Genomic DNA, 60,948 nt, shown 5'->3' on the forward strand with positions numbered 1-60,948 from the left:
GAAGGAAATGGAACCTAGGAACGAATGGGTGAGATCCAGACTACACTGCCCATCCATCAGGTGTCCCCTCCCTTTGGAGGCCTCCGTTTGCCTAAGCTTTTCCTTTCTCCAGTGTCCACCCGTTATTTAGGTCGGGTCAGTCCCACTTCCAGCCGTGTGCGCTGGATCCTGGGCTCCTTTGCATCAGAAATCTTCCAGGTCATTGGCTCTACTCTGTGAAGTATACACAGAGTGAGGGGCTGTGGGTAAGGAAAACAGTGGCTCCTATACACCAAGCAGTTATTGAAACCTGTCTACCCCAGCCAGAAGATTTCGGCAAGAGGTTTTTCTGTCCACAATAAGCAGCTGGTTCTAACCTGTTCATGCTGATGTTGCCTACAAGACAGAACCTGGACATGTCCTTTGAGTATCTCTAACTACTTTGTCCCAAAGGTCCTGCTATGCCCAGTCTCCCAGAGACTATGTTCTGCTGTTCTCAGTCAGGTTTTGGTAGACAGGGGTCCTCAACCTTCCTCATGCTGCAACCCTTTAGTAAAGTGCCTCATGTTGTGGTGACCTCCAACCATGATATTATGTCATTGGAACTTCATAACTGTAATTTTGCTAGTTATGAATCATAATGCAAATATCTAATATGTAGGATATCTGACATATGACCGACCCCCAAGGAGCCTTGACCCACAGGTTGAGAACCACTGTTCTAGAACGGCATGGTGGGCTCTCACACCTGTGGCCCTGTGTGTGTACAGTGGCCATAGCTTGCTCTTTAAGTAATCTGCTGACGGACGAACCAGTCTACATGTCAACGTGTGGATTTACACAGTGCAGGAATCAACAAGATGGCCAGGAACACCATGATGTTTGAAACCCACAGTGGGGCTGCCACAGAACCAGTGTTTGTTTAGAGTAAAAGCCAAGTTCCTGTTCTAGTAGTTGGGTCATGAGCACTCACAGAGGGACGGGGGCTTTCCTGTTCCAAGCCTTCACCACAGATCCAAGGAATTCCAGGTGTGTTTGGAACAAGTTTCTTCTCACAGAACGCTGGTGGGGGTTTCACTGGAAGATGCTGACTAAATTGGGGTTGTGTTTTGTTTAAAAAAAAAAGGCAGAATTAAATGTTGATGGTGCTAGGAACAGAAGGCTTGCCAAATGTGGGACAAGAAGCTCATGGAAAGACTCAGGAAGCCCTGCAGCCTGGCTGGACTAAGTGACCATGTGCCTCAGGAGAGGGCCACAGGGATAAGACATATCTGTCCATACCTGAACCCCTACTCAGCTGTTTCAACCCAGATCAAAACCAGAGAGTCTTGATAGGACCTTGACAAGCTGTCAGCCTCACAAGCAGGACAGGGGAGGCCTGGCATGATCCTGTTTCCCAGCCAGAAGGCTGATCTGTCTTCAGATGGTAGTTACCTCAGCTCAGAGTTAATGACACATCTCCAGGCTAGATGCTTTTACAGCTCCAAGTTGGAGAAGGTAGGAGGTGCCCAGGGGCACCTGCATAACTGTGTGTGGTACATCCCTGAAGATGTACGTGATAATATCATAGTTCAAAGCACTCTTTTTTTTTCTTTTTTTTTTTTTCGGAGCTGGGGACCGAACCCAGGGCCTTCCGCTTGCTAGGCAAGCGCTCTACCACTGAGCTAAATCCCCAACCCCAGTTCAAAGCACTCTTACACCTGTGTATGTCATTCATCAATGGAAAATTCCATGCACCAAGGTTTCCTGCGTTCATAACCTTGCCAAGAATGAAGTCCTTTGGTAAGTGTTTATCTACAAGCAATAGTATTTGCTTTCCAGGTGTGGATCTCAATTAAAGGGAACCAGAGGAGCCCCCTTAGACTATGGGGATGATACTGACAGTGCTGAGACACAAGACAGTCCTGACCAGCAAGGACTTAAGGAGTCAATGATGGTCAGTGGTTTGGGAAGGCCTACATACTTCCTGCCCAGAACCTGCACCCAGCTGGGGCTGGGGTCAGGAGGCATTGATCTCGCTGAGTCATCAGCAGGGGGAGAGCGTAGGTTCTCAGATACCCTTGGGAAGGTCCTCAGGAACCCGTCCCAGCCCGTCCTGGCATTGCCCCTCACCACATGCATGTTTTTCCATTCGAATTCCAGACAGATGACGGATGAACAGATGAAAGCCAGGCTGCTGGAGCTAATGGCAGGCATCTCCAGTCTCGGGCCATTTCTAGGCCAGTGAGAATGTTGTCCCATGTTGGGTCAGAAAGACCAAGTCCTTCAGGACTGATCTAGCTCCATAGGATCCCTGTCCCTGCCCCCTAACCTGCCAAGGTCAGGTACACAGGCTGGCAGTGACCTAAGGCTAAACATGGCAGACTGCAGCTTTATCTTGCTGGGACCACATATGTTGAGGCTGAGTGGGGTGATGGTGAGAAGGGCATTCAGCAGCCAGGGACCTCTCAGCTACCCTCCCCTACAACACAGCCTGAGATATCTCCATGATCTCTGTCCAGCCCAGGAGTCAGCCTTCTGGGGATGTCCCTTCCTCCCTTACCCAGCTTTTTTCACCTGCAGTGCTCGCAGATGACACAGACTGGCTGGCCATTTGTGTCTTTCAGGTATTACAGTGACCTTGTCAGCTGTCCTGTTGCTAGACCATCTTTCTATTAAGCCCCCTTAGCTAAGGAACTAGGTGTTTGAGGGGCACCCGAGCTCTGCAGGAGGGGACATGGGAGAGGAAATATGGCCAGATGTTAAACACTGATGCTTTCTTACAGGGTTCTAGCAAAGACACTACCCAGAAGCTGTGCTGGTAGGACTTCCATCTGCCCAGGTGGCCATGAGCCGGGAACATAGCTACTTTGGCTGGCCAACAGGGACACAGTGGTCCTTTCACAGCGTCTGGCAACTGGCAGCGTAATTGAAAGTCCAGATCCTGTGTCTCACTCCATAAATATGCATCAGTTCGAGATTCAAAGGCACCACAGGTGTCCAGGGTGGCTCCCTGCGCATTGGTGTGCAGTGGTGGCTAGCGTGTGCCAAGAACTCTTGTAGGGTTGGAACCCTGAACAGAGTTGGGGCTGGGCCCTGATGGATGAGTCAACCTGCACAGAGAGCCTGAAATACAGGCATAGATCAGGTCTGTCTGAGCTTAAGGCCTCTGAGAGGGGCACAGAAGCATGGGGGACAGAAGGCACCGGTGGTTATCCTTACCAAGCCGACCCTGCATCTGCCCTCACTGAGAGACAGAGATGGGGAGGGCTCATGGATCTGATCTATGCATTGCCAAGCCCCCCCCCCCCACTTTGATTTCTTCTAGTCCTCCCTGTAGGTAAAAAGATACTTTGCCACAGAGGGTGAAAGGCTAGGGCAGGCCTTCTCTAAGGAATTGGGCACACTAGAGGAAGACAGGAGATTGAGGCAAGATGCATGAGGTTCAAGAAACTACATGGGTGTGTGGAGACTCTAGGATACCTATCTCCTTAAACCTCTCAGGCCTTTTAAATAGTCTATCAGCCAGAATTCTCTGTTCTTATCAAAAGTCATAGAAGGGAGCATTGGAGTGGCTGTAATCTCCCAATATGGCACAGCCAGAGAGAATTCCGTGAGCCCCTGCCAGCCTTCTTAAGAATAGAGATATGGCCCTGAGTACCCCTTGTTCTGCCTAATCCAGGTCTCAAGAAGGGATAGCAAACTAGAAAACCAGATGGGGCAGAGTTAGAGCTGATGTCCTCTGGGCAGCTGGTGCACAGGCTGCAGACTCTTCCCTGCATGTAAGGGTCACAGTGTTCTGACACACAGGTGCAGATACCAAGGGTGAGCCCCAGAGGGAACAAAGGGTGTTCCTTAACTCCAAAAGGCCCAGACCTGCTCTCTCCCAGTTGGTGCTAACAGGAAGGAAATGAAAGTGCAGAAACAATGCTCAGATTAAGACCCATAGAAAGCCAGGTGTGGTGGTGCACGCCTTTATTCCCAGCACTTGGGAGGCAGGGAGAGGCAGACCTCTGCACCCAGTTCCACACCAGTCAGAGCCATACAATGAGACTGTGAGACTGTGAGACAGACAGACAGACAGACGAGACAGAGACAGAGACAGAGACAAAAAGACAGAGACAGAAAGATCCATGGAGAGAGCTAAGGAGGACCTGGTACCTCACAGGGATGAAATCAGACATCCAAGAAATGGATGAAACCCTGATATTTACAGTGTCAGGTATCCTAGGAGAGACTGCTGAGAGGGGGCTGGGTTGCAATTTATCGGAGAGCCTCTGGGGAAGTATATCTGGGCCTTCCTTCTGTTTGATTCCAGTCCAGTATTTCTAAGGTATTTGTCTTGCTGCTGTAAACTGTGGGTGATGTTCCCCGGGTTATCTTGAAAGTAATGTGTCAACTGAGCACATGAAACACAAATAAACTTCGGCCGTCGCTTTGTTTGCCTCCTGCCTCAGAGTCAAGAGCATCAAAGAGGTGGGACATTCATTGAACCTTGACGGAGGTTCCTGAGGTCGATGGCCCCTAGATGGAAGCTGGATGCATAGGATGGGTGAGGGGACATTTCTCAGACTTCCCCAGGGTTCCTCTGCAAGTGTTAGGTGTGGAAAATCATGGATGGGGCTCAGAGAACACGTGTGAGGGGCTGGGGTTAGGATCAGTGTGACTAGAGCTTTCCTGGGTACCCTGCCCATACCTGAGTTTGCAAGGTGGCGTCAACCCAGACCCACTGCCTCCCAGACCCGGCTTCCTTTCAGTCCTTTGCTAGGAAGCACCCATGCAACTGCTGTCTTAGGCTTGATCTTCACTTCAGTGACAAGCAAAAGTGTCTTCATTTCTGTCCACATGAGCTAGGACCTCTCTACCCCCCAGAACAGGCAACAGTTCTTGCGCTCTGGGTACAGTTCTCCTGAGGTTGATAGTGCTGTCTAGGATTTGTATAGGATGTCCAGCTCTTGCCACACCCACAGAAATCTCAACTCTTACTTATTGGCTCTGTTCAGGCATGACACCGGGTGAAGATGCTGGTCCAGAAGTAGTGAACAAAGGTCCTGCTCCACACCCTGGCTTCTGGGTGACATGTCTTTGGCAATGTCTCAGTGACAACCACAGAGCTAAAGGAAAAGAGTTATGGGGCCTCCTTATCTAGAAGGGGCTCACACAGACTTGGCTGTGGAGTCTGAGGGAGGAAATAAAACACTTGGTCTTTGCTTGCTCTGAAGGAACCTGTCAAGTAAGTATAACTTAGGTTGGATCCGTATCTAAAGTGTCACCTCATAATGTCTGCTCAGGTGATGCTTGCTCTAAAGTCTGTGGTTATTCTCCTTAACCACTAGGACCTGCAGGACCACCCTTGTTCTAGTCCTGCCCTCTGCCCATTGCTGACACCTGGCCCCAGCTTTGATCCGGCTGAGGAAGAGTGCTATGGGCCATGTGACCTTTCCAGAAACCTCTTGACCTTCATTAAGAACCATGGCCTATTCCCACTCAAGTATTTTTTCTCATGCTGTGTCCGACTGGCTTGGGACAAGACGGCTAGACCTCCTGACCAGGTAAGTACTGTCTAGAATTCCAAAGGCCACAGAGAATCAGTGTTATGACTATGGAGAAAGTACCAGACACACGCCTGTCCTGACTACTATCAGAGCTTAACGGCCAGAGCCACAAGATGACAACCGCCTGACCACTGCCCTGACTGGACAGGCCCAGGAAGCAGCGGCCCTGCAAGGTCAGCATCAACCACCAGCCAGCCAGAGCTTTGTTGTCCCCTCCTGTGATGTCCCCTCAGGATGACCAACAGGGGGCAGCAGAGGCCTCAGCACACACAGCAGTCTTGTCCATGGTAAAACCTGCTAGGACAATGATCCTCTCTGCATGTGGAGATGAGGTACCTGCCTGCCTTGAGACAGGCGGCAGAACAAGCAGTACAATGCAGACCAGGCTCCTCTATTTGCAGATCTCCTCACACCTTCACTGGCATCACAGCTACTCATTCCCAAGGAAAACGGAACTCCCAGATTTGTTCTGTTTTGTTTTAAATCAGGCCACAGGACAGCAATGGCCAGAGCTGCCTGAGCTGCCTTGGGCAACCACTGGGCATATAGATTGTGGGGGTAATTTCAACATCAAGGCCACCTGCCTCAGGGGTGCACGGCCATGTACCATGCTGCCAGGACAGAAGAGGGGTGATCCAGTAACTTCCCAGGCTGTTATGTCAAGATGGATGAATGAATCTGGTTTTTTTGGAGGGGACATTCTTGGGATTCCATTTATATGTGTGTATGGGCGAGGGGTCAGCCTTCTCCTGGGGATGTGGCCTCAGGGAGCAACTGTGGCTGACGGAGCTGGAGCTGCCCGAGTCCCAGGCCTCCCGTATGGCACTTTTGTTCCAGTTCCTCTGCCTGTTGCTGGTGGGAAGAACATGGTACCTCACTGGGCAGGAAATCCTGAGGGTGGACACAGGGATGCTGAGACCCTCCTTGGCAGGGATGTATGTGGATCCTGTACTTATGGGGATAACGCTGGAGACAAGCAGGGCTCAGCACAGCAAGACTGAGCCTAGGCTGACTTTTGGGTGCTGAATATCAGTCTCCTCCTAAAATGCACAGAGTTATCCTTCACCCATGAAACTTCTCGGGTTCCCAGAGACACCAACTGCTGGAGCCTTTTCCAAAATGCCACCATTTCTGTTCTTATGCCCCCTCTCTTTTGTGTAGTCTGTTCTAGAACGGATCATCTTCAGTGGGCTATGTGGACTGGGGCAAGATGTCTCTACAAGATGGGTGTTTCTTCCCCACAAGGGGATGCCTCTTGAGGAATGAGGCCTGCCAGTCAAAGGAGCAGCACCCAGAACACACACCCAGGGCACACACTCAGAGCACACACTCAAAGCACACACCCAGAGCACACACCCAGGGCTCACACTCAGAGCACACACCCAGAGCACACAGTCAAAGCACACACCCAGGGCACACACCCAGAGCACACACCCAGAGCACACACCCAGGGCACACACCCAGAGCACACACCCAGGGCACACACCCAGAGCACACACCCAGGGCACACACTCAGAGCACACACCCAGGGCACACAGTCAGAGGACACACTCAGGGCACACAGTCAAAGCACACACCCAGAGCACACACCCAGGGCACACACCCAGGGCTCACACCCAGAGCACACACCCAGGGCTCACACTCAGAGCACACACCCAGAGCACACAGTCAAAGCACACACCCAGAGCACACACCCAGGGCACGCACCCAGGGCTCACACCCAGAGCACACACCCAGGGCTCACACTCAGAGCACACACCCAGAGCACACAGTCAAAGCACATACCCAGGGCACACACCCAGAGCACACACCCAGGGTACACACCCAGAGCATACACTCAGAGCACATACGCAGAGCTATCAGGTAACAGGCTCCTTCCTTGATTTACTCACAGATGAAAAGATTAAAACATCAGCAGATCAAATAAAACTCAGGGCAATTCATAAGGCACTTTGGGCAGCAGCAATGGGCTGAAATGGGAGAGATGAGCACACACTCAACCCGGCCTAGGAGTGCCTTCGCCGACAGGGCTGTATCGCAACACTAGGGTGTCGTGAACAGGCTTCCAGACATGGTACTCAGTACACGACCTAGCTGGTCACGTGAGTACTGGGTCCTCGATGCCGTGGTCGGGGTTGCAGGTGAAAGCGATGGTGATGGCGTAGCGGGTGCCCCAGAGGACTTTCTCCACTCGGTGCAGGTTCTCAGAACCTGAAGTAAAGAATGAGACTCGACCTGGAGAGAGAGAGAGAAGAGAGAGGTGACCTCTAGGCCACACTTGCAGGATGAATAGCAAGCAATAAACACAGCAGCGCTGGACAAGATGGAGAAACACTGACGAGGAGATAGAGAACCAAACCAGCAGCACTAGGTGTATAATGGGGGCGCGGGGCACCCCCTGTCTTCCTGGCTACAGGAAAGACTCTCTGTGGTGAGAAGGACAGAGGCTTGCTGGTGGCCTTCCAGGTCTGACAGATGGGAAATAAAAAGTAATCACAGGGGCCGGAGAGACGCTTCAGCAGTTCAGAGCGCTGGCTGCTCTTCCAGAGTTTGATTGACAGCATCCACGTGACCGCCCACAGATGGTTCTAACTCCGGCTCTACGGAATCTGATGCCCTTTCTGACTTCCATAGGTACCGTACACGGTTTACAGACATACATGCTGACAAAACATCCGTACACATGAAACAGAAATAAAGTTTTAAAATAAAAGAATCAACCATGGAGGATGATAATGATGTATGCCAAAATAGATGACCTGTGAAGACGAAACAGCGCCTCCTTGCAGCTTCAGGGCCGCTCCCGGTGAGGTGCCCTGATCTGCGGCGTCCTTCCAAACCTCGATCCCAAGAGAATGTGTACTTGTTTGAACATCTAACTGGCCTGTACGCACTTTTACTGTAAGTGCTTACTGCTCAGTGCTGCACTCAGCTTTGTGACGTCTGAGGGACACTGGGCTCCGGAAGGCGCAGCATCTGACATGCAGCTGGGCTCCAAACGCTCTATGACAGCGCTGTTCCCCTTCTGGCCACCGCATTTCTTCCTACTGGGACTTGCCTCTAAACCGTTAAGGGAGAAAAGTCCATCTGACCGGCACCACATCCCGCTGAGAGGCTTACACAACCCAGGGAAAGCAGAACGGAGAAACCAAGCGTGAAGAGCCTTGAGCCCTTCCTTCCTCTGGCACCGGTCAGGTGCTGTGAATGAATGGCCAGGCTTTCCAGGGTGAGTGGAGGCACCGCTTTCTGAGCCAATGTGTTTTTAAGGACATTTGGTCCTTCTTTGTCAATTAACCTTGAGATGTAGAAACAAGCAACCAACCCAGTGCACAGCAGGGCCCCATGGAGGTGGCATCTGTGACCCTTAACCCCAGTGCACAGCAGGGCCCCATGGAGGTGGCATCTGTGACCCTTAACCCCAGTGCACAGCAGGGCCCCATGGAGGTGGCATCTGTGACCCTTAACCCCAGTGCACAGCAGGGCCCCATGGAGGTGGCATCTGTGACCCTTAACCCCAGTGCACAGCAGGGCCCCATGGAGGTGGCATCTGAGACCCTCAGCCATCTTGGCTGTCTGCCCTCTCTGTCCCTTAATGCCAGACACACTTTCGTGTGGCAATGTTCTGTATCAATGCTCAAACACTGATCAGGATTAAACGAACAACCAACCAACCAACCAAACAACAACAACAACAACAACAACAACAACAACAAAAAAAAAAAAAAAAAAAAAGACTAACAGAATCAATGCTCAAACATTGCCCCATGATGCGAAATCTCGGTTTTATATCCTGAACCGCAGAAAATTCCAAGGCCGGAAAAAAATGCATATAAATGAGTACTTGTGCACACCACAATCGAGCGATAAAACAAGACTACTGAAAATCTCAAAAATAGCAGGAAAAAGTGCACAGCATACACAATGAACAGCAGCTGGCAGAACTGAGTTCAGTTCCTCAGAAGCAGTGGGAACTGAAATTAAAAACACAATATTTTGCTCAGGTGTCCCACACCTTTAACCCTTTAACTTGGGAGGCAGACAGGTAGATCTCTGTGAGTTCTAGGCCAGCCAGTGCTACATAGTGAGACCTTAACTTTAAAAAAAGAACAATGAAAAATATATTTTAACCCCTTTGTTCCCACCCTCTCTGTCTCTCTCGTGCTTTCTGTGATCCCCTTTACCAAGATTCAGTAGTACGGCAGGCACTTGGGGGCTTGTTTTGCTAAAAAGCTCGCTAAGGCAGGAGGAAAGCCGGGCATCTCTGCCTCCACTTGTCTGACTCCTGCTTGACGCTGTGTAGGCAGGCTGAGCACTGAGGACTACCACCTCTACCTGAGCATCCTACAGGCTGAGCACTGAGGACTAACTACCACCTCTACCTGACCATCCTATCCCCTTAGGCTAGCAGCACAGAACTATCATTATCCTAGGCCTGCAGTTGCCTTTTATTGCTAGAGCCTTGTAGGACAGTCCATCCTCCAGATGAGGGTCATCACCTGTACAGGTGAGCGTGCAACGTGGAGCAGAGCTGATGGTTAAAACAATTTCCTTCCACCCTGGAGAACCAGCATGGAGAATGCGATTAACTGAACCTCACCTTGTCCTGGAGAACCAGCATGGAGAATGCGATTAACTGAACCTCACCTTGTCCTGGAGAACCAGCATGGAGAATGCGATTAACTGAACCTCACCTTGTCCTGGAGAACCAGCATGGAGAATGCGATTAACTGAACCTCACCTTGTCCTGGAGAACCAGCATGGAGAATGCGATTAACTGAACCTCACCTTGTCCAAGGTGGCTTAAGTATGCACACCTCTTACCCTTTGATTAAACCAAAGCTCATGTTAGTACCTCAAAGGTGAACTTGAGGTTCATAATCTCCTTTATTTACTGGTTAAATCCCTTCACCCTGCTTTTTTAAAAACAGACATTTCACTGGAATGTAGCTCAGGTGTGGAGTGCCTGCCCAGCACTCATGAAGCCCTGGATTGGTTCTGCCCAACGAATTAACTGGAGATGGTGGTGCATGTCTGTAATCCAAACACTCGAGAAGTAAAGCAGAGAGAAGAGAATCAGTTCAAAGTCACCCTTGGCCACAAAGTGAGAGCAAGGCCAGCCTGAGGAATTCTGAGATATTTGAGAATCTATTTCAAAAAGGGGGTAGGATGGCTCAGCAGTAAGAACATTTGCCGCTCCTGCAGAGGACCTGGGTGCAGTTTGCAGCATCCACACTGCAGTTCACAGTCGTTTGTACCTCCAGGGCATCTGGTGCCCTCTTCTGACGTCTGTGGACACTGCATTCATACAGGGCACATACAACACGCAGACTAACACACAAATAAAATAAAAAGGAAGAGATCTTTTAGAAACATTTTAAGCATCATGCATGGTGGCCTAAGTCCATAATCCTAGTAACTTTGTGACTAAAGTAAAATGATCACAAGTCCCAGGTCAGCTTGAGCAATATAGTGTGACCCGTCTCAAAAAATAAAAATAAAGAAATAAAATTTAAAAGGAAGGGAAGGAAGACAGACAGGAATTTACTATCCAGTGAAAATAAAATAAAATAATGAGGGGCAGCTTGCGGTGTGGTGCTCATCTGTAAATCTCAAGAGGCTGAGGCAGAGGATCTGAAGTTCCCACTCAGCCTGGGCTACAGAGAGTGTAATCCTGTTGCAAGCAAAACATAACAATCAATAAAGAGTGAGACCCAGGGCTGCGGCTCAGGTACAGTGACTGACTTACATCACGAGAACCTGGGCTTATCCCCAGCACCACTGAGGGGGATAAAAGGTAAAGTGAGGACACTTTCAGAAACATCACCGCAGCCTCCTTGCCACAGGCTGAAGGGACAGGCTGCCAGTTGGAACCCTAGACAGAGAGGAGCTGTTAAGTACTAGAAATGAAAGAGCTATGGAAGCTCTTGTAAATGAAAGTGTGAGGTGCAAGTGTGAGGTAGAAGTGTAAGGTATGAGTGTGAGGTGCAAGTATGAGGTGCAAGTGTGAGGTAGAAGTGTGAGGTGGAAGTGGAGGTGAAAGTCTGAGGTGAAAGTGTGAGGTAGAAGTGTAAGGTATGAGTGTGAGGTACAAGTATGAGGTAGAAGTGTGAGGTGCAGGGGTTGGGGATTTAGCTCAGTGGTAGAGCACTTGCCTAGCAAGCGCAAGGCCCTGGGTTCGGTCCCCAGCTCTGAAAAAAAAAAAAAAGAAAGAAGTGTGAGGTGCAAATGTGAGGTAGAAGTGTGAGGTGGAAGTGTAAGCTATAAGTGTGAGGTACAAGTATGAGGTAGAAGTGTGAGGTGGAAATGGGCCAGCCAAACACCTTAGTATTTTGCTTTAATTACTCCACAGATTCAACACAACTCAAAATAAAATTTCTATAGAAATTAACAAGTACAGTCTAAAATTCATTTGGAAATGAAACAAAAAAAATAATTTGGCAATCAAAACGTTTAAAATGAGGAACAAGGACTAATACCACCTGCTTTCCAGATCGTAGGGCTATAGTGGTTGAGACCCTGCAGCAGAGGAGCCTCCGAGCCAGAAGTGTATGGACAGGGTCTATGGGTCTGTGACAAAAGCTCCAAGGGTCACTTCATGGGTAAGATGGTCTCTTTCACAAATGATGTAGGAACATTTGGAAACCCATGTGCACGTAAGCGCTGCCCTAACCTCACATCACACATCGATTTTAGTTCAACATGGGTCAGAAGCACAAATATAAAAGCCATAAAGACAAATAGACACAAGAAAAGTCCCTGTACTCATAGGGTGGCGAATATTTCTTAGACATTATCTTAAAGTATAAACACTAAAAGAAAAAGATCAGCACCAGGCTGGACTTCTTTTTTTTTTTTTTTTGCTTCTTTTTTTCGGAGCTGGGGACCGAACCCAGGGCCTTGCGCTTCCTAGGCAAGCACTCTACCACTGAGCTAAATCCCCAACCCCCAGGCTGGACTTCTTAAGAGCTTCAGCTTGGAATTCCTTCAAGAGAAGAGGAAATAAAAGCAGGTTTGGCAGAGCACATCTGTAATCCCAGCCCTTGGTAGGTGCTAGCAGAGGATCAGGAGTTCAAGGCCAGCCTCGTGAGACCATCTTAAAACAAAGAAGCACAGGGGCTGAGGATTTAGCTCAGTGGTAGAGCGCTTACCTAGGAAGCGCAAGGCCCTGGGTTCGGTCCCCAGCTCCGAAAAAAAGAACCAAAAAAAAAAAAAAAAAAAAAAAACAAAGAAGCACAGAGAGAGGGATGGGAAGAAGAGGAGGACAGAGACGAGGAAAGATATCGTAAGCCAGGGAGACGGCTCATGGGGAAGAGTGCTGCCAGCTTGACCAACAGGAGCCATCTGGGGGCACAAGTGGTTAGGGAGCACATAGCTTCAGGGCATGTGGCTACAGCATCACCCTCTAAGGAGTGCCCCCTGGATGCTGGTTAAAGCCTCCCTCTTCTGTGACCAGGTGACTGAGGGCAGCCAGCTGATATAAAGAGGCTCAGGTTGCAGGCCCTAGCTTCCTACAGTGACCAGATATCTTCACAGCTGCAGACTGCAGGTCTCCATCTTGTGAGGGAGAAATACTGTTGCCACCTTCCTTGATGATGGCACGCTCGCACACCAACAGATGGTGGTGGTGCTGATAGGGCCAGGGTAGGCTTCAAACCTCATTTACTCTCAATGAGCTCCACTTAACTCTGACAGCGTAGAAGTTCCCATCTTTGAAATGAATGACACGAGAGGCCTCGGGGTCACAAAATGGTAGGACCCTTATCAATGGAATCAAAATATCACCCCCAGGCAAGGACAGACTGACGTGGACAAACAGAGTGATGATGAGCAAGGACACCCCAGTTCTCAGAACAGGGCACTGTATGGAACCCACGATCCCTGGGAAGCGCTCTCTGATGGCCACCTACTTCCTTAGATCAGGAATTAACTTGGCAATTGAGAAACCGAACCACAAAGTGACTTAGGTTTCTAGAACCCTGCATGTTTCCTCATGTGATCATAGCCCCTGCGTGACAGGCAACACCAAAGCCTTGCTGGCTTTCAGTCCATAAAGTGCTTGGAACCTCTAACAGGTGACCTGGGGTTGCAGCACGAGATCTGGCTGCTGTGTGTGTGTCTGTCCTTTCTTCATTCCCCATTGCCTGTTAGTCAGTCACAGGCTGTGCAGGTCACAGCAAATACCAGTGCAAGGAACTGCTGGATCCGCAGTCCAAAGGACTCCCTGAATCACCTTGTAGGAACACCCTTGCTCCTGGGATGGGGCTGTCAGTAAGCAGAGAAGTGACAACAGGACCACTTAGCTTGTGAGGGTGGCACTGTGGCTGACAGGTAGAACATGATACATAGGACTTGCTGGTGCAATGGCCAGTGCACGTGTCTCTGTTTGTCAGCTGGGTCTTGGCCAAGGACAGAGACTACATCTCAGGAAGGTGGGCCACCATTCCTGCACTTTCCCACACAGGGAAAATTCCTGAGTCACCAAAACCATCACCTGTGTACCAGGATCTGGACTCAGTTTCCACCTCCTAACCTAGGCTTAGTTTCTATCTCCCTACCAGGACCTAGGTTCAGGCTTCATCCCCTACTAAGACTAAGGCTCCACCTCCCCACTAGGACCTGGCTCAGACTCTGCTTTTTCCTGGCGCCTGGGCTCAGGCTCCCCAGAGGTAGGAAGGGATGTTTGTATGCTCCCTAGGGAGAACCATGCGGCATGGGGCTGCAGAATCTGGGTCTCAGGCCACCATGGATATGAGCCCTGAGGCATGTGCTATGTAGGACATGATAGCATGTAGAACAGCATCTCTCACTACACTAGACCTACCACTTAATTATTTTTATTGTGATTCTGTGGAGCTAGGGATCACAGGGCCTCATGCATGCCAGATAAGCGCTCGCCACTGTGAAGGTCCCCAGCCAGTAGCACTCAACCTTAAGTTGCCAGATCCCTTCAAAGAAGGCATTGAACATGCAGCAGAGTCTGGTGAGACCCTGGACACCAATGTGATACTCCTAGGAGCCTGGCTCTGCCAGTCACCTGCAGTGATGCTGGGCAACTAACAAAGCTGGCCTCTGGGTGACCAGCAGGTCCACTTAGACAAACCCATGACCAAGCCCAAGAGATGTAGGGTGAGAGTGTTCTATGAATGTAGTATTGCCTGGAGTAAAGCCCACCTCACCCACAGCAGGAGTGTGTGTGTGTGTGTGTGTGTGTGAACATGCTTAACTGTCATGAAGCTGTATCCCAGGCCTGTATCCCATACCCTAGGCAACCCACTGGCCTGTGTCTTACCAGCTCTGGGCTCCACTGTCTTGTTGGACCCTTCCTCCATGAACACAAAGCGCCCTCCACCGAAGTCCTCTAAGTAATCCGATAGGTAAAGCAGCGAAGTGTAGTCAAAAGAGCCGTAGGTCACCTGAGGGGATAGAGTATAAGGGAGCGGGTCAGACTTCTCAATTCTTATGGGGAATGAGGCTCTTGTTTTTTTTTTTTTTAAATTGTATTATTACTTATGTGTCCATGTGTGCCATGTGTGTTAAGGTGCCCAAGAAGGCCAGAGGAAGGTATTAGATCCCTTGTAGCTCACTCTATAGGTTGTTGTGAACCATTCAATGTGGATCCCCTCTACAAGGTCAGCAAGTTTTCTTTTTTTTTCTTTTTTTTTTTTTTTTTTTTTGAGCTGAGGACTGAACCCAGGGCCTTGAGCTTGCTAGGCAAGAGCTCTACCACTGAGCTAAATCCTCAACCCCCCAGCAAGTTTTCTTAACCATTGAACCATCTCTCCATCCCCAGAAATGAGACTTTGGACCCAGCTATGCTCCAACAAAGCTACATGGAGGGGTGGTCAATAGAAGCTGGTGCAAACTGGCTCCTACCTTGGCCATATAGCAATGTGAACAGTGTATTGTCTATAGAGAAAAGCATGCCAATTGTGGTCAGCTGTGGAACCGTCCCAAACTTTCTGGGAAGATAAAATATATGCAGTATGAAGTCTGCCTTCAACCACATTTCTGAGCACTGTCAGCAGCACTGAGCACACACTCCTTGCTGTACAGCTATCCCTACCTCCTGTGCTGGCCGCTGCATCTTCCCAAACTGGATGGCTGTCACAGTGGCCTTAACTCCCACCCGGGTCCCTGGCACTCATGATTCTGTGTTCTCTTTGGGGATGAGGCATCTCTGGGAACCTCGTGGAGGCTCAGACAGTTGTCAGTGTGTGGTACGAGTGCTCCACTGGGTGCAGGCACAAGTTCACTTGTGCTCATCCATGCTTTTCAGACCCTCATGTTCCTGGAGCACCCACGGCACAGAGCCTCGCCCTGGGGGCCATGATATGGGTCTTGAGGAGGAAGTAGCAACACTGCTGAGCAGCACCAGGGGCAGAGGAGAGCCTGCTCCCTCACTCGGTGCTGGCTCCAGTTCAGGTATGATGAGCTGATGATGCATTTCCTGCGGCCTTGGAGCCTTCTCCATAGAAGAAGGAACCCTAACCCCAGAATGTGGAGGTTTGTACCCAGGATCCCCACAGAGCCAGTGCTGAGGGCATGGGATGCTTCCCTTCTGTCTCCTACAGTCCCACTGCACTCTTGGACTGGCTCAGTACAACTGGTCTCTCCCTCTCGTCCTACCGCTCCTGCATACATCTCTACAAGAGCTCCCCACAGCAGTTCTTACTCAGGCCTTGCTCTGGTGAGCCTACACTAAGAAAACAGATATCAAGAGAACAGAGCAATCGAATACAGGTAAAATGTCAGCAGATGTAGAGAGAATCTCTTGTGTGCACTTTCATGCACTTATGAAAGCCTCACCTGTTGGCCTATTAGTTTAGGCAGGAAATAGGAGGTGGGAGTCATGGCAGGGAGAGAGGATTGTGGAATAGAGTCAGACGTGGGAGGGGGTTGATTTACCCCAACTTGGAGGAAGACAGCTGTATGAAACTGAGGAGAGGTATCCAACCATGTGGGGGGTCTTAGAATAGAATAAATGGGATAAATGAGTTATGAACTAGTGGGCATGACCCAAAGCTTTTGGTCCAGGCAATGATTCATAATAATTCATAATATTCATAATATTATTCATAATAATCCAGTTTCAGAGTTGGGGAACAAAGAGGCTGGGTAGAAAAGCCCACAGTTACAAGCAGAACCGATACTCCATAATGTATCAGAAAATATGTTTTACACCAAAGTGGCATGGGTGTGAAAAATTCTACTACGGCAACTGAAAACATAGAATAGAGGTCTGTCTAACAAGAAGCACAGAATAAGCTGGGTGTGGTGATACATGATATGTGCCTGTAAGTGCCTGTAATCACAACTCCTGGGAAACAGACACAGAGAGATCAAGAGTTCAAGGTCATCCTCAGAGACACAAAACCACAAAACCACACACACAGGGCGGGGGAGGGTGTCTAGGAAGAGGCTTCAGGGTAACAATTCTTGCTAGGCCAATATGAGAATCTGAATTTGAATCCCTAACATTCACATATGTGTGTGGGTGTAACTGCACATGTCTGAAACTATAGCACTGTTGGGAGTGGGAACAAGAGGACTTCTCGGGCTTGCTAGCTGCCAGTCTTGCTCCAGGTTCAGTGAGAGACTTTTCTCACAGTAATAAAGTAGAGAGAGATAGAACAGGACACACAACCTCCTCCTTGCCCTCCACACATGAGTGTACACTACACACACATAGAGCACACACCTATTCACACCAGATGTGAAAGTATACGCTATCCCGAAAAGTCCCACAACAAGTGCTCCATTCTGACTTTTAGGAGAACTGTCATCGAAGCAGGATCCATCCATTAGAATACTCCTGCAAGGCCTATCAGATGCATTGAGACAACACTGAGAAAAATGCAATGCTTAGAAATCAGACAAAATTAGTTTGTTACTGGCTTTGTTATTTACATAATTCATAGAACCAGAATCCACAAGATCATTGGTTGTTGATGCAGTTATACCCAGCTGAGAGTAGGGCTGACAAGATGGTTCAGTAGGTGAAGGCACTTACCAGCAAGCCTGATACTGGAACCCACGTGATACAAAGAGAGAACTGATTCCTGCAAGTTGTTGTCTGACTGCCACACATACATCATGAGACAAGAACACACACACACACACACACACACACACACACACACACACACAGAGAAAGAGAGAGAGAGAGAGAGAGAGAGAGAGAGAGAGAGAGAGAGCAAATAAACACAATGTAATAACAGAAAAGAAAACCAGAAGGTGGAGAGATAGCTCAGTAATTAAGAACCTTCTAGAGAACCTGGGTTCAATTCCCAGCACCCATACAGTGGCTCAAAGCTATTATAAACCACAGTGCACCATCTTCTGTGGGCACACATGTGGTGCACAGGCAGATATGTAGGCAAAACACCCATCCATATACAATAAAAATAAATTAATTAAAAAACATAATAGAACAGGAGAGAGAATTTAGAAACTCACATATGAACTTATGAGTAACTGGTAAATCGTATGAGGGATACCCCCAGATTACTGGGGAAACCACAGGTGACTTTGACTTTCACAGGGGAAGTGACAGACCTCTGCCATCATCAGACACCACAACATTAACTTGTCCTAGTTCCAAATGTATGGACAGCTAGAATGTAACAAGAAAAATTAGTAATATTAAAATGTTGTCATTCTAGCACATGGGAGAAGGATCACTATAAGTTCAAGGACAGGCTGGGCTACACAGTGTAGCCTAGACTACATACAGAGTGAGAATCTGTCTGAGAAATAGAAAGGAAAGAGGAAAGGCAGTGGGGGGCAGGGGAGATTGAGAGACAGACAGACAGAGAGACAAACAGACAGACAGAGGAAGAGGGGGGAGAGGGAAAGGGAGAGTGAGAGGGAGAGAAAAGCTTATAGAAGAATAGTGGGTTTTGTTTGGTTAGGTTTTTGTTTGGTTAGGTTTTGGGATTTTGGTTTGGTTTGGTTTATTTTGTTTTTTGTTTGTTTTGGTTTTGGGGGTTTTTTGTTTGTTTGTTTGTTTGTTTGTTTGTTTGTTTGTTTTTTGAGACAGGGTTTCTCTGCATAGCCTTGACTGTCCTGGAACTCACTTTGTAGACCAGGGTGGCCTCAAACTCAGAGATGGGTCTGCCTCTGCCTCTTGAGTGCTGGGACTAAAGGTATTTGCCACTACCACCCTGCTAGGGGCATGTTTTTAAAACCTCCTTAGGTTGGTAGAATTTCTAATCCAGATTTCAGAGCAATCCCTTGTTCATCGGTACATATGTATGTGTATACATACATACTCAAGAGACTGAACCCTACACAGAAGGTCATACCATATGCCCGTGTGCTCCATGAAGACTGATTGTGAGTGAAATGTGGCAGTCGTAAGTAGAATAGTCTCTACTGGTAACTGTAGCAGATTAAAAGCTGTGTATTCACCCAAGGTGACTGTGGCCGGTGCGACTGTGTGCTGGAAGGTGTGTTAGTTAGAAGACGCTCTAGGGCCAGTGAGATGGCCCAGTGGGTAAAGGCGCTTACGTGCTTGAGCTCAAACCCTTGAGCCCATGGAAAGGTGGAAGAAGAGAATCAGTTTTACAGAGTTGTCCCCTGACCTCCACACATACACATATGCCTGTACATACATACCATGTACACACCACACACCACACCACACACACACCACACACACACACACACACACACACGCAAATGCACATGCACAGTAATAATACTACATATTTTAAAAACATTATTTAAAAAATAGTTCAGTGTCCGAATATCTAGTTTCCTTTACAAACAATGAAAAGGAAAAGATGATCCAACAGGTAAAGTTTAAGTTCAGTCCCTGGAACTTGTACAGAGAAAGAAGGAAAGAACCCACTCTACAAAGTTATCTTCTGAACTCTGCACATTTACCATGGTGCATGCATTCCAGTAATAGAAAGTTAAATTAGCCTTTTTTAAAAAAAAGCACTACAGGAGTAGACCTGCTAATGGTGGGGTTCTGTGGATGAAACTACTGACTTCCAGGTCAAATTTGCCATCAATTGCTTAACAGGAAAGGAAACAACTTCAAAGAATGTGATTCTTTACAAATGACAAGACACAGTATTTTATGCCTTCGTTTTTGTATAAAGGTAGTAGGGGATCGCAGGAGGTGGTGGCGCACACCTTTGATCCCAGCACCTGGGAGGCAATGGTAGGTGGATCTCTGAGTTTGAGGTTAGACTGTTTTACAAAGTGGGTTCTAGCACAGCCAGGGCTACACAGAGAAACCTTGTCTTGAAAATTCAAAATAAAATAAAATAAGAATCCGTCCATTGTGTTGATGTGGGCAGCTGAGGGGTTTCTGGGAAAGGGAGTTCTTGTCTTTTTACACTCCTTTCACTTTTGAACCTTGTAGGGCACGTTACTATCCAATCAACCAAACCTAAAATGAAGCACGCTGGCGAGAAGTCACATGGCGTGGTGCCCTGCAGAACACTGTGGCAGTCGCCCAAATTTCCACCTCGTTCTGTTTCACTGAAGCGATTTATTTTTCTAAGACAGGGTTTCACTGTGTAGCTCTGGCTGTCCTGGAATGGACTATGTAGACCAGGCTGGCCAAAGTAAACATCTGATCAGGAAAGACAGGCCTCGCATGCTGTTCTGGTTCTCTGATAGACAGGTAGAGAATTTAGTCATGGGCCACAGGGATCTTGGAAGTAATCACTGTCTGCTGGGCAGAGACAGAAACTGAAGAAGAAAGACGGGCGTGCTGGTACTACTTCTGATCCTAGCACTCCAGAGGTAGAGGCAGTACCACTGTGCATATGAACGTGTGTAGGTATGGACCATGAAAGACTGCAGGTGCCCTTGGAGGCTGGAAGAGGAATTCAGTGTCAGTCTCAGTTGTATAGAAAGTTTAAGGCTAGCCTGGACTATACAAAGACACAATCTCAAGACAAACAGGCAGACGGAATTCTTGGATCCGAAAGCCACACTGGGTTGCATCCCAGTGATAGGAGAAGGAGGTAGAGCTGAGGGACAAGGAACTAGGAAGTGGAGCCTTGGGAACATATTCTGAGATTCTATCACTGAGTCTCATGAAAAGAAGTGAAAACGTAGTGCGGATAAACGTATGTAAAGAACGGATGTCCTCGAAATCTCCAAACGCAGTGACTAAGCTCACACTCAACCTCTGAGCAGTAACCGAGCTCCAGAAAAATAATTTTAACACTTTCAAAAAGGGGTTTGAGAGATTGCTCGGTGGTTAAGAGTGCTTGCTGCTTTTGTGGAAAACCTGGGTTTTCCAGCAGTACCCACAGCTTACAACTGCAGGTAACTATAGCCCCAGGAGACCGGAAGTCCTCTTCCAGGCTCCAAGGGAACCTCCCATCTTTCACATGTACATACCTACACACACTCACATATATAGACATAATTAAGAATAACACTTAAAACTGGCCAGGCGGTGGTGGCACACCTTTAGTCCCAGAACTGTGGAGGCCAAGTCAGGCAGATCTCTGAGTTTGAGGCCAGCCTGGTTTACAGAGCAAGTTCCAGGGCAGTCAGGGCAACACAGAGAAACCCTGTCTTGAAAATACAAAACAAAACACAAACCAAAAAAAAACCCTGCACATAGAGGCTGGAGAGGTGGCTCGGCAGTTAAGAGTGCTGACCACTCTTCCAGACGTCCCAAATACAGTTCCCAGATATGGCAGCTAATAACCATCTATCACTCCAGTTCCAAGGAATCTGATGTCTTCTTCTGACTTCATGGGCACCAGGCACACATGTAAGCAAAAACACTCATACACATTTTAAAAAACTGAAAACAAAAACCAAAAGCTTGCACACAGAGAAACAGCACTGAGAGCCTGGGACGTAGCTCAGTGGAGTGGTGCTTTCCTAGCATGCATTCTATACTGGGTTCCATCCCAAGCACCAAAAGAAGAAGAAGAAGAAAAAGAAAAAGAAAACACTGACCAGGCATGGTGATGTATGTCTGTCATACCAGCACTTGGTAGGCAGAGGCAGACAGATCTCTGTGAGTGTGAGGCTAGCCTGGTCTACATAGTTTTAGGATGGATAGCCAGGGCTACATAGAGATCCTGTCTCAAAAACAAAACAAAACAACAACATCAACAACGAAACCACACAGAGAGAAAGGTCATTGCTGAAGCATGACTACAGGGGCTTGGGAGATGGCTCAGCAGGTAAAGGTGTTTGCTAACAAGTCTGAAGACCTGAATTCGATTCCTAGAACCCCCCATGGTGGAAAGCAAAGCCAGACCCCAGCAGGTTGTCCTCCCACCTTCACACAGGCACCGTGAAATGTGCATGTACATACATATACGCACTCTCAAAATAAGTGTGACTAAAAAGATATTATAAACAAAGTTTCAGAACAGACTGATTGTCCCTGTATTTCAGAGAAATCGTTTTTAAAGATTTGTGTTATTTTTATTTGTGGGTATGTGCATGTGAATGCAAGTGCCCACAGAGGCTGGAGATCTTGGAACCCCTAAAATTAGAGTTACAGGCAGTTGTAAAACACCTGATGTGGGTGCTGGAAATTAAACTTGGTTCCTCTGCAAGATCACTAAGTGTTCACACTTACTGAGACGTCTCTGTCTTCCATAGAGCAGTCTTACTGTGTGACACTAAGCAACGGACTTGACTTCTCTGAGCCTTAGCTCCCTCTGAAGGAATAGGAGGACAGACCAGGGCTTGGTGACACACACCTTTAATCCCAGCATTTGAGAGGCCAGCCAAGGCTACACAGTGAGACCCTGTCTCAAAAGAAGGAGTTTAAAAGACTGTACATGTTTTCTCAGGCTGGTTATGATTAGTTCAGGAACTGGATGAGTGAAGCAAGACACTGTAGGTGGGAAAGCTGCGGCTCTCAAGGGAGGGTGTTACAGGTGGAGGAGGTGTGATGGCTTGAGTATGCTCACCCCAGGTGTAGAGGGCCGCAATAACATTCGCCACCACTAGATGGCACTGGCTTCCACTGTGCCCCACGTGGAAGGCCAGGATAGCCTCCGCCATTACAAGATGGCGCCAGCCTTCGCCGCGCCAGCCGGCTCCCTTTCAGGAAGTTAACTGTGCGCATGTGCAACAGTGCCTTCGTGCCAGGTCTTTGCCCACTCCAGGGCGTGCCTTATGAGATCATGGGTAAACAACCAATCAGGTGTGGATGCACTGCACTAGGGTGTATATAAGAGCGCCATGTTGGCGCGGCGGGCCCTTCCTCTTTTAAGATTATTATAAAGTTGGTCACAGTAAGGATTTCTATGTACCCACGTGTTTCTTGCCGGCAGGAAGTCGCGAGCGGGACACCCAGGGAGTGGCACTATTAGAAGGTGTAGCCCTGTTGGAGTGGGTGTGTCACTGTGGGTGTGGGCTTTGAGACCCTCATCCTAGCTCTCTGGAAGCCAGTATTCTGCTAGCAGCCTTCAGATGAAGATGTAGAACTCTCAGCTCCTCCTGCACCATGCCTGCCTGGATGCTGTCATGCTCCCGCCTTAATGATAATGGACTGAACCTCTGAACCTGTAAGCCAGCTCCAATGAAATGTTGTCCTTATAAGAGTTGCGTTGGTCGGGGTTGGGGATTTAGCTCAGTGGTAGAGCATTTGCCTAGGAAGCGCAAGGCCCTGGGTTCGGTCCCCAGCTCCAAAAAAAAAGAACCAAAAAAAAAAAAAGAGTTGCGTTGGTCATGGTGTCTGTTCACAGCAGTAAAAACCCTAACTAAGTCAGAAGGTCATGTTGAACAGAGAGACAGACGGTGGCACAGTAGCCACGGTCATCCCCAGGCCTGAAAAACACAGCAGGAGTGAGAGGTGTGATTTTAACAGCTGAGCTTCTTAAAGGACAGACTTCAATGCAAGGTCAGAAGTTTCTCTGCTTTGTCAGTTCTATGCTGGTGCCTAGTATATGTTTTACACACACACACACACACACACACACACACAAATACACACACACACACACACACACACACACATATATATATGTTCACTCCTGGGCCCCTCAGTTCATATTTCTTGAAATGATATTGCAAGAAGCATACCAAGTGTAACAGGCATTCCTGTGAGCACCTACTTGCAGGATCCCCAGAACATACTGCTGATGGCAGATGCTATAGCGAGTTTCCAGGGCCCTGTACAGCAGGCAGAAGAGTACATGCCTGCCACATGCAGAGCTGTTTCCAAGGGATGTCAGAGAGAACACTCACAGATCAACATTTAGTTAATAAAGGTGACTAGAGAGGTGTGCCACAAAGACAGTGCTGTGTGATGTGGACAGGATTTCAATCAAATTAGAACTCTTTCCAACCTGATGAGTCATTCGATTAGCAAGTCTGGGGTAAGAGATAAGAGTAAGGAGACTCCGAGGCCTGTGCTATCTTCCACAACTCCCCACTGCCGCATCCCGAATTTAAAGACAGAATCAAGTGATTGATCGCCCCAAACAGAGCACAAAGCCAATTCCTCCTGAGCAAGTCCAAACCCTGCCCTTCCCTGCTGCTCAGGTGCCTCAACCAATCACCATAACAACAGTCATCTCCTAACAAGGACAGAGTGAGCAGCCGGCCCTCATAGGTAACCAGGCCTGCAAGAATGTTCTTGAAACTTAACAGGGCTTCATGCAAGACTCCTCTGTTTGTGGGTGTTCGTCTCTGCTGGCTGACTTGATGAGGTGAGTGCTCCCCAATCCGGCATCCACCCTAGGCTAATACCAAAGTAACCCCAACCCTGCAAGCAAGTCAACAGGCTGTGACTCCAATAGTTTCTGCAGTGAAACTCAAAAGAAAGCGAAGATAAACCACATCAAACATCGAAAGATCCAGGCAGAGCATGGGAGGATGCAGGATCCGTGCCCGGTTCTGACCCCTTAAAAACTTCAGCATGCCCTCACATACTGCAAAGGGGCCTCCTAAACCACACAGTTGCCTGTTACCAGGCTCGAAGGAAAACGTGGGGGCAGATTGTGGCACACAAGGGGTGACACCTTGGCGGCTGCTGATGTTTGGAGAACTGGGTGGTGGGCAAGAGCCCTCACCTGCTGCCCACAGTGTAGGGGGAAGAGACCTTCATGGAGAAGGTTCATGTTGGTGACTGGGTATAACTGGCCTACAGGGCTGAGAAATCTCAACAGGGATGAACTGACCAAGGCAAGATAACTATTTAGAAAACAGAGAGAATACAAGAAGCCAAAAGGTTCCTCGCTCTCTCTGCTCTGACTTTGCTCTTCACTAGCTGACACCCCAGGAATTTTCATTACTAATCGGGCCACCTGCAAAATAAACTTACCCACTTTCCGAGAAACATCACAAATTATGATTGCTAAGGTGGCTAATAAAGTATGACTGATGGTATCTTCCTACATGTGACCTACATACAAACAAGGAGCCATTTTAATGAATAGAGTTTTAATGAATGGAGTCTTTTTGTTGTTTTGAGACAGTATCATGTAGCCCCAACTGGACTCAAATTCTACATGGCTGAAGGTGATCTTGAACTCGTGGTCCTCTGCTTCTAACTCCCAAGTGCTGGGGTTACAAGTATGAGACATCTTGCCTAGTTTGTGGGATGCTGGGGATTGAATCTAAGACCTTGTGCATGCTAGGCAAACACTCTATCAACTGGGTCACACCATCAGCACGAATGTTTTATCTCTAGTAGTTCTTCCTTCTCTAGCAACAAGACTGTACCTAAAATAGACTCTTTTCAAGATCAACAACACCCAGACCAACTCTCCTCCGGTGCATCTTGTCTCCTGACCTCATCAATAAACTTTCTAACTTTGCTTCCAATGCATCCTAACTTCTCTTCTGTGGCAGAGGTCAGGGACACAAGTGAACCCTCATGGCTATCCTGCTGTTGGTGACAAGGTCTCAGGGGGGAGAAAAAGGAAAAAACTGTGGTGGAGAGAGGACTCCTGTGGGGATATGGAGACCTGGGCTAGGAAGCATTGAAAGGGACCCTCTGCTTTCATAGTCCAACCAGAAAGGTTGCACTCGGATTTGGGAACAAGTATGACAAAGGACACCACAAGGCCCATGCTGCTCCAGCAGCCACCACACCTTCTGTTCCAGCCCTCGACACCCGTGACACAAATCTCTTCACCTAGCTGAAAATGCACCCTGGAACCTCAGGAAGAAGAGGTCTAAAATAGCAATCAGAAGATGTCGAGCGGACTCCTGGAATCCTGGTCACAGACGAGAGAAAGAACCCACACACCAGATGCTTACCTTGTCCACGTGTGCATGCCAGTACTCGTCGTGAGCCGTCTGGGCTTCTGTGCTATTTATTCGGGAGAAGAATGTGGGCTTTGTCAGATACAACAAGGATGCACGGATGCCGAAAGCTTCAGCAATGGTGAGCTGGACCTTCTGCCGAATGTCCCTGCAGAGGACAGGACGGGTCAGTCTGACGCTTTCTTAAGTCTTAACGATTTCAAATGTTTCATAGAGTGAAATGAGTTGGAGTATTCTCTTTCAATTTTCCACCTAATTACAAACCTCCACTCAACTTTTAAACTTAAGAGCATAACAGACCTTTGGATAAAATTCAGTAGTTAGTGTTTTCTGCCTTTAACTCTCTTGAATACCACCTGCAGGTAGCAATGTCTGTAAAGAACATCACTGTGGCTGGCAATGGTCTTCGTGCTTGCCATTGCAATCGTTTCCTTGCTGTCACCCAGAAACCCAAGTTTCATGTTCCCTCTGGGCTGGCTCCTAGGTCACAAGTGCTCAGGTTCTATGTGTGAAAGGAAGGCCTTGTAGAAGGTGCTCTCTCTGCTGTTCTGTGTAGTTCCAGGAGGTTTGTGTGTCCATGATGTCAAGAAGAATGTACCACTCAAATGTTAGGGGTGTGTGTGTGTGTGTGTGTGTGTGTGTGTGTGTGTGTGTGTTATAAATTTATAAATTGTGGGACGTCAAATGTTACAACTATCACAGTACAGTTTCTGTTTAAGCCAGTGTGTGCACACTGGGAATAAACATCAAAACAAAAGTAAACTAGTCAGGGCTGGGAGTACAACCAGTCAGCTGGAGACAGTCGTGGGCTGGCGTCCTAAGTCTTAAGAATACCAGAGTAGAGCTATATGCCAGGAGGCACTCTCGAAAGTGGCTGGCAAGCTCCTGTTGCCTCCATGTCACCTGCAACATTGGAATCACACATGCAGTGTGCACTCAGCGACAACTCACGGCTGCCACTGCCAGGCACACAGCGTTAGTCAAGCCCTTCACCTGCTCTCTGGACCAGAAGCCTTGGCTTTGTTTAGCAGCTGTTTCCCTGGGAACATAATGAAGGTAAAATATGAGCTGTGGTTTCAGGCAATGTGGCTGATCATTAGTGATGGGTGGGCATGGGGCTCTGATGGCCTGTTCAGTGCCTTGGCTGGTTCAACACAATCTAGTAGGTGATAAAACCACATAAAATTCAACACACACACTCACGCATGGTTACAGGTAAAGCCTGGAATTCTGAACAAGATCAGAGCGCTGTACCAGTGCCCATTCTGGGAAATGATGTCATATTGCAGTTAGGTCATACTAGTGACAGGACTAACTAAACAGTGTGTAGAATCTCCCTGTGCTTAAACGCACATCTTAGTGATATTTTTTATTTTTATATTTTAAATTTTATTTGTTTTATGTATATGAGTGCTTTGCTGCATGTACACCTGCATGCCAGAAGATAGCATCAGATCCCTTTATTGATGGTTGTGAGCCATTATATAGGTGCTAGGAATTGAACTCAAGATCTCTGGAAGAGCAGCCAGTGCTCTAAACCGCTGTGCCATCTTTCCAGTCTCTTAAGAATCTTTAAATAAAAGCTTTAATTTAAAGAAATTCCCCAGATGGGCAAGCTGCTCTGGGTAAGGGCTGCATGTGACAGGTGCTGGGTTGTGACCAACAGCAGGGCATGTCTGCCGCAGGACCAAGAGGGCTTAGAAAGTATTAGGGGAGCTGCCCGCTGCCCAGAGACAAGCTGAGCTTCGTCTACATCCACAGGTCCTGACTGACACAGGGGCTATTGCCCTGGCCTGATGTATCAGGACATCGCAGAACCGACCTCAGCCCCCTTTGTATATCTGGCCACACCCATCTCTTCTTGCTCTCCAGCTTCCTTACCTATATAACTGAAAGTCCTCCTCGGAGAAGATAGTTTGTATTTTATCCCCAAAGTATCTGTGAGATAATGAATAACATTAGCAGGTGTTACCAAGCTTTCCCTTGCTTTTTTTTTTTTTTTTTTTTAAACAGGGTCTCACTCTAGCTCTGGCCGATCTTCAACTTAGGGCTCAGGCCACAGGTATAAACTCCCACACCCAGCCTCCTTGTCTCCTCTAATCAGTCTTTCCTCAAGCTAACCAAGTCTCTCAAAGTAGATCTGACATATCACCTGAGAGTTCTTCTGTTCCTACAATGATAACTATGTTCTAGAGAAGGAAAAGGGAGGGGGAGGAAGAGGGTGGGAGGGAGGGAGGGAGGGAGAAAGGGAGAGAAAAGGGGAGAGAGAGGAAGAGGAGGAAGGAAGGGGAAGGGAAGGAGCAAGAGAGGGAGAAAGAGAGAAAGGGGGAGAGAGGAGGAAGAGGAGGAGGAAGGAAGAGGGAGGGAAGGAAGGAGGGAGGGAGAAAGGGAGAGAAAAGAGAGAGAGAAAGAAGGAGGGGGAGGAGGAAGGAGGAAGATGGTGGGAGGAAAGGAAGGAAGGAGAGGGAGGGAGGGAAAGAGGAAGGGAGGGAAACCAGCAGTTGACGGAATGATGGCACTGAGGCTGAGAACTCTCTCAGGTCTCTCTCTAGCCCTAGAGGAACATCACAGCTCTCTGAAGCCCATGAGGCTGCTGGACGTCACCTGCACCCTACCTCTTCTACTTCCTCCAGCCTCTCACCTATACAGGTTCACAAAGTGTTTCCCAACAGACAGGGCTCCCGAGTGCAAGTCCAGGATAGATGCCTGAAAAAGACAAATGTGTGTGAGATACGGTCGAGTTAGAAGCCAAAGTTGAACAGTTGCCACAGTCCATTGTATAAACACTCTGCCTCTGGCTTCGTAAAACCCTGCCTTGTACACTGTCTGCCTGGACAAATACGACTCTCTCTGTTGTCCAAAGAGTAAAGCAAACTCTTCCGCCTAACATTTTCAGAAACAGTCTCCAGACACACTCCCCAGACACATCTGAGGATGGTTATGGTGAGTCACAGCCCACCCTATTCACTCCCTCTTTCTTTCTTTCCCTCCACTAGGTCTGTAAAGGTGAGGCTTAGACACATGGCTCTGCCCATGTGTGCAGTGTGCATATGTGCAGTGTGACCAGTTTCTGCGTGAGTGCACACTTCTGCACACACACTGATTACCACCCTTTCCGTCTTCCCTCTGTTCTCTGCCCTTATCTGCTAGCCCATCCTGAGCATCTGAAGCTCCACTTTCTATGGGAAGCTGCCTGTGTTCTACTGAGGTGGAAGAATGACAGATAGACCTGTGATGTGCTTCTTTCCCTGGCATAACTCACGTTGGTTCTCACAGCTAAGCACTGGGGCTAGTCACTGCATATGAGATGTGATAGACCTGCTGGCCTATCCCTGTGATGGCCTTGGGTTCTTCTGTGCATGCTGGCCACAGGTGCATGTGGGCATGTTCTCGGGCTCCCACTTGAACACTTCATGTATAACTGCACATCAGTAACCTTTAAGAAACTGTCGAATGTTTTCTGACCTTAACTGCCCAACTCTGAGTCTTTCCCTGTATCTCAGGAAGAAAGCAGACACCAATGTGGGCCACTTTTCCCCGTGCATGGCCAGTGGCAACAGATAGCAGGCCCCTTTTCTTATTTCTACAATTACTTAGCTAAGGTGTGGCTACAACATGGGTCTAATGTTTACTGAACTTAAAGATATGAAGCCTATTACACGAGGATTCTCAAGGCTGAATAAGGAGGAGGCAAGTCATTCATTGACAGTCCTTTAGCAAATAGCTCCCTGAACCCAAATGAACTACATAAAAGGAATTCCACTTTCAGAACTCTAAAGAGAGAGTCATGGATGAAGTTGTGCAATCGCAGAAATAGTTTGAAATTATAACGAAGTCTGAAAGACAACCTTCTGCAGATTTGATTTCTCCCCCACCCCAGACTACAATGCAATGCAATTGCCAAAGTATGCGGGGAGAGGAACCTGTCCTCAGACATTCCCTCACACTAAGCAGAGGCCAAGGTCCCAGGAACCACTGCCCAACTGTCCATTTACAGGGGTGTGGAGCCCAGTTTATTCCTATGTTGTACAGAATGAGAACCTCCAGCTGTGAACGAGTTCATTCTCCCACCTTTGAGGACAGAAGTCTAGAGCCAAGGAGGTGCGGGTGGCACTCCTTGGCTTCTGGCCTAAGCTCTTGGGCATGGCCCTTCCTTGTCCTCCAGTGTCTGTACCCCAGGTTTGCTTTGGTTTGTGGCCATAGAACCCACTTCCCACCTCTATCTACACATAGATTTTCTCTTGTTTCCCTCTGGCTCTCTCTTACGCAGACAGACACCTGTCCTTGGACTTGAGGTCCCCGATAAGGACTTTCCCTCAATTACAACTACAAAGATTCCATTTCCAAATTACATCACTAGTTCCAGGTGGACCCTCCATCCCGTTCCAGGTATGATCTACCCTTGTGCAAAGGATCATGGGCCTCTGCTGGCCAGCTGCAGTGGGATCCATCTTAAGGACTTTGTCTTTCCCAGCAGCCACCTGGTCACCAGGCTCCTGATTCCTTTGTCAGCTCCCTCCCGCTTTCTTCTTTCCACCCCTCCCCTATCCTCCCTATCCCTATCCAGAAGTGCCAGTGGGACCTGAAGTCAGGCAGCCTTAAGAGATGGCCGTCTGTGACTTTATACATTCTCTTCCCAAGAGGGATGTATTTTGTGCCCACTAGGCAGAAGGAGTACCAGCCACTGTCTGAGAAGCACCGTGGACATACCAGCCCATGCCTCTGGTGGGGAACAGATGCTTCTGTGCATTCAACGCTTTCTCCTTCCCTTCCAAGGAGAGCAAACTTAAAACGTATCAAGAAAATGGAACGGCGCCAACTCACCCCTCCATCCGATCCACCTAGGGAGAGCCCTTTCTCTGCTATTCTGTGGGGGTTAAAAAAAGAAACAACTTTAAATCAAAATTTAGTTGACGGTATTATCCACCAAACTTCTAGGCGAATCATCCATCAGTATCATAGTGCCTTACAGATGGGTCCTGCCTGTTTAACGTTTGTGATGCAAGCAAACAAGGAAACTCAAAACTGTAGCTCTCAAAGGATACATCAGCATCCTCTTGCTCTAACACAGCCTACTTGAAAACCACTGGCCTGATTCTGAACTAGAGCAAAGGAACCTCTTAGCTTGTCTGTGGTCTGACGGCTCCCCGATAGATGGGGATTTTGGTAATGAACTGAGAGTGCAGTCCAGACTGTCAAAGAGCCATTCCATCCACCCAATTGAAGAGCAAGCAGCTTTGACAAAGCTACCAGGGAACACTATCCCCTCGGTAGAGCATTAATGATGCTCGGGTATAGCAGATGTATGGGATCAGGGCAAGGAGCAGGATACAGAGGACGAGCTTCCTGCTGGGCATAGTAGCAGAATTAGCATAAGGATAGAGAAGAATGGAGCTCGTGGGCCAAATGAGGGGCCACATACTGAGTCTGAACGGCTGGTCGGAAAATGAAATATTTCTCAAGATCCTATTTTTAAGTCCACACAAAGAAAGCTCCAGTATCAGCTGCTTCTGAGCTGGAATTTATGAGCCACAGAGAGGGGAAATGTTACCTGCTGGTTGTCAGCTAAGGCTGAAGGAGCACTTGTCTACACAGCAGAGTAAGCTTCCTGGAGAGAGGCTGGGCCTCTAGACTGCTCAGTCAGCCGAAACATTGCTAAGGCCACCGTCATTCCTCAAAGGAAGCAGGAAGCTTGCCCTCTGACCCCCAAAACCCTTGACGAACTACAGAACTATGAGGGTTCTCTCAACTCTGTTGTTGCCCTGGCTCAGTTCCCAGTCACTGTTTAACCCGACTCCCGGAGGCCTTAGACAAAGTGCATGGGTGCACGGGTACCTGCGAATCTGCTCCGCCTCCTCCCTGGTGATGACGATGTCAGTGACACCTCGGCCACACTTCCTGGGGGTGCAGCCTGGAGGGCCAAGGAGAGATGCTGACTTTCAAAGCCGCTGCCCCAAGATCATGGCCAAGCTGACAAAGTCCTCCATGATGACCAGGGGGCCAGTTTGGCTAAAACACCTACTGAAAAGTCAATTTCCGATAAAAAGTAACTTTTCACTGGAATTTCGCCCTAGGCAGAACCTCAGCTTACATCTCCTTCTTGTCAAGTATCCTGGGTTTCCCACATAGGCTGACCCTGTCACTGCCCCCAAACCCTGAGGAAATAAAGAAGTCCCCAGACGTTGCATTGACGTTTTGGTTTTGATTTGTCTTGTTAGAAACATGGTCTCACTATGTATTTCAGGCTGCCTCAAGTTTAAGATCATCCTGCCTTAGCTTCCTGAGTTCTAAGATTACAGGCTTGTGCCAGCACACTAACAGTCTAGCAACATTCCTTCCTTGCTCACTAAAATCCCATTGGAAAGTTCTGACACAGCCCAAGCTGAGCCTGTCATTCTGGGCGCCATCCGTCTCCAGGACCACGGCACGTGCCTGTCATACTCATCTCTGCTTTATCTCCTTCACCGCTGTGTCATGCAGACACCCAGAGGACAGAAACTGGAAATGGCTTTGATGGGAGAGGGCGTCATGGCGTTCAGGGTTGTAGGAGAGTAAAGCATCAGCAGCAAGTTCAGCAAACAACTGGTCCCCGTAATCTGGCAGTTCCCTTGCTGAGTGAGCTGTGTGCTCTTACTGGTGAGATGGGGCCGTAAACTCTGGCTTTTTGCAAGATATGCTGCTGGTAAACTGTCATTTAGTGTGTGTGTGTGTGTGTGTGTGTGTGTGTGTGTGTGTGTGTGTGTTGCAAATTAGGATATTCCAAGTAAACTCCCAGGACAGAGCATCCAATACAACAGAAACATGTTTATTTTATTGACTGCAGAAGGAGAAAATGATGTGCCCTTTGTCCTTGTCCACCCAGTCAACAAAGCACTCCTCTGCCATCTCACATGTAGCTGAGTTCTTGTGCATCACGACAGCGCCCCCTTGTGGAAGAACATGGAAACAGGGAACCTTTTCTCCACTCACATTAAAACATTACTTTGAATAAAAAATAAATCACCCTTACAGAGCTGGGCCCTGATGCTACATTTGAGGAATAGAATGCATCTGGATGGAATGCTCAGGAAAACAGCAGCCCAAGGAGACCTACACCCCACCCCACCCACCCAGTCCAGAGGTGTGTGCTCTCTACGCTGCTGACTGTCCTCACCTGGCCCTGTGGCCCTGACACTGTGGCTCCCCTCTTTTCCCCTCAGCCCAACCCCAGGACTCCAGCTTGTAACTAGCTGGGTGTCCCTTCTTGCCCCAAAGAGGACCATCAGCAGAGCTGTGGACTGGGGTACATTCTTTTTTTTTTTTTTTTTTTGGTTCTTTTTTTCGGAGCTGGGGACTGAACCCAGGGCCTTGCGCTTCCTAGGCAAGCGCTCTACCACTGAGCTAAATCCCCAACCCCATGGGGTACGTTCTTGTCCTCATGTTTTCTGGGTACTCTCACTTATCCTAATTTTTCTGGAACTTTTTTCTACACTTATTATTTTATGTGTGTGGACACACAACATAGTGTGTGTAGAGGTCAGAGAACTACTTACAGGAGTTGGTTCTCTCCTACTATGTGTAGGTTCAGGACACTGAAATCAGGTCGTCCGGTTTGTGTTATGTGCTTTAAAGGTCACGCCATCTCACTGGCCCTTTCTCAGCTCCCTAATCCTGTTTCTTCTCTGCAGGTAGCCTCTGGGCACAGAAGGTTACTAAGGTGCTGCCTACACCTGCGTGGCATTGGAGGCCAACCCTGAAACATCTTTATTCTCCAACCCAGTGTGAGCTTGCCTATCTGGGAAGGGAAAGTTTGTCTCTAACCACATGTATCATTTTAAATGATTCCATTTGTAGCAAAAGACAAGGTTGAGCTTCATTTCTGTCACCTGTGCATCTGTGTATAAGTCTGTCCACATGAATGCAGGTGCCTGTAGAAGAAGTTGGATCTCCTGAAGGTGAAGTTACAGGCGGTTTTGAGCTGCCAATCAAGGGTATTAGGAACTGAACTCAGGTCCTCTAGAAATGCAACAAGTGTTCTTAAATACTGAGCTATCTCTCCAGCCCCTTACCAGTCACTCTTTTTTTGAGAAGCCTGTGGCACATACCTTCAAACCTTCGGTGACCGTCATAGTCCTCAGAGCAGGGAACCTCAATGAACCTGCCTTCTAGGACCTCACCACGATGGGCCACAACTTCAGCAACATCATCATCGATCCCTGCACTACTCCAGAGCAGGAATGTGACCAGAGCAAGGCTGACCCCAAGGGCCACAATCCTTAGCCATGTCCTCTGTGCCTCCTGAGGCAGCCGGTCCTTCTTGGTGCTAAGGGTAGAGAACAAAACCACTGGATGCAGCCATCATACTAAACACACCAATCAAAACCACAAGCTGTTCACGCTGGATGTCACCAGGCTTGGGCTGTGCCTGCATTGATCTCTGATCAAAATGGATGGACCCCAACAATCCTGAGATATTGTAGGTACTCGTGGGCTAATTATGAAGCAGCTGGTGTGAAATAAGGCATTCGCTTTCATCCACAACCCACTCAAGCTTATCAGGATGCCCACCATGCACCACCCCTTGGAAGAGCTTCCTAGGCAGTATGTGGTCTTGAAATATAGGTTCCATTTCTTAGTTACCAATTCAGGTGTGGGTTTGACAGAGGCTCACAGGCCAGTTTTGGACAGGTGAGGTGTTAAAGGCTGAGATGAGATAACCAGCAGAGGGAGATGGGGCATGCAGCAGAAAGGAGACATAAAGACTCGGAAATGGTCCCTAGCGAGAGAAACCTGCTCAGGAGACTGAAAGCAGCTTCAAGGAGCTTCCTGTGGATAGGACCTCTGTGCAAAGCTTGGAGGTGGGCAGCCACATGGTGATTTCATTATAGAAGGGGTGCCGCAGGATATTCCAACGAAGTCACACCCGCAACATATCACACCCACACTACTTCCACGCCCTCTCCCTAAGTCACGCCTGCTTGCGTCGCAGTAGGGCTGGCTCCACCTGACACCTTCACCCAGGAGCCAACCCAGACACAGGTCAGACCCCGCCTTGTCACGACCACGCCCCATCCTGTCAGGCCCCACCCCCCGGGATGGCCACACCCCACTCTGCCACAGACACCGCGATCACGACCACGCTCCACCTCCCTCCGACCCAGCCCTCGGAATGGTCATGCCCACACACCAGTCAGGCTCCGCCCGCTGTAGCGCGCGGCCTCCTGGACCCGAAGGATCCCGCTACCTGTTCGCGTGCCGGCGTTCTGCTGCACTATTTCCTTCGGGAACTCTGGGTGGTCCTCTCCGCTGAGGCGCCATCGGGCGAAGCCGTCGCAGAGCCAGGCGGGACACGAGAACCACCAAACTCGGGGCAATAGCTGCGACCGCGAAAGCGAGGCGGGAACGGTGTAGGGACGCGGGAGCGACGCGCTCGGTCCTCGGCCGGCTCGCGGTCAGGCGAGAGCAATCGGAGGCCGAGCGGTGCCGGGGGAGGGGAGCGGGGGAGGCGGGGCCTTCTCGGCCCTTGGCGCTGCTCCCCCGAGGCACCTGCGGAGTTGTACGTTCTCCGGTAGCAGTGCTGCGTGACGACGTGGGTGAGTCAAGCCCACAGCCTCCGGTTGGGCTGGACCAGGATGACCTGTCTCCTATGGCCGTCGCCCTCTCTCCCCCGATGGCGCTTTGAGAATCCTGTACTGAGAGTGGCGGGTCGGGGTTGGGGATTGAGGGCAAAGGGAGGAATGGGTGTGTGTGTGTGAGGAGGAGGGTGTGGTTCCTAAGGCTAGAACTTTTGAGTCCTTGCAAAGGACGAGCATGTGAACCCATGCAACTGGATGCACAACTCAGTAACTCTCCTTAATAATCGTTTGTGGTTTTACAAAAGGCAGGGAAACTGTTTCTTTAATATCCTGGCTGCTTCAGTATCATCCAGAAATTAATTTTTTTTTTTTTTGGTTCTTTTTTTCGGAGCTGGGGACCGAACCCAGGGCCTTGCGCTTCCTAGGTAAGCGCTCTAACCACTGAGCTAAATCCCCAGCCCCCAGAAATTAATTTTAATGGAAACTACAGTCAGCTCTGTTATATGGTAGAGCTTATTCCCTTTTCAAGTTATTGTTGTTATTATTTGCAGTAACCGAGGTGATTCCCAGGGCCCCTGGCATAATGAGCAAGGGCTGTATCATGAAACTAGCCATCTCCCCAAATTATCATTGCTGTAATTGTTTTTCAGTACTAGGAGTTGAACCTAAGACTTTATACATGCTAGACAAGTGTTGTACTACTAAGCTGTCCAGTCCGTATTTTACTTGTTAGTATGGAGACAGGGTCTTATTAAGTGGCCAAGGCTAGCTTTGACCTTCCTTGATAGCCCAGGCATGCCCTAAACTTTAATCCTTCCTCAGGAGGGGGCAGGGTGGGACAGGTGTTACTGGTGGGTGCCACTGCCACGCTTGCACAGTTTTTCTGTTGCTATAAATCGTAATAATCTCACAAGGAAATCGATGGTTTCCTATTTCAGGGCAATTCACAATACTGTATTTGAATGCGGAAATAAACTTGGATTATTTTCATATTAGTAAAATTAGTTTCGTCTGGCTTAGTAGAGCACAATTGGCTGGTATCAGAACTGAAAAAGAACGGGGAGGAGAGCTGTGTCTGCTCCTCTTTATAACTTAAGTTCTCTCCACCAGGAAGAAGTCACAGAGATCCTGTTATAGACGTTCCAAGAAAAAAAAAAATACCAACATGACATGTTCCACACCATTTAAGATGAGATTAGTTCATTTGGACCTTAAAGGAGCACCTCCAAAGGTTTCATATCTCTCTGAGGTAAGGACTCCCTTCACCTCTAATGACCTTTTACTCTGCAGAATTGAGCACTGGTCAAACAACCCTGAGGCCTTCTGGATCACGGTGGTGACAGAGCATAGGTGTTTCATTTTCTCTCAGTTCCCCATAGAACCAGGCAGAACACCTGGGCGGCACAAAGAACAGAGGAACTCATGACTTCTTTGCTGTGGTTGAATTGTTTCCACCCATAAGATGAGTTCAAGTCTTTGCACTTTGGTGCCTGTACATATACCCTTACCTTAAAATAGTCTTTGGAAAATTGACCAGTTGAAATGAGGCCATACTGGGGTTCTGTGAGGCTGAATAAGAAAAGCGGATTGATTATGTTTGGGGTCTGTATGCTCTCCCATGTGTTCATGTGAAGATCAGAGGTCAACAACATTCTTATTTTATTCATTTACTTATTTATTTTGGAGACACGGCCTCTCACTGAACCTAGAACTCACCATTTCACATAGTCAGAATCTGCCTGTCTTTACCCTGCCAGTGCTGGGGTTACAGGCACACACCACCATCCCTGGCTTTTATATGAGTGTTAGGGATCCCAAACTCAGGTAAAAGAGGAGATTTTAGACATAAAGTTGAAAAGGCACCTCAGTAAGGACACCCGAGACATCAGAAGTGAAGTGATACTGTCACAAACTAATAAACCAGGAACTGGAAGAGACAAGAAGGACTCTCCCGTGAGACCTTCTGAGAAAGCATGGCCTGCCAACTCCTTAACTAGAGTCCTGACCTCCAGGACTGTGAAAGAAAGCCCGCTATTTGAAGCCACGTCATTTGTAGTCATTTCTAACAGCAGACATAGATTCTTCAACATGAGCACAGTGCGCTCGCCTGTAACCCCAGTACTTCGGAAATAGAGGCAGGCGGTTCAGGAGATCAAGGCCAGTATTGATCCCAAAGCAAATTCAAAACCATCCTGAGCCATCTGAGACATTGTCTCGTGTGGGAAACGGGTAAGACAGCTCAGCAGTAAAAGTGCTTGCCGAGGGGCTTAATAACTGAGTCTGAGTTCTGGGGACTTGTATTATGAAGGGCAAGAACCAGCTCCTCACCCTTTCCTGTGCCTTTAAGGTTGTCTCAGTACTTTAAGAGGCTAACACAGAAGGGTAAAGGAAGTCTCCATAAAACCCAGAGAGGAAAACTGCACCTCCTCTTTGGATCCTGTCTGGAGTCACAGATGAAAAGACAAAAATAATAAATAAATAAATAAATAAATAAATAAATAAATAAATAACCAGCTCCTACAGATTGTCCTCTGACCCCCACATGTGTTTGGGACAAGGACACACACACAGAGCCGGTTATTAACTTACTCAGTTAACTACTGAAAAAAAGGTTTAGGCATTAGGTAGCTCTACAGATTCCAAAACCGGAATAAGCACAGCCACATCCTGGCTCCACAAAGCCTGTGTGGGGTGAGCAGCCTTAGAGGAAGGTGATAAAGCAAAGAGGAAAGGGGATTATATCGATGTTGTGACCAAAAGACCTAGAAAATACTCCCAGGTAGATGTTACCCACATCCAGAAAGAATTGGGAGAAATTTTTAACTGGCTTGAATTTGAGGAGGAGTGTATAAAATGAGTCAAAAAAAAAAGTACGGAGGCTCTGGAGGACCATAAGACTCAAGTCAGAGACTTAAATAAGGACAAAACATTGGGAGAAAGTAAAGAGAATGTTCAGATAACCAGGAGAAAGGAGGCAGACACCCACGGCAGCCTCAGGAGTGACCATACCGGGTTGGAGTACCTAATGTTCATGGCAACAACAGAAGACAAGCCCAGTCAGAGGCCTATCTCCATCCCAACCACACGTACCTGTTCTTTAAATGAGCAGGACTGGTGGGTATGAGGTGTAGTGGTGTTGTGAGTGCCTGCCTGACATTTGGGAGCCTTAAGATCAGTCCGTAGTACCTTGTGAATAATAAGTAGATTGTGGTTAAACTCCACGTGAACACAGAAGGACAGCAAAGATGAGAAAAAGATGACAGCCTTAATAGCACGGAAACAGTGAAGTGTGTAACGGGACCATGAAGCAAAATAAAGCGAGGTACTCGGGTGAGATAAAAGATAGAAGGAGCTAGCAAAGAAATTCAGAATCGGGGGCAGAAGACACTGAACTGGGACGATTAGACAAAAGGATGTGAAATTGCTGCCTGCAGAATTCGGGAGTAAATTGAGAGGGAACATTCAGAAATGAAGACTAAGTTGGAAGCATAAAAGTAGTGTACCATAAAAAGCATGGTATTTGGAAGTAAATGGCAAAATCCAACATGAAGAGGTATAAAAAATCATGAGCTCTTCTGTAAGCAGCCTGAGTGATTTGTGGACATGGTTTGCCACTCATTTAGCCTAGAAAACTACAAAACACACAAATCAAGAAGGTCATATCAGCCACACATAGTGGTCTGCTCTTAATCCCAGCACTCAGGAAGTAGAGGCAGGCGGATCTCTGAATTTGGGGCCAGCCTGGTCTACCAAAAGAGAAAAAAAAAAAAGTTCCAGGACAGCCAGGGCTGTACACAGAGAAACCCTGTCTTCAAAAAACACTCACTTTTAGAAACCAAGGAATTGCCCAAACCATCAAGAGTATGCACATTCAAAAGGCAACCAAGGAAATGGCTCATTGCAGAAAACCAGTGTTCAGTTCCCAGGATCCACATCCGGGGACTCACAGCTAGTTGCCCATAAGTCCATTTCCAGGGAATCCAATGCTCTGTAACCTTTATGGCTACTCCATGCAGTTGGTGCCATAAACTCACACAGGCACACACATACACATAAAATGGACAAACTTTAAAAAAAAAAAGTGTGTCATTGAGATGGCTGGTTGGGTAAAGGTTAAAAAAAAAATCAATGTATCATTTCTGATATCTGATATATAGTGGTCGAGTTGGCAGTTTAACAGTAGCATCAATAAGTATGTCAAAGCCAAGTAGTGGGGCCAAACTTAGGGTCAGTGATCCAAAAGGAATACTAAATTCTGGGTGCAGGTCCTTAAAATTCAGTACAAATGCCAGGCAGCCATGGCACATTCCTTTAATTCCAGCACTCAGGAGGCAGAATCAAGTGGATCTCTGAGTCCGAGGCCAGCCTGGTCTACAGAGTGAGATCCAGGTCAGCCAGGGCTGCACAGAGAACCCCCCACCCCCTAACTCCCCCGCACCGTGCGCAAAAAAAAAAAAACCAGCAAGAGCTAAACATGATGGTATGTGCCTGTAGTTAGCATTTGGGAGACAGAAGCAGGAGGGTTAGGAGTTTGAGGTCATCTTCAGCTACACAGCAAGTTCAAGGTCAACTACCTGAGACCCTGTCTCGAAAACAAAAACAAACAACAAAGTATGTCTAGTCACTGAACATACCCCAGTGAGAAAGCACCTGAGATACACAGCCCATTTACAGAGCCCATAAGGGATCAACCCACATGTGATCTCCCCCTGCCACATCTAGATGATCCTCAGAGAAAAGAACCACACTATTCCTCAGCTAGAGCTGTCTGTGAAGGAAAGATGTCCTAAAGAAACTGAAGAAACAAAAGCATACATTATGGGAACAAATTCTGCATTAGAGAAATACAATAATACTAAGAAAAAGGCTTGTTGGTGATATAGACCAGCGCTATAGTAACTTCGAGGCCAGGTTTTACTACATGAGAGCCCCTATTTTGACACACACACACACATCCCACCAAGAAGGGTGGAGGGAGAAGTAGGCAAGATAAAAAGGGAAGCTAGCAGTAATTCTAACGAAATACTATCTACAGTAACTCAGGGCAGTACAACCTGGGGAAGAATCTGAATCCTGGGGTTACATCAAGTCCTGGAATTACAGGATTTAAGAGGCTGGTATAAGAAGGCAAGAGGGTTACGCACTGGAGTGCAGTGTCGTACCCTGTCTCAAAAGGACAATATATAGCTGGGAAGCAGAGGCAGTCAGATCTCTGTGGGTTCCAGGCCAGCCAGGTCTACATAGTGAGACCTTGACTCAAAATTAGCACAAGATACTGCTTTAAAAATATCTTCTCGGGGGGGGGGGGGGGGGGGCTGGGGATTTAGCTCAGTGGTAGAGCGCTTACCTAGGAAGCGCAAGGCCCTGGGTTCGGTCCCCAGCTCCGAAAAAAAGAACCAAAAAAAAAAAAAAAAATCTTCTCAAGAAGAATAAGGTGGTCAGCGGATAAAGGTACTGCCCGCCTAATGAGGTGAGTTTGTTCCCTGGGTCCTACATATAGGAAGAAGAGAACTACTCCCCAAATTCTCTGATCTTCACGTGGGCGCCATTCCACCTCCCCCATACACACACAATAAATGTATTAAAATTTTATTTTCTATCTGCTCGGGGCAGGGGGTTGGGGATGGCTTTTACATATAATTTCAGCACTTGCGAAGTAGACTTCTGGCCTCTTCACACATATGTGTGTATGAGCACATATATGCAAACAAACAAAAAAAAGTACTTTAAAGTGTGTATATCTGACCCAAGCCACAGGATTTTGAAACAGGAAAATTTGAGAATGAAGAGTGTTAAGGGGTTACTAATAACTGGGTTGGTGGAGTCGGAGTTATGGTCTTCTAAGTTCTTAAAACAGTTTGAAAAATAAATCGGAGCATTCGCAAGTGAGATGATAAAGTATTCCAGACAAAAAGAAAAGTAAAAGTTAGCTTATGGCCATGTTTATACAGCCTAACAGTGAAAACCTCTGTTACCATCTACAACACAAAAGCCCAGAAGACTCATGTCTGTGCGGTCCCAGCCTCCCTAGTCCCAGCCTCTCAGACATCCCAGCCCACAGCAGGAGCTGCCCAGGAGGTCTATGCAGGTGTCCTGAGGCCAAGGGGAGCTCAGGGGAAGCCATGCCACCATCATTGCATTGACCCCTGATTACCTCAGAGATTGACAGATTACTTCTCTCCTGCTCAGGTTGCCTCTGATTTGTACTCACTCAACACCCATTTTGTGAATCATCTCCAGCTGATTTTCAGCCACCAATGATTTCCTTGATTGGGCATGTGTCGGAACTTTCCTGCACTTTAAGAAAGAAAACATGTGGGGCTGGGGATTTAGCTCAGCGGTAGAGCGCTTGCTTAGGAAGCACAAGGCCCTGGGTTCCGTCCCCAGCTCCGAAAAAAAGAACCAAAAAAATGAACCAAAACAGAAAGAAAACATGTTACACATCACAGAGAACATTGGAGACTGAGAGTTGTTTTAAACATAGATAGAGGCCCCGTCACTGGTGCCTACATTTTGATCTCAGACCAATAAATAAATCAATCCCAAGTATTCTGTAGGCACAAAACTCCTTGAAGATAAGGAAATCCTACCCTTTTCCTAGAGATAAGGAAGGAAGTGGTAAAAATGGGAGGAAGGAGCTCGGAGACTTTGAGCCCTACCCCTGCACGCCTGAGCACACATGAACACATGCATGCACACATACCCCCACCTGCTTTTCCTTCCCAGGGACTGAACTCATCTATCTCTTCAGAGCTGTTCTGGTGCCCCTAATGCTACATCACACAGGTTCTTGTGTGGCAGACCCCTCTGGCCTGGCTCCAGCTGACTCTGCCAGCGGGCCAAAGTCCTCCTCGTCTGAACCACCAGCGTTGTTTATTGTTATCCAATGGCACATAACACTCCTGTGCAAGCATCAAATACACAACCTGGATTTAACGTTTGCAAGAGAAATATGAATATCAGCTCCCATCCCTCTCCAAAACCTAGAAAGGAAAAGGCGCACACTTCATCCGAGTCCTGTGTTGTTCAGATTGCCACTTTCCCAACACTCTCTGTCTCTATCTAGGTGTTTCCCCTGTTCCATGCACTCGGTGCGAATGGTCTCCTCATTGAGTATGAAGACATGTTTCCCTATGAGGGCCACCTGAGGCTGCTGAGAGCCAAGCATGCATACAGGTATCAAAGCTAGCAGAGGATGCTGACTCGGGGCGGGCGAGGGGAGGGCTACCAAGAAGGAAGGCATGTGCATACTCTGGGTGGGCTAATTGGAAACTAACATTTTACATCCCTTTTTGTCTCCCTATGTGCATATATATATATATATATATATATATATATATATATATACACACACACATATACATATATAACATGTCCATATATATATATATATATATACATATATATATATATGGACATGGGAGGCTGGGACAGGATGATTGTTGAAAGTTAAAGGCCAGGGGCTGGGGATTTAGCTCAGTGGTAGAGCGCTTACCTAGGAAGCACAAGGCCCTGGGTTCGGTCCCCAGCTCCGGAAAAAAAAAAAAAAGAACCAAAAAAAAAAAAAAAAAGAAAGTTAAAGGCCACCTTGGGCTGCAGATTGAAATCCTGTCTCAAAAACAAAGAAACAGACAAACCTAAAACACTTATAAAAATAAAACATTGGGTTGGAGAGATGGCTCAGGTGTTAAAAGCACTAAATCTTCTTCCAGAGGACCAGGTTCCATTCCCGGCTCCCACGTGGTAGCTCACAAGGCAGTTAAAAATGTGTATACAGACAAGTGCAGGCAAGACACTCACACAATTATCCTCTCATATATTACATGCCAACTGCAGTTTTTCCTCCCTTCCCTCCTCCTAGCCCTACCCCCACCTCCTGTCTCCCGTGGATCCACTCCTGTTTCCCTTCAGAAAAGAACAGACGTCTCAGGGATATCAACCACTCATGGCATAATAAGTTACAATAGGACCATGCACATACCCTAATATCAGGGCTGCACGAGGCAGCCAAGTAGGGGGAAAGAAGCCCCAAAAGTAGGCTTAGAGACAGCCCCTGCTCCCACTGTTAGGAGTCACACAAGAACACAAAGTTACACAACTACAACATGTATGCGGTGGACCTAGCTCAGACCTACACAGGCTCTCTGGTTGCTGGATCAGTGTTCCTATGAGCCTTAGTTAGTTGATTCTGTGGGCCATGTTCTATAGTATCCTTGATCCCCCTGGTTCCTGCAATCCTTCCTCCTGCTCTGAGTAAAACATGTAGAGGCTTGAGAGATTTCTTTGTGTTATGGAGCATACATGCATACATTTAGCACACACACATGTGCAGAAAATATTTTTAATTAAAACATGTACATTAACAGCAACAGGAAGCATTTAAAAGAGAAAGTAAATATCTATTCTGACCCTACAAGGAAGAGTAAGAAGTCACGGGACAGCTGGGACTGGGCTGTGTTTATAGCCACATGGGATTGTTTTCCTCATGTGTTGTGTGTGTGTGTGTTCACAGGAGTGTTTATATTTACATGTGTATGGGTGCACATGTGTGTAAGTACATGTGGAAGCCTGAAGTTGACATCCCAACTCTTTATCACTCTCCACTTTATTTAACTGAAGCATCATCTTTGGTTGAATCCGAACTGCGTATTGCAGTTCGACTTTTAACCTTGGAATGCATAAGCAAGTGGGAAAATACTAAGCCTTTCATAGGAATCAAGACTAAAACAACTATGCAAGGACATTTTAGCTGCTGAATCACTGAAGCTGGGGATGTAGCTCAGTGGTGAGAGTGCTAGCCTAGCATACACAAGCAGGTCAGGAGAGTATAGATACGATCCTTGCTGATTCTTTAGTTAGGCACAGTGGTAACTAACTGCCTATAATACCAGCACTTGGATAGCCCAGGCAGGAGTGTGACCACCATGCTAGAGGGTGGTTTGGCTCTGGGGTTCCCAGTTCTCCATTGCACATGCACCTGTAGGTTTGCCTGCTTTCTGTGCTCTGCTGTTCTAAACAGTGAATATCTTTGTCTTTTAAAATTAATGGGGTTCAGTGGGGGCAGTGAGGGGACCCTTTCTTAGGTTAGGAGCTGCACAAATGTAGCTGAGAATAAGTTTTGCCCTTGGGCCAGTCTGCCAACCTCGTTGTGTGGGATGACTCTGTAGCCAGTTCACATAAGATGCAAAGGGGCAAGGGCTGGGCTGGGCAAAAGTGGAGTGCCAGCCAGGCTGACACAAGCCTCTGTGTACTCTTAATACCCCAGCCCCTCGGAAGTTACAGAGATCCTGCGCCTGGCCAGACTCAGTGGGCTGGAAGTTGTCCCCTTGGTGCAGACGTTTGGACACATGGAGGTGAGTGGGAGGAATGACAGTTACAGGCATGGGTGTGAGGTTCAGAGACGGCCTGGGCTCCAGCGCAGGGCAACAGGGCCTGAAGGGTAGGTAGCAGCAGCTAAGTGCTGCCTGAACTGTTCTCAGCAGCACCAATCTGTAAGCAGCCAGAGAGCACAACTCTTGGTCAGTGCAGCTTCACTAGGAAGGAAGGAAGCCTTCCATTTTTTTTTTTTAAAGATTTATTTTATTTATATGCGTACACTGTTGCTGTTTTCAGACACACCAGAAGAGGGCATCAGATCTCATTACAGATGGTTGTGAGCCACCATGTGGTTGTTGGGAATTGAACTCAGGACCTCTAGAAGAGCAGTCAGTGCTCCTAACCACTGAGCCATCTCTCCAGCCCCTCCATTTTTTTTTTACTATGTCATTTTACCAGTATTCAAAATTATTCCACATATGTAAGACAGACAACTGAGAGGCAAACATGGTGTTAATTTAATGGCTTGTAGGATGCAATTTCATTCACTCCTCTAAAATAAAATTTAAAGGGGGAAAAAAAAGAGACTGGAGTGGCTAGAGCTGTTGAGAGCACTGATGTTTTTCCAGAGAACCCAAAAGGGATTCCCAGCACCTACAAGGCAGCTCAAAACAGCCAGTTCTAAGGGATCAAATGCTCCCGTTCCGGCCTCCGTGGGCACTGGACACATGTGGTGCACAGACCCCTAACCCTAACAAGCTGCACATCCATAGAAGTAAGAAGAAGCTGGAGATCTGGCTCTGGAAAGTAACTTACTTGGCATGTGCAGAACCCCGAGTTAAAGTGCCAACACCACAGAGAGGGGGGCAGGTTTGGGGGGAGGGAGGAGGAGGAGGAAGAGGAAGAAGAAGAGGAGGAGGAGGAGGAGGGAAGAGGGCTGCTGAGGAGCCAGCTCAGGTAGAATCAGAAGCTCTGAAGCTGGTCTCTGCTGCAGACATCTGGAAGAGTCAGGGTTGGTCTGTGCAGGCCACCCAGCTGGCCCAGGCACACTGAGTGAACCCACCTAAGCTGGGGGTGCTTGACAAGGACACGCAGGGAACTGCAGTGCCTGAGCACCCACTTCCATCTCTGTCCTTAGTTTGTGCTAAAGCATGCGGCATTTGCTCATCTCCGTGAAGTGGCTCCCTTCCCCAACACCCTGAACCCTCATGAGGCTGAGTCCCTGGCCTTGGTACAAGCTATGATCGACCAAATTCTGGAGCTACACAGGGATGTCCGGTGGCTCCACATCGGCTGTGATGAGGTGAGTGCCTTTTTTGTTTGTTTGTTTGTTTGTTTGCTTCTTTTTTCGGAGCTGGGGACCGAACCCAGGGCCTTGTGCTTGCTAGGCAAGTGCTCTACCACTGAGCTAAATCCCCAACCCCGGGTGCCTGTGATCTCAAGGTCTGCAGCTGCTTTTCTTCACAATCACGTGCCACATCATGGCTTCTTTCCTTTCTTTCTATATTTATTTACTTACTATTTTATGTGTGTGGCTATTTTACCTGCGTGTGTGCCTGTGTGCAGTCGGTGTGGCATGACACGCAACACCCACGGGCCAGAAGAGGGTGTCAGGATCACCTGGGACTGCAGTTACAGGTGGTTGTGAGCCACGTAGTGACTGCTGAGAAGCAGACCTACATCCTCTGGAAGAACTTCTAGTGCTCTTAGCCACCGAGCAATCTCTCCAGCACCCTGTTTGTTTTCTTTTGATTTGGTTTGGTTTAATTTAATTAAAACAGTTTTTGAGCTACAGTCTCATTACATTACTTAGGCTGGTTTGAACTCTTCCTTCTGTCTCATCCTGCCAAACACTAGAATTATAGGAATGTGTCACCATGCCAGGCACTACGGATTCTTTTAAATAGATAGTCCAGGTACTAAGGATACAGGCAGGGACTGCTAAGGGGACAGGCCTGTTGAGGGAGATGATCAAGGATTGCTAAGGAGACAGGCCTGTTTAAATAAATAGTACAAATACTAAAAGATAAAGGCAAGACTGCTAAGGCCATAGACCTGTTTAGGAAGATGATCAGGGACTGCTAAGGAGACAGGCCTGTTGAGGGAGATGATTCTCTGGAGAGGAGCGTTGGCTGGCATAGGACAGTCCTGCAGAGCCCACGTAAGGTATCCTGTGTACAGATGACATCCTCCAGGGACCAGGCTTCTTTACCTCCTCCTGCAGGAACAGAGCCAGCGCTAGCCATGAGCAAATGCATGCCCTTTCAGACAGTTGTCGCCAACTGTTGAGGTGTTGACGGGAAGGGTGTTGCTATACTTGGATCTTGAAGCACTGCTTGGGAGCAGTGTTCCTCTGGGACATCTGTGGTATGTCCGCTTACCTAGCCCATCCAATGGCTAGCCTCTACTCCTCTGCTTCTCTTGCTTGATTCCAGATATGTGGGCAGGGCTGGGGTAGGCTTTGAGACAAAGGCTTCTTCAGCCTGGTTTTGTAGACATTCCATCCTGAGGTTTCCGTTTTTTAAAAGTAAATCAGAGCTGGATATAGTGGCTGGCATCTGTAATCCTAGCATTTGGAGGATTGTGGAGAGAATTGTCACAAACTTGAGACCAGCCTGGACTACATAGTGAGCGAGTTCTAGGTCCTCTTGGGCCATGGTATCTCAAAATAAGGAAATCTGAAGGTAAGATGTGATTTTCCACACCTGTAACGCAGCAGACTTCATAGCATAGGGAATTACAAGCCTGCCTAGGCTACGTGAAATCCTGTCTCATAGGAGGGGTCTGCTGGAGTGGAGGCTTAGCAGTTATGAGCATTGGCTACCCTTGCAGAGGACCAGCACTCACATAGCAGCCCACAACTGTCTATAGCTTCAGTTCCCGGGTTTTCCGACACTTTCACACAGTCATATATGTGAGCAAAATATCAATGCAAGTAAGTTAATAAATAACTAAAAAAGAGGAGGATAATAATACAACCTATAATCTTGTGTGAAACCCTGTCTCAGAAAGAAAGCATGTGTGTGCATGTGTGTGTGTGTGTGCACGTACATGCATGCGTGTGTGTGTGCGTGTGCATGCATGCATGCGTGTGCGTGTGCGTGTGCATGCATGCATGTGTGTGTGCATGCATGCATGTGTGTGCATGCGTGTGTGTGTGTGTGTGTGTGTGTGTGCATGCGCATGTGTGCGTATGTGTATTTCACAGATGGACTCACACTACCCGTTGCCTTCCGTGTCTGGCTTCTTCACTGCCATTATGAGTGTAGGACAAGGCTAATCAGCATTATCACATGTCAGGGATAGCCATGGCACAGTAGGTCCCATGTCCACCAACTCCTCAGTGCGATAACAGGGTTGTCCTGCCTCTTAGTGTTCTGAGCAGAGTTGCTTTGAACCTAAAGAGGTCCTAAGTGAATCTGTTCTAAGAAAGGCAGTCTTCCTGTGGAAACCAAGGAAGCTAAGCCTCTTTCTTAGTGTCCTCTGTACTTGCAGCCACCCCAAGATTCAGGACAGGTGTGAACCTAAGGATGGCAACAGATTAATACCATCCTGTTTCTTCCTCCTAGGTCTACTACCTGGGTGAGGGGGAGACCTCAAAACAGTGGCTACAGCAGGAACAGAACAGCCATGCGAAACTGTGCCTGAACCACATGCAGGCGGTAGCCAGCCATGTGCTGACCCAGCATCCTGGCATAACACCCTTGGTGTGGGATGACATGCTACGGGACATCCCTCAGGAACAGCTAAAAGGTTGGCAGGGCCTGTATGGATGGGGCTTACATGTGGCTGCCCAAGACCTCAAGTTCCAGAGGCCTTGGAAGTGAGCTCTTAATGTATGTTCTAGTGAAAATGCTGGCTTCTGTCCTTCCCTCAAGTCACTGTGCAACCTTGCAGGAGTGTGAGCAGAAATTGATATAGCTTCTGACAGGCCCGAAGGGGCCATCGGCGTGTCCAGTGCTTCTGATAGCTTTAGTCCATGTGTACTCTGTGGCCAGCCTTGAGATGCCAGGACCAAACGTTTGCACTGGCCCGAAGCTGGAGATGAAGCTGGAGTACCTGCCCCAGCCTGGGTGATTGGCACTTGAACACGTCACCCTGAGGTTAAGTGCAGAGATCCAGGGCCAGCTGCACCTATATTCTGTGAGGCTAGTATACGTTTTATGTTAATGAGTCAGAGATGTGCTCCAGTGCCCCGAGGCTGCAAGGCAGGCAGCTTGGAAAAGAGCTTAGAGCCTCACAAAAACAGGCAGCCACCAACATCATTTGTAGCTCTGATGTTTATGGCCAAAAGCCTAGCACAGCTGCAAGCTGTACTTAAAGCACACTAGACCTGAGAGGGTGGTTTAAGTTTGACATAACTTTAACATTAAAAGAATGTGCAGAGGTGAGCATAATAGCACAGGACTGCTATCTCAGTGCTTAGGAGGCTGAGATGGAGGATTAGAGGTCAAGTCCAGTCTGGGCAGCAAAGTGAGACCCCTATATCAAAACAAATATGTCTAAGAAGCGGGAGTGTGACCTGAATGGTCCTTCCCACACTCATGGCCTTGCTCTGTTGACAGCGTCTGGGGTGCCTCAACTGGTGGAGCCTGTGCTCTGGGACTATGGAGCTGACCTGGATGTCCACAGCAAAAGTCAGTACAGGTTGCTCACAATACATTCATTCCTCACGGTACATGTGCCTGCATGACTGTTTCCCAGTCCTCCATAACCCTGTAACCTGAACTATCCAGCCTGCCACACTAGTTTAGCTGACCAGCATGGAACAGAAAGGCTATGCACAGCCTCCTCTCCTGGCGTGGGATCCCTGCTGGCTCCAGACCATCCCGGTTCTTTCCAGCTCTTCCTGAAGTGTTTATTCCTAATGAGTAATAAGCCACAGGCATTGTGGGAATGGTTGGTGTCTCCTCAGCTAGAATAGGGTGGCTCTCAGCTGCTCTGGTTAGGCTGTGTATCCAGGGCCTCCCTGTGAGAGCTGCTAATCTGCTTGCTTTCTTGCCTAGATTTCCTCATAGGGAAGTACCAGGAGTGTGGCTTCCAGAGGTTGTGGGCTGCCAGTGCCTTCAAGGGAGCCACAGGGGCCAGTCAGGCTCTGCCCCCTGTTGAGCACCACATCAGAAACCATGAGCTGTGGCTGCAGGTGGCAGGCAGTGGGCCAGTGGATACTCTACAAGGAATCATCCTGACTGGCTGGCAGAGGTAAGCTCTCACCAAACATGGCAGCTTGTCTAGTGCTGATCTTGCCTCCTCCTAAATCATGTTCTCCATGCCTCTGTGTTTGCCTCACTAACTCTGCTGAGGAGACTAGTGGTTGAGTCACAAGCATGCAGCCTCTGTGGTCTGCATGTTCCATGAGTGATACTGTGTGTCACGTGTGTAGCAGGGCATGAAGATTGGTCCCAGTTCTTTTAGGATGTCAATCCCTTTGAGAAATAGATGAACCCAGTCTTTGGTTCTGGCCAAGTCCCACTGTCAGGCTTCAACCTTTGAGCTAGACTGGTTGAAGCTGTCGACTCTGCCAGGAAGGGCTGGAAAGATGTCCCCTGGGGCCTCCACAGGTTCCAGAATCTGAGTGCAGAGCAAGGTGCTCAGCCACCGGGTCTGTGGAGTGTGGAGTGTCGTTGGAGTTGCTTGTGGTTTCAGTGGATGCCCACTGTGGATGCTGGCTTCAGAGACGCTCATGAAGACTTAGAAAGCACTTGCCTTCCTGTAGAGTATACTGAGGTCTGAGCTAAAGCAAGGCTCTCACAGAGAGTGATACTGAGGTCTGAGCTAAAGCAAGGCTCTCACAGAGAGTGAAGTCCTTTCTATGTATGGGGTAGTGGCTAGTGACTCACAGAGGTAAAGGACCACTGATGGGAGTGATGTAATCGCTGGCCCTTCTGCCAGCCTCCGTCTGCCTCACCTGAGGGGCATCTCTCTAGCCACTTATGGCTGAAGAAACCGAGGCCAGGCTAGTGGAGGCCCTCTGCCCATGCACTGGAGAGATCAGATGCCTGCTCTAACCTGGGGCCTTGTGGAAAAGCGTGAGGTGGATAGACAGGATACAGGACACAGAAAAGACCTCTGGGAGGTGGACTAGTACAGGAAAAGGGATAATAAAGGCTCTACAGAAGCTCCACATCAAGCATACGCTGTGGAGTGCGCCCCAGTGCTGAGAGCCCATTTCCCCTATACAGGCTCCTCCTCGGGGCATCATAGCAGACCTAATGCAAAATCCCCATGACATGGAACCCACTTTGGAAATCCTGAGCCAGGTAATGGGATATGCCAGTCTGCCCACAGTGGTTTCTAGTCTAAGAACCCTCAAAACATAAGAAAGGGCACCCCAAGTCGGGCATCCTCATCAAACTGAAATGGTTGGAGAGCTGAATTGTCTTCTTTTGGACATAGGTACGACCACTTCTCTGTGCTGTGTGAGCTGCTCCCTGTGGGAATCCCATCCCTGGCTGCCTGTCTACAGTCACTTGTACATGGTATGTCCCAGCCGACAGTTCTAGCAACTACCTACTCTTAGCCAAACAGGAAGAAAGGAGCCAATTGCTGTTTTCCCCTGGTCACTGCCCTGTTCTGTCTGCACTGTGCTCCTTCACAGGGATGAAGAAGGTAATGTTTCTAGTCTGCCCGTTTGCTTAAATACTGTTCCAGGACTGCCTATACCCTGATCATCAGCCTGCGTCTCAGGTAGTTTGGGAAGCTAGAAAGGACATAAGAAATTCATGCCTCAGGTGCAGATGCAGATTCTTTTTGCTGCTTGAGTGTTCTGAGGCCTCTCTAGAACTGGGTGCCTCTCTGCTGCAGGACCCTTTATCCCAGTGCTCCTACACCCAGATGACCTGAGGAAACAAATGGCTGCAGAAAACAGGCATGGGCAGTGCTCAGAGCGGTAGGCCATGCAGCTTTGGCGAAATGAACCATGCCCATGAAGATTATAAGACTACGTAGGAGTCCATGTGTAAAGAAGGGTCCCCAAAACATTAGCAACTGTGGCATGGAGGAAAGGTGTAGAAGTGGTCTTAGCTTTTTTTTTTTTTTTTCCTGGAAGTTGTTCATTGTGAAGTGTTTAGAATGTGTAGAAAAACAAGGAAATAACAAGCACAAACATCCCTCACCCACACTGCAGAGGCACTGATGTCAGCAGTGTTGGCTTTAGCCCTTCCTAGGTTTGAAGAGTGATTATGCTGGAACCCAGACCCCTCAGTGCAGAGCCAGGAACCATCTGTCAGTGGCTTCCTGACACAGCCTTTTGTGCTGACTGGAGGTGTGTCTGCCCTGGCCATAACCTATTTCAGGTGCTCTAGAATACTCCACCTTTGATTGAGCCTGGACCTTGTACATGGACTGTGTGGTGAGTCCAGGGGCTCCTGCAGATTGTGCTACTACCTACAATGATGCATAACAAATATCTTTCTCATGTTTAATGAAAAGCAGCCGGCTGGCCTGGCTGGGGCTCCCCAAGATGCTGTGCCCTTTGCCCATAGCCCCCAAAGGTCAGGGGTTCTCTCTGACCACTTCTGCCTGTGGATGGTTTCAGGAGGCTTTGCTGAGGATGTTAGGCTGCGAGTGGAACGCTTCCTTGGGGTTTCAAGCCTGGAAATAACGGATACCGTAAGGTAATCCACGCTCCCCCACATTCCCCCACCCCCTGCTCTGGGGACCACTGTTCTTAGTGTGACTCTCTGGCAGTGAGGGAGCTGGCTCCTTTCCTGGCAGTGACATCCATGCCCTCGTCACACAAATTAGTCTCCACCTGCGCAGCTCTGTGGATTCACTTCTGGAGAGGAACAGGTAAGTGGCTCCCATGTGATATCTTCTGACATTGTCTTTACAAAGAAAGACTTCTAAAAATTTCTACCAGATTCTTTTTTTTTTTTTTTTTTTTTTTGGTTCTTTTTTTCGGGGCTGGGGACCGAACCCAGGGCCTTGCGCTTCCTAGGCAAGCACTCTACCACTGAGCTAAATCCCCAACCCCTCTACCAGATTCTTAAGCCAGCCCCTCTTCCCTTACCTCCAAACCACTACTGGCTCTACTGACACTGTCTGGATTTGCTCCAGGTATGTCACTGGCTGGTTCAGCCCCTACCATCGCAGGCGGAAGCTTGTTCATCCTGTTATGATCCAGCACATACAGCCGGAGGCACTCAGGTAGCCACCGTCATATCCTCCTAGGTGTTCAGCCCCTGGAACTCCTTGTCCCCTTTACAAACACACACAGTAGCGATGACTATGGTTATCAGTGTTAAGGCAAGACAAGACAAGCTCTCCAGGTCCTGCAGCTTTAAATCTTGGATGAATTGATAGTCTATGCTTAGTAACACTTCCCCTAATATTAGCAATCTAATTAGAATCTAAGTGGTTCCTGGCCTAAGACAGAGTTATCAACCACATGCCCAGGCTGACCCAAGGCTCATCTTTGGAATCAGGCCACCTGGGGTCCATGCTGGCCCTGTCATTTCCTGGTACAACCTGGGGAAGTGTGCTGTGACTGGAGTCCCAGGCTGCCTGCACTGTCCTCTCCTGGTTCAAGACTAAACTAGGCTAGTGAGAGTACAGCTGTACTGAGTGTAACATGCTGCCAATAGACCCATTCATGGTTGTGAGGAAAACTGCCAGGCAGTGGCGTGCTCATGTTGAAATGTGACCAGTCATGCTTTTACTTTGTCCCAATGTTCAACGGAGGCATGGAATGGCACTGGCTCTGGGGACTGAGCATATGGGTGCAGCTATGTAAACTTGAGCCTTAGCGGAAACACTGCTAAAGCAAATCATGGATGCTGTCTCCCCCCAGCCTTCTAAGCAGGTGGAACAACCTCGTGCAGCAGCTGGAGGCAGCCCTGCAGCCGGTCTTCTACCCGGACGCCATTGAAGAGTGGCTGGAGGAGAATGTGCTCCCCAGTATGCAGCGACTGCAGGGTCTGCTGCAGGACCTGGGTGAGGCGGCCGCCCAACAGCCACCACCCACCAGCCCGGGCTGGGACACAGGCCAGAACCCCTGAGGGGCCAGGGCCCTGTATATGACTTTGGACAACACCAAGATTTCTCTCAGTGGCCCAGCCAGGCGGGGCCTGTGCTCCTCCTGCGGAGCCCTACGTAGACAGGTTCTCCAGCTGTATGAACAGTAACCTTGGGTGAAGCAGAAAACAGAAAGGCACATTTGTAATTTGCACGTAGAGCTTTATTACTTCTGAAATAAAAAGACCAGGAAGTGGAAGTCCCACCAACAGAAACTTGGATCAACTTTTTACCACCATAGAGAATTTCATGCCTTCACCAAGGAATGAGTCTCAGCACTGGGCAATATTGGAAGGGGATATGACAGCACCTAAGAGACAGACTCCTCCTTCTCTTGTCTAAAGTACCTTAAGAGTCTGTGGGCAACAAGCCAAAAACCAACAAGCTATATTTCACATTTCATCTGGGGAGAAAAATCTCTAACTTAACCATTTAGAAAGCTCACTTTAGCATGTTCAAGGGACCATGTTCCCAAGTTGGGACTAGTAGCAGTCACCTCAGAAGACCTGTTCATAGTTCTTGCCTAACTACTGTGCTCAGCCTAGGGGCAGTAGCCTCAGGGCTGCCTTAACTTCTTTGTCTATGTAACTCTTCTATTTCCCAGGTCTACCTGATGAGGTATGGGTATACGGCTTGGAGGAGCTCTGTGTAGACCAGAGATCCACAGCTTCTAGCTGGAAACTTAGTAAACAGTGTACTTTTGAGGGACTTGAGTCGACTCAGAAGGAAACTAGAAGAGCAGAAAAGGACCGTAAGTGGTTGGTACCAACTTTATTAGAAGAGGCCATGGCCCAGGCTGGCCTTGAACTTTCTTCCCGCCCCACTTCTGAACACTGGGATTGACAGGGCTGTGTCTCCACATGCCTATTTTCTTCAGGTCTTTTCAAGGCTTGAAAGGCTAAGACTCAGTTTCTGTAAAGGAGCTCCCAGGTCTTAAAGACAGCAGGATGCCAAAAACCAAAAGAGGTGACCTTTCCTCCAGTAGCAGCTTCTTCCCTGGTTGGGTTGGGAGAGCCTTCCATTCCTGCTGTGCTACAACAGTGCTGGGATCTCAGACAAAGTTGTCTGAGAAGGAACAGGGTAGTCAGCAACACTCTGATTTCTCTGAGAGTTCTGTGGCCAGGCATTCAGCATCCATAGTTGCCTTCAGGGAAGCTCCTGACCACCAAGGGTGTCCATCTTGAGGGATGGTCAGGGAGAGTAAACATCAGTGTTTACAGGAGTGGGTCCTTCCTACCTGCGTGTGGGTGTCTCACTCTCACTATGAAGTGGAGTCTTGCCTACAATATCCTGGGGTGGCAAGGCATCTTGAAGGCAGGCACTAGGCTTATGCTGAAGAAAGCTTGGCATCTTATACTTCAGACTGCCCTTGGGCGAGCTTATGCAGACCCGGCTGTGCTGCCCAACCCAGAGCGGCCACGGGGAAGGCACTAACTTCTGAGACCTCGCCCTCCCCTGGATGTAGCATCCACCCCCTGCATCCTGACAGATGCAGCCTTTCTGGGTTGTGGGAGAGGCCTAGCCCATGGTTCTGCAAAGTGTAGAAGCGTAAACAAGCAAAAGGCGGGTAGTCTGTAGTAGGACTGCCCAAGGAGCCATAGGCGGGTGTCCAAGGTCTGCCTGTACCCTTATAATTGGCAAGTCAGTCGGAGACGCATCGGAAGTGGGTGACATTCACCAGCAGCCATTCCACACTGTCAGCTCTGGCCACCAGGGCCATCAGGTTCACTGTCACTGCTTTGTGACCGTTCTGAGGGGCTCTCCAGGCGGTGCAGCTCCAAGAAGCTAGTGATGAGTTTGGCAATGGCTTCCACGTCACTAGGCAATCATCAAGAAAGCAGGTCACCTTGGCAAAGGGTGCAGTTCCACAACACACCACAAAAGACCCACGCTATCTCATCCCCTGCAGTACACCTACATCACCCCCCCCCCCCCGTGGTCTCAAATGAGCCCAGTATCTCTGGCCTCAGTCCTACTCTCACTGAAGCCCCAACCCTGTTCTGATGCCTCCTCTACAGACAGCTGCAGCAAAGCTGCTCCTAAGCACATACATCCTGATCAGAGCCCCACACCCTGTCTACAACACTGAGAAACACTAAGGGATAGCCCAGTCTTGCTTTATGCCAATCTTACCTGCGTCGGCCCATGACTGCACTCTGAGTAAGGGGGTGGGAGAAGCCTGTTGCAAACCGGAGCACCACCATGTAGCCCTTCCCAAAGTAACGGACCTTTTCCTCCTCCACATTCACATCCTGGATGTCTTTCAACAGGACCACCACTGGGGACAGAAGGGTTTGCTGATGAGCAGTCTCCCTATGCTCTTATCCAATGCTCTCAACCTATGCCACGCACAGCACAGCCTGCTGAACAGTGGGAGTAGCATTAGTGACAAAAGCATTTACTAGTTCACCTTCAGGACTGTGGACCCAGACTAACTTCTGGATAAGGATACTCAGGAGACCCATTACAGCTGCAGTTTCAGGCAGACACTGGCTTTCCTGAGCAGTCCCACAACAGGGATCACTAAGCTCAAGTTGCTATCTTCATGAAACCTGTCTGGTTCCAGTGGGGTAGCCCCGCTAGTTAGTTCTGTGCACAGAGAAACCATCGCTTAACTAATACATGGCTGATACTGCTTTCCCAAGAGCCCCTGGGAAACCTATCTCATCTCACTGTCACAGTGACAAGGGGGATGACCATGTGGCTTGGAGCCCGTGGGTACTGGCTCTCAAATGTGCAAGGGCTTCCAACAAGCAGCCTACGGGGAAGTTCAAACAGTGCACTAACTCACACCCACAAACCAGCTCTGGTCTTCATCTGCGCCACATTCAGCTATACACTGCCAGCGCTCGATATGAGTTAAGAGGCCTGGATGCTTTGGGGTCTAACTTTTCATGTTAAAAGCACATAGAGTTTACTTGCATATTTTTAATGAGCAGTAGCTGAGCTGGATACATAATGGGGGAGACCTATGAGAACCTGCTACTTCATAACTAGGCTACCTTCCAAGCCCATAAGCTCAAGGGTTGCGGGGTTCCTTTAACCATTTTCTCACTGCAGGGCTGGCAGAGCTGACAATCAGGTACAGGATAATCAAGAAAGGCCAAGTGGTTCCTGAAGACTCTTCTCCTGTCACCCTCGCCCAACCTAGGAGAGCTGCCAAGGAGTGTCCATCCTTCCTGACAGGCTGAGTTCTGAAGTAGGCAAAACACCTGTCTGGATCTGTCCCGGCAAGCCAGGATATGTCCGCGGGACCCTCATTCCTCGAGCAGTTGAACTTGGATCCAAGCCATCCAGGCCTCACCAAACCTTCACCAACCTGTAGGTTCCCACATCTTACCTTGATCATGGCCCGCTCTGAGAAGAGTCAGCAGCTTCTTGTAGAGGCTGAATGTTTTTAAGATGACCTTCCCAGTGCTCTTGTTGAAAATGGCCTCCTGCAAACGAATGCATGCTAACCACACACAGAACTCTAGGTAGAGAGCCAAGCTGATGCTGAGGTACAGCCCCACCACACTGGTACAAATACAAAGCTTTCCCAGTAGAAACCCAAAGCCTCCAGGACTCTTCCAGAGCCTACTTCTGTGCCTGACATCTGGTACTCCCCTGTGAGTAAGGGGCACACGAAAGAAAGCAGATACAGTGGATGTCCTTTTCTCTTTGAGTGAGAACAGGACCAGGCTGGGGAATCTAGCCCAGTGGTAGAGCACTTGCCCAGCAGGTATGAGGCCCCAGGTTCAATCCTCAGTACTGGGTAAATAAAAGAATAAAAGGAAAGGATGGTAATGAGGCCATTAAGCAAATGCAGAAGCCCCAGTCAGGAAGCTTCATGAATTCTGACAAGTTCAAGACTAAGGGAAGGGGGCTTCCCCAAAAGGTACCACCTGACTTAACAGGTTCAGATTTCTGTCAGCTATTATAGGTGTATAGTGAGGACCAAGCCCTCAACCCCTGAACCTCAAAGCCTAGGAGCTAGTCTGAGTTTTCAGAATTTCTCACAGGTCCCTGCCCTGTGTAGCCAGCCCAGCCTAGGGACAATACAGACTTGTTGCAACAACCCCAGAGGCGTGGGGGGGCAGGGGGACACCCCACTACTGTGAGCTGAGTGTGGTGCTTTATGCCTGTCAGAAGGCTGAGGCAATAGGCTTGCTTTTGAGATTGAGGCAAGCCTGCAACAAAATAAAATGTACTACCCAGAACCTCGGAGAAAACAGTTGTGAGTAGCTTCTAGAAGAGTCCAGAGATGTTTACGAGCAAGATCAAGGGAAGGCCTGAGTCCAAGTAACCAATACCTCTGAACTGGGGCAGATGCCTCCGAACGGGAAGGGCACTACTGTACTATCTTACCTCCCAGTCCTCCAAGTTCTGTACAGCCACAAAGAGGCAGCCTGTGACATAGAAGAGCTTCCAGCCCAGACTATCTGCAAGCAGACATAGCGTATCAGCTCATTAGCTACAGGAGCCAAGGTGATGTGTCCATAGGTGGTCCTTCCCAGCCCAGTCTTTCTTTTGGCTCAGGTTAGAGGCTTAGGTAATGTGCTTTTGTCACCAGAAACATGAATATCCCAAACTCTGATCTATACAGCCTTGCCATAGACGTGGGACGCATGTCTCTGTAGCTTCCTCTCTGTAGCAAGGTGGCAGGAAAATGCTAAAGAGCTTTCCAAGAGGGCTTTGTAACACAGGAAGAGATTTAAGGTACAAAGCATGGGCTGGGATCATCTCCCACATAAGGCAAGGCAGAGGCCACCCCAAAGCCACACACACCAAGACTGCTCACAGGTGACTGCTTTTTGTTCATTTCCAAGTGCAAGGAAGCTAAAGGGGAAAGCATACTTTACCTCCACTGTAATAGGCAGCAGCCAGGCCAGTGGATAATATTCCTGTAAAGAAAGGAGAGAGGACCTTGTTAACTAGCCAAGGGAAGTCCCATTTCCTCACAGTGTGATAGCTGCCAGCAAGGAGGCCTGTCTCATGGTAGGACAGCTTGTTCAGGGGCAGCAGGTAGAGGCTACCTAGTGCAGAGCTGATGAAAACAACTAAGAAGTTTGTTTCAAAATGGAGGACAAGGAGACTGGAAAGAGCTTACTGGTTAAGAGCATATACTACTTTTCCAAGAGAACCCAGTTCAGTAATCAGCACCCATGTCAGGGCATTCACAACCTCACTTCAGCTCCAGGAGACTTAATGCTCTTCGGGACTCCACAGGCACCTATGTGCACCCGCATAGACCACCCCCATATAGATACACATAATTTAAAAATAAAGTAGGGGGTTGGGGATTTAGCTCAGTGGTAGAGCGCTTGCCTAGCAAGCGTAAGGCCCTGGGTTCAGTCCCCAGCTCTGAAAATAAATAAAAAATAAAATAAATAAAAATAAAGTAAAAAGCAGATATCCCATCAGGGCATTCACCGGACTTGTCTGCAAACAAATGAAACATGCACAAGTGACCCTGATGTAGGTAGGTATTACTTACGTGGGATGAGGGATGAAGACTAGTTAGAGAATTATAACACAGAGCATAACCTGCAGAAGGGCGTGTATATATATCATAAGGACAGCCTACAGCGATGCTGCCGAAGCCACAGCTAGTGCCTCACCTCAAACTCTGTACAGCCCAGCCAACACAAGTGCAGCTGTCCCTGAGATACAAGAGCCTTCTAATAGGCAGTTATGGAGGGAGAGTACAAGAGGCTAAGTGCGTTTATGAAGAGGTCTGAGACAGGGAAGAGGAAAAATGTGAATCCATGACCTGGGTGAACCTATCACATGGAGGAAAAACTACAGTGACCTCAAAAAAAGCAGAGAGGCTGGGAGTGCATCTCAGTGTTAAAGAAGTGTGCCCAGCATGCAAGGCTAGGAGGGCATCTCAATGTTAGAGTGTGCCTAGCTTGCAAGGGGGTCCGCATGCTATCTGAAAGAAAAAGCACACTGGGAGTTAATGAAGCATGTTTTATCAAGGCCTTGTATTGAGGAGAGCCTCTAACAGAACACAAAGAAGCTGTTTAGGTCACCTTTTAGAGCTGTATGGGGAAAAATTGGGAAGCCTTACCAACTAGCAGGGACCAAGACCGGATGCCGGGAGCCCTCTTCAGATGGAGGCGGGTGCTGGTACGTGTTTCCACCTGCATATACATCCCTGGAACCTGGGCTCCACTGCACAGCCGACCAGGCTTGGAAAAACACACCCGAAGCCTGCAACCACTGCACATAAGTAGCACCTCATCAGTCCAGTCAGGAGGCCGAGGGAAGGTCCCCAACAGACCCTGAACTGCTTTCTCTTATGAGCCTGCCTCAACTCACGATTATGTATGGGCATTGGGGCTACAAAGCCCATAAATTCAGTGTTGGTCCTGGTCTCACTTCAAAGACCGAGTCTCGTAAACCCTTTTCTTGACTAAACCCTCATCTTTAAGTTGTTCCATTAGTAACCCCCCACGCAAACACACACACACAACTCAGGCTTCCGGCACCGTACCCGAATCTTCCAGAAACTCCTCTTCCCACCAAGAAGGGGAAGTGAAAGTACATCGTGTATGAGTCTACAATCAGAAGTTGTCATACCCCTGTTACTGAGTCTAGACCACCTAACAATGGCCCAAATGCATCCGAATTAATAGAACACTGCGGCAAAACCTCTGGAGATTAACACCCTAAGTCCCAGTTCTGAGTGGCTCCTTGGATACCCAGGGGCAATCAAGCGTCGTACCCCACCCACATTCTCAAGAATTCTAGTTAGGCATACAACTTACCTCCCTCTGGCTTCAGTTACCAACAAGCTCCACAAGCGGCCGTTCCGCTGGCTCCTCCTGAGGAGTGCACACGCTCGGTTTGCTCAATCTGCCTTGCGCCCGATCCAGATCCGCAAGCGGTGACCTGCACAGGACACAACGGATCGGAACCAGAAAAGCTGCAGGACACGCACGTTTGCCAGAACCGAGGAACGTGTACGACAATTAGTGCGAGAGAACAGTCTCTCGAACTTCCGGACTTCTGTTTCGCGGACTTCCGGGATAAGAGCCCGGTAGGGACTTCCCAGGGGTGGAGACTGAGTGATTACGTAGGCGAGGGGTTGTGCCTTTGTGCTTCCACACTCCTGGGGATGGGGCGGTCTATAGGACACGTGAATTTAACCGCTTGGCCGGCAAGAATAATGTCACTCCTGGAGGTTTCCTACCTAAGCGTGGTTTAGAAGCCTGAAGAGTGGATTTGGATTGAGCTTTGTTTGTTTGTTTGTTCTGGGGAGGATCTTTAGGTTTTCCAGACAAGGTTTCACTGTGTAGCTTTGGTTGGCCTGGAACTCAGAGAGATCTCTGCCTCCCAAGTGCTGGGAT

At 48.4% G+C, this 60,948-nt stretch overlaps 3 protein-coding genes and 1 non-coding gene across 25 annotated transcripts; 2 read left to right on the plus strand and 2 right to left on the minus strand.

The window, feature by feature from the left end:
* Positions 1 to 7,377: 7,377 nt before the first annotated feature.
* On the minus strand, positions 7,378 to 35,160 carry Ogfod3 (2-oxoglutarate and iron-dependent oxygenase domain containing 3). The gene is made up of 9 exons (NM_001013976.1): positions 34,954 to 35,160; positions 33,815 to 34,032; positions 31,566 to 31,641; positions 30,555 to 30,597; positions 28,372 to 28,436; positions 27,612 to 27,668; positions 25,725 to 25,878; positions 14,803 to 14,926; positions 7,378 to 7,748 (listed from the first exon to the last, which is right to left on the minus strand). Exons 1-9 carry the CDS (start codon positions 35,025 to 35,027, stop codon positions 7,612 to 7,614), a joined length of 948 nt encoding a protein of 315 aa, NP_001013998.1. The 5' UTR covers positions 35,028 to 35,160; the 3' UTR covers positions 7,378 to 7,611.
* A 3-nt stretch (positions 35,161 to 35,163) lies between these two features.
* On the plus strand, positions 35,164 to 58,990 carry Hexd (hexosaminidase D). Of its 21 annotated transcripts, none has more exons than XM_063268231.1 (13): positions 35,165 to 35,302; positions 36,399 to 36,533; positions 42,351 to 42,460; positions 44,550 to 44,637; positions 45,738 to 45,902; positions 48,169 to 48,352; positions 49,165 to 49,236; positions 49,606 to 49,801; positions 50,996 to 51,078; positions 52,137 to 52,215; positions 52,289 to 52,390; positions 52,658 to 52,747; positions 53,391 to 58,990. In XM_063268231.1, the coding sequence occupies exons 2-13, from the start codon at positions 36,450 to 36,452 to the stop codon at positions 53,596 to 53,598; spliced, it is 1,461 nt and encodes a 486-aa protein (XP_063124301.1). In that variant the 5' UTR covers positions 35,165 to 35,302; positions 36,399 to 36,449; the 3' UTR covers positions 53,599 to 58,990. The 21 variants fall into 21 exon arrangements, 3 of the variants coding, with proteins under 3 accessions (XP_063124301.1, NP_001136034.2, XP_038940913.1); NM_001142562.2 differs by having other exon boundaries at positions 35,233 to 35,302; positions 36,395 to 36,533; positions 53,391 to 53,829; XR_005489664.2 differs by lacking the exons at positions 52,658 to 52,747; positions 53,391 to 58,990 and adding an exon at positions 50,782 to 50,859 and having other exon boundaries at positions 35,164 to 35,302; positions 36,395 to 36,533; positions 51,756 to 52,215; positions 52,289 to 52,359.
* On the plus strand, positions 37,621 to 37,739 carry LOC120095457 (small nucleolar RNA SNORA26). The gene has a single exon (XR_005490924.1). It is a non-coding gene; the product is annotated as a small nucleolar RNA SNORA26 (small nucleolar RNA).
* Positions 53,756 to 60,633, minus strand: Cybc1 (cytochrome b-245 chaperone 1). Of its 2 annotated transcripts, none has more exons than XM_063269795.1 (7): positions 60,387 to 60,633; positions 59,667 to 59,818; positions 58,456 to 58,497; positions 57,962 to 58,035; positions 56,955 to 57,051; positions 55,748 to 55,892; positions 53,756 to 55,432 (listed from the first exon to the last, which is right to left on the minus strand). In XM_063269795.1, the coding sequence occupies exons 2-7, from the start codon at positions 59,749 to 59,751 to the stop codon at positions 55,312 to 55,314; spliced, it is 564 nt and encodes a 187-aa protein (XP_063125865.1). In that variant the 5' UTR covers positions 59,752 to 59,818; positions 60,387 to 60,633; the 3' UTR covers positions 53,756 to 55,311. The 2 variants fall into 2 exon arrangements, with proteins under 2 accessions (XP_063125865.1, NP_001030131.1); NM_001034959.1 differs by having other exon boundaries at positions 53,760 to 55,432; positions 60,367 to 60,579.
* Positions 60,634 to 60,948: the final 315 nt, after the last annotated feature.

Source organism: Rattus norvegicus, chromosome 10 (assembly GCF_036323735.1).
Source record: "Rattus norvegicus strain BN/NHsdMcwi chromosome 10, GRCr8, whole genome shotgun sequence".
NCBI lineage: Eukaryota > Metazoa > Chordata > Mammalia > Rodentia > Muridae > Rattus > Rattus norvegicus.

Bases quoted from the DNA above. Each gene is read 5' to 3' on its own strand.
- Cybc1 (XM_063269795.1), bottom strand. From the start codon at position 59,751: ATGTATATGCAGGTGGAAACACGTACCAGCACCCGCCTCCATCTGAAG. The intron at 58,036-58,455 runs GTAAAGTATGCT...GTCTGCTTGCAG, and splicing joins TGCTGCCTATTACAGTGGAG to ATAGTCTGGGCTGGAAGCTC. The intron at 57,052-57,961 runs GTAAGATAGTAC...ATTCGTTTGCAG, and splicing joins AGAACTTGGAGGACTGGGAG to GAGGCCATTTTCAACAAGAG.
- Ogfod3 (NM_001013976.1), bottom strand. From the start codon at position 35,027: ATGGCGCCTCAGCGGAGAGGACCACCCAGAGTTCCCGAAGGAAATAGT. The intron at 30,598-31,565 runs GTACCCGTGCAC...TAACCCCCACAG, and splicing joins GAGGCGGAGCAGATTCGCAG to AATAGCAGAGAAAGGGCTCT. The intron at 27,669-28,371 runs GTGAGAGGCTGG...ATTATCTCACAG, and splicing joins CACTTTGTGAACCTGTATAG to ATACTTTGGGGATAAAATAC.
- Hexd (XM_063268231.1), top strand. From the start codon at position 36,450: ATGACATGTTCCACACCATTTAAGATGAGATTAGTTCATTTGGACCTT. The intron at 49,237-49,605 runs GTCAGTACAGGT...TTTCTTGCCTAG, and splicing joins CCTGGATGTCCACAGCAAAA to ATTTCCTCATAGGGAAGTAC. The intron at 52,391-52,657 runs GTAAGTGGCTCC...GATTTGCTCCAG, and splicing joins TCACTTCTGGAGAGGAACAG to GTATGTCACTGGCTGGTTCA.